The 72,089-nt window shown below is 37.8% G+C and overlaps 1 long non-coding RNA gene across 1 annotated transcript; it reads left to right on the top strand.

Moving 5' to 3' along the window:
• Positions 1-24,424: 24,424 nt before the first annotated feature.
• Positions 24,425-67,010, top strand: LOC130593661 (uncharacterized). Its single transcript, XR_008970850.1, has 3 exons — positions 24,425-24,596; positions 65,655-65,939; positions 66,877-67,010. It is a non-coding gene; the product is annotated as an uncharacterized LOC130593661 (long non-coding RNA).
• Positions 67,011-72,089: the final 5,079 nt, after the last annotated feature.

Genomic DNA, 72,089 nt, shown 5'->3' with positions numbered 1-72,089 from the left:
CTGGGATTGCTCTGACCCAGGTGTAGGACCTTGCACTTGGCATGGTTAAACTTCATGAGGCTGGCATCAGCCCACCTCACAAGCGCGTCGAGGTCCCTCTGGATGGCATTCCTTCCCTCCAGCTCACTTCAGGATTGCATGGCTCACATGGAAGACATTCTGAAATATTTTTTCATCTTTTCCACATCCATAGGCTGTGGCTGCAGTGGGTGAGGTGTCCCTTTAATAAAAGGCAGGGTTTGAAGCATGGCATTATAAGACTTGAAACTGGGTCCTGTCACCAGGTTTCCTCCCACTTCATTTAAGTCCCTCAGTCGCTTCTAGGATCAGACAGAAACCAACAACCTGAAAGTTCAGGCACCTTCTATTCTGCACTCTGTTACCACCACATCCACAAAAAAAAGTCTTTCTCCCTGTTTCTTCTTAACACAAAAAACTTGTTCTATCTATCACCAAATCTAGTAGCTGCATACTTCCTCTCCAAACTTTTGGCATCCACCCACTGCTCACTCACTGACCTTGGAAAGAAATGCCAATTCAAGGAGGTTGAATGTGTGTAACCTGTAATTTGTGGCTACATGTACAATGAAAGGAACAAATGTGCATATTTTCATATGTATCCACAAATAGCTTGTGTTGGAATGGTTGCATGCCTTGGAAAATCACCTCCTAAATTAGTTTTGGGCAGACTTCTTCTCTGAGGGCTTTTCTTTCCCCATCATCTCTATCAAAAAGACTGTCTGTCATGGAGGATCCAACAGATCTGGACCAGCTTGAGCCAATGGGGAGGGCTGGTTGAGTACCTAACATTTGAATTATGTGAATTTCTTAAAGAACAACTTAGTGGGGGGAGATAAAAAAAAAAAAAAAATCTCAAGCAGCCTTTGCATTTGTCCAGTCTGTATAGCACAGTCTTTTTGTTGTTTTGTTGTTGTTTTAATTCTGTGACTTAATGGGAGGTGTCTCATTAACAGTGTATCTTTTGGGTTCACTGAGCACTGTGTTGAATTCCTTACACAGTGCTGATCCATCAGTCTTCCAATTAATTCTACTGGATATACTACAGCTCTTTGGTAGAGGTGCTGTTTACCACCAGGACTAAGTGATACAGAGTCTGGTCAATGGCAATACTTTGCTTTCCAAATGACAATGTGGATTTTTGCAGATCAGAGGTATTTATTGACTTCATTCTGAGAGTGAAGAGTCCTGTGAATCTCCACATTTTTTGTAAATGAGGTATAACCTGGTAAATTTGAATCTGATTTGTGTCTATATAATGAGTTTAACTCAAGAGAAAACAAAATACTTTTGAACCTGGTGCTCCATTACTTTCAATACTAAGAATTTATGCCACTGGTTTCAGTATAAAAATAGTAGGAATCCATTTTACATTAAATTTAGAAGTTTTTGTACAACTATATGCAATATAACTTTTTATTATACTACAGTTCTGTGCAGTTTACTCTGTAATAGTGCTTTCAGGTAAGAGCTTAAAATTGGAGGTCATGTTTGCTCCTCATGAATATTAAATATCCCAGGATTATTTTCATAATCATACAGATTCATAGTATGCCCTTGAGCAGAGCTACATTTCCACCAGTACTGGGTAGTTCTGCACACCTCTGCAATCAAACGGGTGTCTATAAGTTGAGACAATGCTTTGAAAACAGTCAAATTAGAGGCATGATATAAATGTACAAGAATACATTTGAACAGAGGAAAATCCATCACAAAAACACTTGCACAGCATAAATCTCTTGGATGCTGTGAATCCTCTCTTCTTACTGTCTGTATGCAGAGGAGTTCTGTATGCTTGGACACATCACTGCTCATGAACAGGATATGGAACCATATAGAACAATTCCTATCTCCTCTCCCATTCCCAGGAAGGATTATCTGTGCCTTTGGGTTTAGATAACTGTGAAAAATTCAAGGGTTAAATATTGGGATTGTCCTGGGATATTCTCCCTTTCCTTGCTTTGCAAGAAGTTTGGATTCCATTCTGGGGTTGCTTTCCATAGAAGCTGGGATAACAGGGAGCCCTGTTCTTTCAGTCTATAAAATTTTTCTGCGGTACAGTTTTTTTACTGTAACAGATTTTGACCTGGGAGCTGGTTGAATTTCTAGCTTCATATTCAAGTATACAGCGGAAAGGAAAATGGTCTCCCCTTGTTATATCCTACAGGCATTCCCAAAAAAAGAGGGGTATGACCCCTGCTGCACTCTTGTTCTTTAAACATAGTCATTCTTGCTCTGGCCTGAGTCACAAGAGTTGACACTGGACTGGACTGGATCTAAAGCCATGGTCTGAGGAATTCTGAGGATATTTTTAAATGTAAGAAGTCGAAAGATTCTTCTGGTTCTGATTAAAGCTCTTTCTTTCTTTAGTGAACAAGATAGCAAGGCAAAGTGCAGAATTGTTTTCAGTGTAGTAGAAAGAAAAGAAATCCTTTTTCAGAATTATTTAATTGTAAATTCTATAGAAACCTATACTGTTTAGTGCTGGAGTAGACAGGCTCCAGTCTCCATCTAAGATCCGTTCACAGATCCTGTGTTTATGAGTATTTGTGAATGTGTCTTAGATGTTCTGGTTTCAGCTAGGATAAAGTTAATTTTCTTCCTAGTAGCTGGTACTGTGCTATGTTTCGGATTTAGGATGAGAATAAAGTTGATAATGCACTGATATTTCCATTGTTGCTGAGCAGTGCTGTTATCTCAGTCCCCGAGTTTTCTTACTTTTACCCTTTTGATTCTCTTCCCCATCCCCCTGGAGTAGGAGCCAGTGGCTGTGTGGGGCTTTTTGCCTGGGATTAAACCACAACAGATATATTTGTGACTGTATCTGACATGGCATCTTCTTCAGATCTCTGCATCTCAGGAAATTTTGCAAAACTGACCTAAAAACATCTTCTGTGATGTATGCATATATTTTTTCTCCTCCCCTCTCTGCCAGCTGAATCAAGTAGTTGTAACATATTAGCATGCATTTTATTTGTTGTACACAAACTGCCTAAGAACATATAGATACACAGAAAGTACTTGGTAGCTTTGCGACCTTGAGATATGAGCCATTCATCATTGACTAGCCTAAGAATACACATCCTCATATGTTTTATTCATAACCCTATATGTGTGTGTAAATATACACATATATGCAAGTAAATATTCATTTTGTACATGTTACACATTATAATGAACGTGACTTATAATTTGAAAAATGGAAGCTAGTGGGAAAAATTCTTACAAGTGACTACTGTTTTCTCCTTTGATACCTTTCTAAATTGATGCTTCCATCTCATTGTTTTTGTATTTGTTTTTAACTTATCTAAAAGATTTTAAAATGGGGTATTATTTAACAAAGAAGAAAACTTTACCACTTTCTCATGTAAAGCTAATGTGACAATAAAACTGTCAACAAGGAGGCAAGATCAGTCTCACAAAAATCTTGAAACCTCTAAGTGGAATTTGCATAAAATAGTTTTGGTATTATTATTCACTGTTCTTTCACTGACAGATATGTCAAGGCCTTAAAACCTAAAAGAATAATTATGCTATTGTATCTCTCAGAGGATTCAAGGGGTGTGTCTTTGGTGAAAAAGTGCTATTAGAGCTTTGAAAAGCAGTAAAAAGACAGCCCAAGGGGCTCTTTAGCTAGTCATTTTAAAAAGAATGCCTGGGCTTTAAGTGTCTTAAAGTACATTTATTCAACTCTTACTTTGTGCTTTAAAAAATGTGCTCATAATTAATGGCTGTAACATTTTTTTAACATTTGCATTAGCTATAAATAAAAACTCTTGATAAAACCTTTATTGATTAACTTAAACTGTGATCTTTCGTGAATGTTTCTGTATTTCTGTCAAGCATATTGCAAAGAATTATATATAAGCTTTTTGGTTAAGCTAATATTGAGGAAACCGTTGAACAATTATAGACCAAAACAGGAACTAATCAGTAAATCCATTACTTGAACAAGCTAGCTTAACATAACATGTCTGACATTAAAAATGAGGGATTGATAAGTAATGTATCATTACAGCTGGATGTGCCATAGAAGTCAGCAATCCAAATGTAATTTTATATTAAGCATGTTCATGACTTTAGCTTTAGACTTGATGGAGTTTGGGTAAAAATATATATTTTGAAGTTCTCACTAGAGAACAAGCTGGAACAGGCCTGTAAAGTATAAAATCACTAAGCAAAGAAAGAAGATGTAAAATAAGTATAAAAAATGGACTGGACTTGAGAATATGGAGTAAAGAGACATCAAAAAGAATTTCAATAGGAAAAATCAAGAGCTGAATTAGCAAACTCTAATTGTTGTCGACACTTGCCAGCTAATAAATGCACTTTAGAGTAAGACCAAAAATGGCACGAAATTAATTTATTTCATACACTTCACTGTAGAATGGAGTAATTATGAACTTGGCAGCCAGGTGCTAGATTGGCCAGAGACCAGCTTAATATACAGTATTTGATTATAAAATGATTCATTGTAAATATGGCAGGTCTATCTCTTTCTTATCAGGATTGTCATATATCAATATAAAGCAAATGCGGAAAAAGTGCTGACCTTCACCAGCTATTTTTATTATAAAAGCATACATTACTATTACATATAGAGTACGCTGAGGTGATATGTAGTTCCCACAGTAGTAGACTCTTTACAGCTACTGGAGGTATGTGGAAACTCTTAGAGGAGTCTGCTTAAAAGAGAAAACCAGGAAAAATTATTACACTTAAAATTTCATAACAGAACACAGCAACTTCCATTAACATTCTTATAAATAGCACAAGTCAGTAACTTCATGTTAATAATCTTTAAATATTCTATACACTAACTATAGAAAATACCATAAAAGCCAAAGTAATCCTAATTATTTGTAAAAATTAAGCTGTAAATTTTTTACTGGTGACCACTCTAACAAATTGTGAGTGGTTAGAAAGTCTGATGAGGTATATATAAGGTTATGTCCATATAATTTCAATACTGTCATGCCAATATTTAGGTAAAGCTGGCAGCAGTTGATTTCTGATTCTGGATATTAATTGATATTTTATGTGATATTCACTTAATGCTTAAGTAAGTACTTATTCTAATTAAACTGAATATGAATCTTGCAGAATGTAGCATGCAGTTATGCAGGACTCTGGTTTTGGATGATGCAGTTCATTTTGCATTTACACTGCTGGAAGTTTTGTCACCTTACAGACATGTAGAATCAGGGTTTTTTTTTTTGTGATTTTGGTCACAGGTTTGCTATATGCGTGAAAACGCATAGTTGTGCATAGAAAAATAAACAGACCTATGCTTCTGTATTAGAACTTAATTTATTGCAACATCCTGATGCTGGCGCTTGGACCAACATGCATCACACTATTAGGTGATTTGCAATTCTGTAAAAATATATTGTGCAATTGTGGATGGATAGCATTTTATAAACATAAGACTGAACCATACCTCTTATCTGTCCTTGAATTTTAGGATTATCATTGACTTTGCATGAAAAATTCTCCCTATCCTTCCTCCATGTATAGCAGTGTTGTCTTTTAAAGATTAGGATTTATAAAGCAGACCATAATTGTCAGATTTTAAAATACAGTTAGGCTTTCTTTCCAGATGCATTCTTCGTTAAAAGCTGCTTAAATTCCTATATGTCTAATGATGTCTTTTTAATGACTTTCCCTGATTTAAACCCTTTCTCCATAATTTGATTTTTCTTCTCCTTTTCTTTTTGTCCCCAGCTAATGTAAGAGCATTCTGACAGAACCATACTTAATTAAGGAAATGGGCCAAATTCTGCCTTCAGTTAAAACCCATTCTCTGCTTCAAAGTTGATGGACAATGTGGAGATGGAGACTGAGGTGGTATTATCCTAGCTAACAGATTTTGTAAAACAGCAGGCAATGAGCTCTGTTAGAATGGGGCAGTGGTCAAGCACAGACTTTGTTCCTGCAAATCTTGAGTGGACAGGCAGCAGGGGAAGCACTTGCAGCTTTTGCTCTGAATGCTTTAGGCAAAAGTAGTTTCACTCCATTCCTACCCCAGTGTTCTTACCAGCCTTTGCTGCACTTTTTTATGTAGGCATTTCATCAGAAGAATGTACTGACAAGGAATTTAAAAGAAAAATAGAGCAGTGGCCTTGTTATTTGGCTAAAAAGGGGTAGCAAGGAAGAGACCATTATTAGTTTGACAGAGAAACAGGGAGTCAGCTGTCAGAGCTGGAATTGCTGCCAGAGTGGTGGGGAGGAGGTGTAGTAAGGGCCAACTTGAATAAATAAGCAGAGAAAAGCTCTGAAATGGGGGAAGGACCTTAAATATCATAATCAGGGGATTGATGGATTCAAGGTGTGGGAAAGATACATCAGACTGAAAGGCAAGGCAGAAGATCCTTAGCTGTACAGGATTGTACAGAGAAGAATGTGATATGAGCATGTAGGAGGTTAGAAAGGAAGATCTGCAACGAACGAGGTAGTAAGGGTAAAAGCAGAAGATAAGGACCTTAACAAATTTTTATAGATATGGTCATAAAGAAATATCTGATCATTGAAGACAAAATTCAAGGAGAAAGGGTAGAATTTGTATACAGACTTCTTATAGTAGGAAAAATTGAGAAGAAACCAAAGAACCTATCAAAGCTGTGGGCCTACCCAAGAGAATAGACTGTGGGTTTGTTATACACAGTGAATGATGTCAGTGCGAGAGGCACTCACAATAGCGTTTCTGAAATGTGACAGTGGTAATGGCTTTTCAGATGTGTGACTCAGAGAAGTTGGCCCTTTTTGTGTTTTTTTTTTTAAAGAGGATGGACTTACTTACGCAACAGAAATACCATCCTTGTTCCCACAGAATCCTTTAAGAATTACCCTTTCAGGCATAGTATCTGTTTTCTCTAAAGAAAAAGCTTCCTTTCCCTAAGACTTTCCAGAAGTCAACATATCTCTTTTGTATAGGTATATGTAAGTTCAGAATTATACCCTGCATGTGTCACTAGGTTTGTTCACTTACCTATTAATAAGTAAGTTTGCTTTTTGGTATACCCTTTTGTGCTAGAAATAGAATGTAGAAATAGTATGTCTTGCAGATGCTTCTCTTAGGCCCTTAATGTCCAGTTCTCTTGAACACAGAAGGAAAACTCCAAGAAATGTTAATTAATCTGTTCAGATTATTTCACTATGAAACACTTGTTTGTGTCTTGTAGCATCTTGATCTCAGTGAGGTATTTACGTTGATATAAAAAGTGTATTAAATATTTAAGGTTCTGTGTCAGTTTGCTAGTTTTGGCGCTTTGGGGACAGGGACTATTATTTACTGTATATCACAAACAACACCAAGTACAAGAGGGCCTCGACCTACTAGTCCTCCAGGAGCTGCTGCAATAAATAATAGTAGTTGAGGAACAGTCTGTCATTCTAACATGCTGTTGTACTGTTGTAGTTTAAAGGATTGTCTTGACAGTACTTACTGCTTCTGGTTTTTGGTGGTTGATATTGTCCTTATTACAGTAAATTCAGTGAAAGATGTTGTGTCAAGACCTGACCCTGCTGAAAACCCCAAACTTCTAATGAATGCAGGTGTGCTCCAGGTGGTTGGCATCCTTCACAATCAACCCCAATTCAAATATGGTAATACGCACACACACTTACTGTATACTGGGCACAACACTTAATCATCTGTGTGCAACAATAGTAATACCTGAACTCTGTGATATCATCGCCCTAAGGAGGGACAATGGTTAAACAATAATACTAAACTGAAGCTGAGAATGTTGTGGCATACTAAATGTTGTTCTGTGCTTTTCTATACAACCTCTGTTGTCCTTCAGTGACTGGATAGGCCTCTTATTTAACCAAAATGAAAGACCAGAACAGTGCTGCCCTGTTTATGGGGTCAGCTGTGGGTCTAAAAGCAGGTTGTGCTGCATTATCAGTGTCATTAAAACTTGGAATTGGTCCTGTCTCCTCAAAAAGATCACAGGGAATGTGAGGAGTTAACAATGGGATGAGAACAGACCCCCTGATTTAGCTTCTATATAGTAATAGTAGCATATCTTAATTTGGTGGTGTCTTAATACTTTCTGGGTGTCATTATTTGGATAATTCAGGTGGTGTCACCTATCACTAATCTATGCCTCCTTCACCAGTCAGGATTCTGACATCTGTGGGTGGGTAATAAGAGACCCAGTACCTGAAAAGTTTCATTGTGCTCCCTGATGTTTCAGGTTTAAAGAAAGGCTTGCATGCCTGAAAGCTTGTCTGTTCTTTTCTATGTCAATTGGTTTAGCAAATTCTATTAGCTTTCTGTACTAACCCTGCCTCTAATCTATTGCTCATTGAACTGTGCTTTTTCCTTAATTACCCTTAAATACAATCCCTTCCTCTTCATTTTTGCCTCATCTTTCTATTTTTCCTTTTGCCACCCCTTTTCATATATTTATTTCCCATATCTGCCATCCTGTTTTGTTTTAAAACCCAGAACACAAACCACAAGTTTAAAAATTATGCCTTCCAACTATGCTGGTTATACTGTCCTGGCTTGAGTCTCCTTTCATACCTATAAGACTTTGTCTTTTTCATTCCATTAATCTTTGCTTTCGAAGGCTTCAGCATTCTCCTAATAGCAGCCTGTTCAGATGGACAGCAGCGTTGCAGGACAGACTCTGAAAAAATGCTAGTTAGAATAAGATTTGTCTTGACAAAAATGACAGTCAAGAAGTTTGATCTGACAGTATTTTCATCTACTGATTTGGGGAGGAAAAGTATTTTGAAAATTTTCAGAGGAGACCAGAAAATCATTCAGGAAGGTGAGTATTGAAGTTAAGTTGATTTTTTCCCCCCCCAGTCATTGACAGAACACGCCATAACTAACAAAGGAATTCACAGAAATCATCCAGTCCAGAGTAACTTGTACATTATAATGTTCTGAAGCACTGTGCAAATACTTAACTAAAAATATTTTTCAACTGGAATGAAGATTAGGAGTATGCAACAGTTTTTATAATTCTGTAATTATCAAAAGAAAAACTAAGGAGTTAAGTTTACATTTTGAGATATTTGAAATTGCAGAAATGCACATTCCAGGAATCTAAACACATGCAACTCTTTCTTTTGGAAAGTAATGCTGCTTACCTTACCGCCTTTATATTCCTTTCATTCCTACTATGTAAGACCTTATTTTTTAGTATTGAGGGCTTTTTCTAAGGATCCTTTTTTCTAAGAACATAAGTAGGAATTCTGCTGCTGCTGTATTATTTAAATTGTAATGGTTCCTGTAAAGCAAATGTATTCTGTAATTTTGTGACTTTTCTGGAGCCTAATGCCTTTCTTTTTTCTCTTCTGAGCTTCTAGGACCAGCAAAATGGAAGATATATTTTACTATTTTCTCTGAGGGTTGGAAGTTCTCTGTTTCTTGCTTTTAATTTTTGTAAGCCTCTCAGTTGTTACATGGTTTTGGAGAGAGTGTAAGTAGATTGCAGCTCATCACAGCCATTATGTCAATGCATTCATTATTGCTTTTGAGGAATTTACTTCCCTTTTCTTATGTGATTGTGCATCCTGCATGTCTCCTGGAGGGTTGGTGTTTAGAAGAACTTGTTGGCAATGCATCAGCTTACATGGCCAGTAGAAATCTTGGTTTACCTCCTGTGGTTGCAGTGACATTTCTTTAAGCATCAGGATGATGGAGAATCAAGAGCAGGAGCTTACCAAGAAAGCCTTGAGAACAGCCTCTGCAGGTGGGCTTTAGCCACATTGTTTTAGTCAGGTCTTCATTCCCCGAAGGAGAAATTGGCTGAAGATGCAGTAGAGGGTAGAACAAGTTGTTTTGTTAGTATTTTTGGTGCAGTCAATAAAGAATGACAGCTTTCTGAGAAGACTGTAGGTAGAATGAACGTTTATTATCTTTTTCTTGTGAGGAACGAGAACAGGAAAAAAAAAGAGAACAAGTGTTTGAGTTTACCTATAAAGATATAAAAAATGGCAAAAAGGGGGAGTTTTGGTTGTAACACGTTTTCCTCTTCTTGCCTCAGTGTGTTTGTCTCGCATTATGTTTTCAAGAATGGATAAAGAGAGGTTAAAGAGGTAACTTTTATCCATCTCTTTCATTAAAGTTTACATTCTTAGTTAGTAATTCAGACATAGTTTTACATACAAGTCAATTGCAAGTATTAAACATTTTCAATACATCCTTGGGAAAATTCCTGATTATTCTCTTTCCTATCTCAAAATTGCACTTACCTCCCCAAGACATCACAGAGAAGTTAATGTAGAAATGACCTGCTGGATGATTTCTAAGGAGCTGTCAAATCAGGCACATAACTGAAGGCAAATTTTTACTTCTACTGTGGCCTATCACTTCCCCATCATATTGAAAATATCTGTCAATGGGTGTACTGAAAAAGAGTATTCTTCAACTTGCTGGAGTAAACAATACTGCAGAAAAAACAGTATTATAAAATTCCATGTGACCTTTTGAGAAAAATGCTAATTTCATGGGGAGTTTTAGGAAAAAGTGCCAATTTCATGCAAATTCAGAGGAAAAAAATAGATTGGAAGGTTTTACTTGGGAAGCATAAAACCTGTAATGACTGTAAAAGGTATACAAGCCTAATAATAATGAAAGCAACACTCTTTTATTAGTATATATTAATTGCCTCATATCATGCTGGCAAATTGCAGAAACATGATGTTTTACTTCATGTATGATGAAATGCAGCTTTACATTAATTTCCAAACTGGTCTAAAAGTGGATTCTTAAATCAATGTCTTTTGGAATTCTCTGGGGGTTCAAATAGTTCTACCTCCTTATAGTAGCCTCAAAGTATTGAGGTCATTCTGAGTTGAGATGTCTAGCCCATGTGAATAAATAAGTGTGGTTGATTAGTTGAACAGGCTATACGAGGATGATCTTTCTGTTATTGCTCCTTCTCTTTTTACTCACTGAGGTTTATGGAGCCATGCGCAGAGCATGCTGTATGAAGCAGCACATTCAGCCAGTGATAGGAATATTTTACTGTTGAATTTGTAATGAATGTAAAATTAAGGTGAGAAAAAATCAGAATAGTTTTTGTGATTATTTAGATTTTCAGTGATTTACTCGTCTTCTCTGCTATCATGTAATTGATGAGAGATGAAAAAATGTAACATGCACCCTTCAAAAGGGCAGAAACTTTGTAATTTGGATGTGTCTATTTACAAAATTTTATTCAACCTCTGGAAGTCTTGTCTGCTTCCAATGAAGAATTCTAGTAGCCAGGCTGAAGCTATCAAAAGAATATAGAAAGCTTAATATAATTTTTGCAAGGCAGGCAGTGATAGCTACTCATATGCGTTATGAGCATTTTACCACCCTTGGCACTTTAACAGCTGAGATTAACTCTTTTCAGGTAGATTTAGGCAACTGTTTGAGGCTTCTGGTTCTGATTTGGAAAAGATGCAAAGCTGCTCTGTGGTGTCAGCACCAAACTATAGACATTTCTAAAGCTAATCTTATTCATGATGTTTGTCACCTTGAGATACAATTGCATGTGAATGAATGATATTGCCTTTTTTTAGCTATGCTGAGCTAAAACCAGAAACATGTTTTTATAGATTTGTATATAATTGAAATGGTAGAATTACTGAATGAAGGATGTTTACCATATCTGATTTCTCTCTTTCTTTGAAATTTAGTGTTTAGGCTCCTTCATCTACATTTTTTGATTATTAATCTCTCTAACTGTGCTTGAATTGGATTATAAATAGCCTAAAATAGTCACAAGCTAAAACAATATTCATGGTACTCCAACAGTTTCTTTGCAGAGTCACAGAAAAGAAAAAAAAAAAAAGGAAATATATGTCAAAGTCAAAATGTGTGACCTCAGCTATTCCAAAAGTGGTTTGAAAAGCACTTCCAGAAGAATGAGGAGGTGGACTATAACCTGGGTGTAGTGTAAAAAGAAATTGTATAGTGTTCCTCATATAGAATCCTTAATACAGAGATGACTCTTTATGGAGTTGTAACTTTAAAAGGCAGTTTTATTGACTTACAGGATACTTTTATGTCCAGCAAAAGATTAAACATTATCTCAGAGAAGTCCACTATAGTTTAGCAAGAGATCAAAGAGTTCCATTAAGAGTGCAGTAGGAGGTAAAATATATTTATAGCAAAGGTTTATGTAGCTCTGATGAGGCCCCCCTAGGGAACTGGAAGAGACTCAGTAGGTGAGAAGGAGATAAAGGAGGGGGGAGATGGGTGGGCAATTATTGCCAGTCTAGAAGGAGGAGGCAGAACAAATTATTCTAATGGTAGTTTTTGGGAATACATCTTGAATGCAAAAGCTGATAGCAATAATTGAATGTGATAAAATCCTAGACAGTGAACTTTCTTTTAGCACAAACATGTCAAGACTAAAATATCAAGTCACATAAAGACCCTCCACCCCCTTCCTGACATCATGGTTCAAAATTAGTCATGGTTGGCAAACTTACCCTGAACTCACTGAAACAAAATTAAAAAAAAAAAAAAAAGCCACAGTGGGAAAATGGTGAAAACTGTCTCTGATTTTTCCACTAATTGTGGCTGGGAGGACTTCTAGAGGCGTATCCTTATTGTAACCACTGAATGAAAAAGAAGAGATAATATTATTACACTTCTAAAATCCTGGAAATAATGGAAAGTCTAGGTAAAGAGTCTAGCTGAGGTCACAGATTTACAGTACAAACTACCATGCTACATCTATAGAAATAATTAAAAAGCTACAATTTTTTGCTTTCATGGTTGTTTGTAAAATCTCAAACCACCTCAGAACGGAGCACAGAATGTGCCATTCTCCTTGCGTGAAGATGAAAGGAAAACAAGAGAGCTGAGGAGCCAAAGACTCACCTTGAGTCACAATGAACTTCTGTGAGTGCTTAAGAAAGTGTTCCTGTGTTTTTACTTTATTCTTGAGAGCCAGACTGCCCCTTCTGCACCAAGCCTACCGAGTACCTTTCTTTAGGATCCCAGCACAAGTGGTTTCTAGTCCTAGGGCTGAGGCCGTCTGTGGTTTTTCACATAGAAGACAGTGATTATAGAGCATGATTCTGACCTGTACCAGGATTATAGATCATGATTCTGATCAGATGTGACAAAACTGTTATTAAAAAAAAAAAAAATAACAAGGAGGGCCAGAAGAAGTTTTAGCACCAAATAACTCCTTTAAAATCTGTAAGTAAGAGGTGAGGTCAACAGATAGGGAGCAAGGGCAACCAAGGGACTGCAAGGATTTTGTAGTCATCTGGGTTATCCCATATATACTGTTTGATGCAGTGAAATAGATAGCTACTGGTTAGTGAAGATTTGACATACCAAACTGATAGTAATATTACACGTTATTGGAAGCCAACACACATCATCGGTACAGTTCACTAATGATAATTTCTGATTAAAAGTATTGAAAATGGTGAACACCATCAACCATGTTTAGCTCACAATAGAAGAAAAAAACCACATTTCCATCTAAATCTGCTATAGAAAATTTTTCGATGCTTGCAATATTAAAATGCATGATATTAACTGGACATCAGGGTTCAGGGACTGCACTTGGTTTCTGAGGCTTTAAAAAGTGCATTTATAGGAAATAATGCCACTACTGTCTCCTTCTCCCACCTCTCAAAAAAAGAAATCCCAGTATCTTTCTTTATACTTTTATGAAGATCTAGACAGTATAACTTCATATACACTGAGTTTTGTTTATTAGATCCATTGGCAAATGAATCATCTACCATGCCACATCTTTTCTTTCTTAAGTGGGTAGAGCCTTAGGCCTTAGGCCTTAGGCATCAAATTGTACAGTACACAATTTTTGAAGTTGAAACAATTTTATTTCTAGTTCACAAATTATTTGAGTCAAGTGCAGTCATGAGGTGGAAAAGTGGTGATAGATGACTATGATAAATGCACTTTAAAGAAAAGTGCCCCAAGAAAGCTCCACAGATGTATTCAGCTGCATAATATCAGATTTCCATGAAAAGGGTAGCCATTGACATGCTAGAAGAACTCCCACTAATGGAATCATAATTAGTGCAAGCTAACTTGCACCCTCTGCAAAGTCAGCTTTCCCTTGTCACAGGTAAGAAAATACTAAAGCTTGATGCTTTACTACTTTTATTTCCAAATAGTCTTTAAATTAAACCCTTTCTCAGACAATAACTGGAGATTGGAATTACCTACTAAAGCTGTGTTTGGAATTGTGCTTGCTATATAGGTATCTTGCGTGATGCTGCAATTAAATTTTGATGTGAGGTAGTATGGAATTGTTCAAGGACTCTGGACTGCTACTTGTGCAGCTAGTGCCATGGACTACAGGTTTGACTGTGCTTCTGTCTGAATTTGCTGCACCAAAGTATCTTAGGTACTTCACAATGAAGTCAGTGTAATCTGGATGTACCCACAGAACAATGAAAACACAGTGAAAATAATGTGTGATGTTGATAATTTATCCTGGAAAATGAATATTTTTTCTTCAGTCATAGGATTTTGGTGTTAGAATTCGGCCTATGACAATAAAAAGAAAAAAAATCAGTTTAAAGTGAGGATATTGTCTTCCACACTACACCTGCTCTCCTCTGTAACTGACTTGTGGATGGCTGCATTCCCCAGTCAAGGCAAAGACTTCAGAACTGCTAGCGCTGCTAAAATAAGGATTCACTTCTAGAATATTAAAGCACTCAGTTGGTGTGTTCTAATTTTTTTTATTTTTTTTTTTTTTAATGGATATGTACTTAGGTCTTAGCTGTGCTGCTGCTGGCTGTAGTCTCACTGAAGACTGTATGGGCTACAGTCCCAGTTCTGGTGTCCAAAGATTAGTTGCAGTGGATTCGGCAGAGGACCATATATAGCTGCCAGTTGAGAAACAGGTGCTATTTGTCAATACAATATGAAGAATACAAATGAAATCTGGAAAATTGGGTTCCTTAAGTTTGGTGTACTGCCACTGAAAGCAATGGAGCTTCTCTGATTTATAGAAGATGAACATCTCAACTGTAATATTTTATTATTGCATTTTAGTGAATAATTGAATATGAGGAAACTGTGAACATTGTATAGATTTTATTGTAAGGGGAAAACAGGATTTTGGAAAACTTTTAATGAGAAGTCTGTCTTAGTGTAGAAATTCCATTATTGTCAGTGGGTGAATGTGTAAAGCATGATTGAATCAATCCCATAGTCTTTATTTTAAAGTATTCAGTATTAGTTATCAAAGCATTTTCTGTAGTTCACTACCCTGCTCAAATAGCATGATTCACAGCAATATTACTTGGTAAGAAAGGGTTAAGAAGTGAAAAATAAAGAGCTCCAAGTGTCATTGTTTTAGTACCAGTAATGTTATGTCTCTGCTACAGTGCGTAAAGAAGAAATGCTGACAAGAAAAAAAAATCACACTTTAAAAAACTTTTCTGAGTCAAAGGAGGTACTTTTAAATTTGTGCCAGTTACAGTAATTAGTAAACTTGTTCTTAATAGTGTTGTTAAAATGTAATTTTTTCACACTTTCTCTGACTTTGACACTGCTGCTTTTTAAACTTCATTTTGCACTTTGTTCCATTGTTCTTTAATCTGCTGCACTTTGCATTTAGTATCACTGAAATTTCGCACTTACTATGTCAATAACATCTGGCAAAATTGCCACCTATTAAGAGTAAGTGTTCTTTTTTCTCCTGTGAGAAATGCGATGGTGTATTATATTGGTTTCCCTTGAGAGGCTAAGGAGACAATTTTAAAGCAGATAAATGCATTAAAGAAATAACCTGAACTACAAGAGAAGGTTAACGAAAGTCAAAAACTTTTTACTCTTTTTTTTCACACATCCCCCTTTTTTTTTCTTTTGATAAAAGGCATCCTGTACATGTGGGAAGTGAAAAAATAGTTCAGTTATTCAATCTTCTGCACATTTGGATGTATGTTAACTTTCAGAATGCTGTTGCAGGACACGTTATGTTCTTAAAGGCTTTTATCTACATCAATATTTTTCTGCCCATGTTGGATATACGTCAGTTTCATGTTGTATTGCAGCAAGTGTTCTGATAAGTTGAACACTGTTGGGTTAGTGTGAAAACAAGGGAGTGGTTTTCCAGAGATGTTGTAGACAGGAGCAGGCTTGGCTTTGAGTTCTCTACCTCCATGGTCAAGCACTATTTCAGTTCACTTGTGCACAGAGTGAGCACCAGGATCCTTCTTACTGCAGAAATATTCTACTGAAGGAAGATGGGATGAGTTAGAATGAAGTAATCACCTTAGGTTCCTGTGTACTTACTAGTCCAGCTAGAAAACTTCCTTTTGTTTTCATCATAGCTTGAAGATTGACTCACTTTGGGCATACTATCTTGAGTAAGACCTTCCTGAGTTAGGACATAGCACTTATGCCTGTTTCTAGCCTGCTTTTAAACTGTTTAACATATTCCTTAAATATATAAATACCTTGAGTATGCCTGTGATTCTTATGTATACATTGCTAGTAAATGAAACTGAATTTATGGAGTGAAGTACACCCTGAGTAATAGACTTTTGCCATGGATAAAATCTGGGTGAAACTGAGCTGCCACCTATGCCATACACATGCTGAAATGATGCTGAAATTCAAATAATTGCGCACAAGCCAAGGAAGGAAAAAGCTTCACAGAAGGAAATTCTGTAGCACTGTTTACACAATGGGGTCTATTTTCATAATACTGCCTCTCATGGCATCACAGGAATATGAGCTAGGAAGGGCTAAGGGAAATACGGTGCATTCCAGAGACTTTAAAGACATAGGGAATCTTTCCATTAGCTTTAGGAGAGCTTTGGCCTGAGCCTGCATTATAAATGCAAACTATATGGCCTGATTGAAGAAACAGGAGGGATAGGAATATAATGAACTGAGACACAGAGATGTGGGATTTTGGTACCTTGGCAGATGGTAGAAAGGCATTCCATGTCTGTAAATCCTCATGTCAGGACTCAGTGTTGCAAACACAGTGATATCTAGCTTTGCATGAGGGATGTGAATTTTGTATCCAGCTACATGCACAGCTCCAGTTAGCATAATGAGAACTGTGCATATATTGGATCATAGAGGGAGTAGACTTGAGCAGAAGATCTGTCTCTGTGGAATAGCAACTTAACTATTAGACTAAAGAAAAGGATTGTTCTAAAATTGGTACACTTGATCTTTATTCAGCATATTGTTAAAGACTAAATAGATACATTCTTCATCTCTGTACAGATATGTATATGAGACTTAAAAACATAAATGGCTTGAATTTGTATGTTTGAATTCTGAAGAAATTTTACTTGAATAAAGCAACATGGGGATGAGCACAATGCCTTAGTGCTTAGATATATAAAATTATTATATAATACATTTATTCTGAAATAATTTGAACTAATAATATTACAGAGTTGTTATCTAGATATAGTACAGTGTATCTTGCTATAGTTTTCAGTTTGCACATAGTATTTATAATGGCATTTATTAGCTTGTTTTAGTATAAATCTGCCCAGGTGGTGTGTTACTGCTTAAAACTTTGTGTGTGTTGAAGGACACAGAAAAGCAAAATAGAGCATGCTTGAACGTTTTCACTGTTTTCTTTCTTGTAGGTATAGAATTAAGGTACAGATGCAGATATTTGCATCTGTATTATAATATGAAGTTTACATACTACTGGTAACAAATAATGAAGTTGTGAAGAACAACAATTGTATTTCTCCCTCTAGATTTTGCCTTTCCTTAAATTTCTCTTCTTAATTCTTTATTGGCTGCAATTTAAAAATCTTTTCCCTGACATGAATGCATTTTCTTCTGACAAAATGACTCTTCTGATACTTTTTGTTTTAAAATAATTTTATATCAACAAAAGATTGCACAAATAAGACTGTAATGAGCACAAACATGAATCAAATGCTCCTGTGTTGTCCAGCTGACACTGCAGTCTCATTGTTAGCCCTCCTTCTAAAACTAAGTCACCTCCAATTTCTTAATTCGGAAAAGACATCTAGTTTCCTTATTCTGAAAATCCACCAAGAATTTAATGAACCAGTGGTGATTCATTAACTTCCAGTTGGAAACTCAAGCAAGTTCTTAAGGTGACTGCATGACTAAACTGCCCCAAATCAGTTATTTTTCTGTTTAAAGACATGTTGTAGTAGATTACACGCAGCTAGCTCACGTGAGCCTTTTTCACACTTTGTAATGCTTTTCTTGGTAGGTAGTTCCCATGATTTCCTGGGGAGGATTCAGAGAATAAGTCAAGGTTTGGCAACTTTTCAAAGTTGAGGTGCCAGATGGTATTTTTCTTTCCCAAATTAGAAGTTAAGCGTGCTGTTAGAAACTCAGTAAGAGCTGGGAGATACTGCCTTTCACAGAAGCAAGATGCTGCCAATCACCGCATTGGAGGTATCATCTCTCTGCACAAAGCTGTAGTTTCTCAGCCCCTGTTGAGCTTGGAAGGTGGGGGAGCCTCTGCCTCTCACATGTGCCCCTCTAAAGATGTGCTTTGTCTCCCAGCTCCCGAGCCTGTGTAATCCCTGCTGTATGCCATTAAGAGACTGCCTGTGGACCATCCTGGCCATCCAGACTTAAGGCTGGGGATTCCTACAAAAAGAATTTTGTTAATAGAGCAGAGATGCCATAATATAACCCTAGTCAGGAGATCTGGTTTGGATTGTCTCAGTGGTGTCTCCATCTGATAGTTGTTTCTCTGTGTACTCTGTTTTCATTGTCCCCATATTGGGGCTATTTTTGAGGTTACTTGCTTTTTTGCTCCAAATTCAGATTAAACAGGTTACTAAAAGGTGTTACTTCAGCCTATAGGGAGTATCTTTAGGCAGTTATATTCACAGAAGGTGCTTCAAGGGAAACAAAATTATTGCAAATAGGCAAGTGATTAAGCTGCTAGGACCCATTTTCTGGCACCTGAAAGCTAGCAAAAATGATAGTCTACTTCCCTGTTCAGATGCAGTCTGTCAGGTGAAAGCTGCTGCATCTTGCATTTCTGAGATTCTTTCATGTCACCAGAGGTCATGATCCCTTGTCTGGGAATCACTGAACTCGTTCATGAGGGTGATCTTGCAACCTGGCGAGCACTGAATCTCCACAGAGATGCCTTGTGGCGTAAGGTCCTTTAAGTCTCCTACTTTGTGAACTAGCAGGAGCAAGAAAAGTTAGAAAAATGGCACCTTTTATAACCTGTGAAGTTAGAGATTTTCTTGCACTGCTAATCCGTGCCTTCGCTTAGTGAAAGGGAATCACAAACATCGTAAAAAGAGAGGGGGACTTTCTGAAGCAAGTAAACACAGATCCATAAAAGTGATCTGGCCTATGATTCAAACCAAATGTAGGCTCTGTGCCCTTCAGTTGTCTGAATAAGGCAGGTGTAGCCAAGCTGTGGCTCCTGAGAGGAGTCTCATTAAATGCTTACATGGCCCCAGTGGCAGAGTTCTCTCATGCAACTAGTAGGAGCCCTCCTGGGTTGTCTGAATTCATGGTAGTCAGGAAAAGCTTTGGAGGACAACACCAATGAACTGCTTTGTCATCCACATACCTGTCCAGTAGCAGAGCACCTTATTGGTTTCTCGTGCGTGAACATAGCTTTTCCATGACTGTAGACATCAGCAGATTCACCTCTGACTAGATGCTGGGGCATGTTGGAGGAGTGTCATTAGAGGTCCAGAATCTCTTGACTCTACCAACTGACAGCTCATCTCCTACTATATCAGAAAAAAAGGGTGCAGAAACCTATGATGATGCTTTCTCCATCAACCTACCAACATAATACCACTTTTAAACAAGAAAAAGAGCAAACCAGCTTGACATTTAGCAAGATTGCTGTGATACAGCAAATATGCCGTAAGTCTGGAGGCAGGTGCATTACCACTAAGAAGGATTTTGCTATGAATGTTCTCATTACAGTGTGCCATGGTTAACTAACAGCATACAATTTGTGCCTTGAAGTTCAGTTTTGCTGTTGTTAAATTGTCATGTTTTTATGTTAATCTTTTAGATTAAATGATAAATATAGAAGTCTGTATTCAATTAACAAAGTTGTCATTAAGAGATGGTGATTGAAATCAAATGGTGAGAAATATAAGTTTTCTATCCTATTAAATGTGAAATTACTGTGTAAGAGTGAACACACAGTAAATGACAGAATGAAACCAGCAAAGACCAAAAGAAATCCTGAAAGCTGCTCCAGATCCCTGTTTAGCAGGTAAATGTTCAGAATTTAAGCTTTTTTTTTACCAATTTTGCATGTTAGAGGTAAAGTGTATCCTAAGTTCTGCATGTGAACATTCACATGCAAAACGTTAGGTATTTACTGTATTGGTGGCTTCAAAAGGACATACCTTAAAGTTTGCTGCTGACTATAAATCTCTCACTGTAGTTTCAATCTGAGGTAAAATAATGGACTCTTTTAATGTATTTTCTGTCTTCCTTCTGACCCAAAGAGGGATGCATTTTGGTACTGGACTTCTGTTATAATCTGTATTCTGATCAGATTGACTGTAATAATTATCCTGGTTACTACTAAGTGATTTGAATAGACTAGTAACAGTAACCTGGAATAACGTAGCATGTGCACAAAAGTGCCAGCCAGCACAGAAGAAAACCTGCCTACAGAGCCAGAAGAGCAAACTGCAACCCACCACTCCACTTATTAGACAGCTAGGAAACGTTGTCTTTTCCTTATAGCAGGTAGGTAGATATGAAGTGTGGTAATTACCTGTCCCTTATCAACAATTAATACTTTTCACTTGCATTCTCTTCTCTTCTCTCTAGTTACAACACCTTGTTCATGACCCCATTCACTGTGTGTCTTGTTCTGTGCATTTCCACAGCTGTCACGTGTTTTTCTTATACTCTTCTTGGGCAGAGCAGTACACAGAAAATTTGTAACTATTTTTTATAATCTGCAGTTCTCTACATTTATATTGCTAAATGTTTTGAAACGAAACAACATCATGTTCTTTATCATGGGGTTGATGGGATAGCTTTCTTTGCTTTACTCTGCCATCATGTCAGCGGAAAGTAAAAAACAGCAAGGGCTCAGAGTGTGGGTCTATATTTTTTTGCAGGTGTTTAGGTTATATTAATATTTTTTCTTTTAATAGTTCTCTGACATATCAGTTGTTTTGTGCATTGCAGCTTCTTTGCACTGTGCAGGCATGTGCAATGTTACTGCAAATGCCCAGCAGGGCATGTAACTGAGCAGCTTGCTTGCTTCATCTTCAGAATTTTGTTCGCTGAGTATCTTTACCTTTATTCTGACTGTGACTGAAGGATCAGGGCTGACAGAGCTCAGATTTTCTCTATCTTTCTGTCTCAGACAGAAGCTGTTGAAGAACCTATATGACCAGTGCAACTTAGCATAGCTTGGCAACAGCTCAGTGCTGCAGTCAGACAGCCTGTTCTGGCTGCAGATGGTACCCTGATTTCTCCCTGTTTAAGCATCCCCTCAGCTCACACCCAGGCTCCACTGAAAGTTACTGCCTCCTCAGGTCTACCAGCATGAATCACAGAACTGCTTTAGTCCAAAGCAGTCAAACTGATTCACATTAAGGAAACAGTTTTTATTGAATCATCTTAGGGAGTAACAAGGTGAGCAGGCAGTGGCAGCTGTGAGGGAGCAGATAAGAGGAGAGTAGGTGAGGGGGTTTCATCAGCAGTGGGAAGAGGGTGCCTGAGTACCATGTAAGTGGTGTCAGAACCCCTGCCAGTCTTCTGAGATGGGAAAGGGGAGAGATTTTCTCTGCCCTCTTGTCCTTTGTCCTAAACCAAGACTAACTCTTATATAGAAGTGCATCAAACTCAGTGCTAGAGCTTATTTATTTGTTATTTTAAGGAGTAAAAAAGCTCTTACCCTGGTCAGTGAATGATTTCTCTAATGTGCTAGTCACAGATAAAATATAGAGGGTAGGAGAAAACAATTTGGTTTGAGTTCTGATATTATATACTGGGTTCATTGATTAGATCCTCTTTTTAAATTTCCTTCGGCAGATTAATGTCTAAGGCCTATACACGATACACATAGCTCACAAACACTCCATTTTGGATAGCAGTCAAAATGAAAGCTGTACATAGTTCTGGTCAGAACTTCAGCAGTAACAGCTTCAAGAAAACAAATTATTATAGGAAGTGATTGATGTACTGACTAAACAGGTTTCAGTCTTCCCCTGCAGTAGGTGGTGCTCACTGCTTAAATAAAATGAAGTAGTGACAGTGATGGGACTAAAACCAATTTGAAATGAAAAACCCCATATCTATGGGAGAACAGAGCCTTATTTCACAGGGTGCATTCTATCTCACTAATTTTTCCTTTTGCAGTTTCACTTAAAAATACTCTTTCTAAAACTCTTCTGTATTTTGTGTTGTTGCAGGGACACCTGGTATATTTTATTGCAGAGGTGGTTGCTTTTCACTGGTATATGAAATACTGCATGTATTTCAGTACACTTTAGGAAGGTCTCAGAATACCGGAAACATTAAATTGTGTATAAGCACTGCTATTTTTGGTGAGAAAACTGACTGGTAATTTATATAAACTCTAACTTCGCCTGTTCAGCTACTGCTTCTAGAACCTCAGAACAAAGTGAAATCAATAAGAATTTGGCCCAAATGCTTTTGAAAACTGCTATAACTGTCTGTATGTGGTTTAGGCACCAAAATACCTTCAAGATGTGCTCTTCAGTCCTATGTTGCTTGTGTGGCTCTGTGGAGCTTTAATTTGTTCACAGATCCAACCACCTACACATGCCTCTTCTCAGCCACAGTCCTCTGGCATGTGTCCTGTTTTCAGGCTTACCACCATCGCTGCTGCAGGTCTCTGCAGTTGCTGGTCTGTACCTTGCCCTCTCTGGCTTTCACTGTTTCAGCATCAGCTTTGTGGTTTGTGGAGCAAGCGTGAGGATTTTACCAGGAGAGGAAAGGCATAAGGGGAATGTGCAGACTCAAGTGTGATGATGAGAAGCTTCTTTCTGGACTGGGTCTTGAACAAAAGTGGTCATAGAAACTCAGTGGAGCCCCACATGTTCTTTTGTACTAAAATTTTGGAATTCGCACTGAAATTCTGGATCCAAGCCATTCTTGAATTTTTAGGAATGTTTGGATCAAGATCTGAAGTTTGTGTCTTATTTCTATAATGGTCTGAACTGAATGCCAAATTTGTGAGGCCTGTCTTGCCTAAGTGCAAGCCAGATGCTTGGCTAGTACTACCTTAAAAACTAAAAATTATTTTCTCAATAGTGAAAATCTCTGTTTTGAGACTTTTTTTCAGAACAGCTGGCTTGGTAACCACAGCAGAATAAAAATGAGAATTGCATCAAAGAATGTGTGTTAGAAATTTTGTAGTTTGGTTTACTATTTATAGATTTGCAGGTCATTATTAATGTTCCATAATAATACTTCACCTGGTTATAATACATATTCATTCCTTCATGTTTCTAAAGTGCTTTGAGAACTTAGTAAAGAGCTGCTAGAAAAGTCCTAAGTGTTATTAAATGAGTTTAAAATTCCAGCTGTTTTCCTCATAATAGATTTTGCCTGAAGTAAGAATGAATATTAAAGAAAAAATCAGACTTTTTCTAAAGTGGATCTTTGCTGCCAACCTGATAAAAGTACATTTCTTGGGATACTGTCCATCTTTTTTTCTTGATGATACTTTAGTTTGGTTTCATAGAATCATAGAATCGTTACAGTTTAGCTTTTAGCTCATTACTTTAATAGCAAAACTTCACTGAGGCTGACATTTGTTTCATGAGGTAAATCTCCACTCCAGTAAACATGAAGTAAACCTCTCCTTTCGTGTCAGAAGAATATTCTTCTGTAATGTTTTAGGTTTCTTTTTGTTTTTGTTTTTTTTCCATAAATATTGGTATAGTCTTTAATAATATCTTCTGTATAGAAATCATACCTCTCAAGTAATATGCTGCTCTAAGAGCCTTAGAGATAGGTAGATAGACAAATAAAATCCTTGGCTGATTACTTTAAACCTGGCATTTTCTAGTTCAATGTTCTGCATGGCTTGATTTTGTTTTGTTTGAAATCATAGTAATACTAGAAAACCTGTTGGAACACAGGCTGTTAGCGTGCTAATGTAAATTGTGAAAAGAAAACTAATTTGTGATGTTTTCTTAGGATACAGCCAAGATTTTTTTTTTAATTTAATTTGGAAAAAAAAAAAGAAAAAAAAGATTACAATGGTGTAAAGGCCCATGAGTTAAAGTGCAACCTTTTATGTAGCAAGGAAAAAAAGCCACCTGAAAATATGTGTAAAATGTGTTTTAGTCTGCAACAATGAACTCTTTCAAAACAATGCTGTCACTGTTTCAGTACTTTAAAGTGACACAGTGATTTTCAAGTAGTAATAAACATCCAGGGGGAGCTAGGGAGTAGCAATTTTGCTTTTTTTTAATGGTATATAAGGAAATACGAATACAGAGAAAAGTAGTATAAATGACATTCTTATTTTGGGATTGGGGCTTTTCTATTAGGAACTTTTGATGAGAAACTGGTCAGCCATTCTGAGAGTGGTGGAAAGCCTGTTCAAGGTCACTGCCAAGGACAAGAGAGTCAATTAGTATGCAGATCAGAGCCAAGGAGTTCAAAGGTATTGTTCCAATTCAATCACATTAGCCAGGCCAGTAATGAACAAACGGCATGACCTTAATCAGGGAGCCTGAACCACTCATTGAAGGGAAGTATGTGTGTCTGTGTATGTACTGGGGGGAACAGGAGGAGGGGTTAGGGTGGCAAAAAGGATGTGGTTTCTTTTGTTGTTGTTGTGTTTTGGTTTAGGATTTTTTTTTTTTTTAAAGGGACAGTTTGCTTAATTAGCCACCAGTAATGGAAACTTAGTTCTGGATGCCTGTATTCTGAAGTACAAAATTGCTTTTATTTCGGGGTGATAACTGAAACAGGCTCAAATGGACAGGTGGCTTGAGTATTTTAACAGAATGCATTCAGTTATATGCTAAAGGGTATGCAAGAAGAGGGAGATAACCTGATGTAAAACACCAAACCAAATTTTGCAATTACAGTTTCTCTCACACTGTGCTAATTTTCTTAAGTCTACATGCAAGGAAAATTCTGGGTGGTTTGTGTTTTTTTTTCCTTAGACATAACATAAAGTAAGCCACACTCAAATTAATAATGGAAAGAATATTAATTTAGAACAAAAGATATTTCCTTAGCACTTTCAAATATTGCACTGTGTATATTTTAGAAATCCACATTGCTAAGCTGTTTCGTACGCTCAGCAAAATATACACTGCACTGCATTTCAGTGTACTCGATTTAGTACAGTCAAAAAGCAACATTCTGTGTTGTATTCATGCTAACAAATGCCTGCTCTGTTATAAACTTACAAAATATCTCTCTCTGCTATTTTTGATATATACATATATGCATTCAAATACTTTTACAGAAATGTGTACATACTGATGACAAAATAATAAAATGATTTATATATTGTAACGTCTTCCTATTTCTGTAAAGTGTTTTTTGAATGCATACTTAGGACTCCGTTGAAATTTGTACATAAATCAGAACTATGCTCTGGTTTTTATAAACTATTTGGTAATAGTTTTTTATAAACTGAATTTGGTAGCCAAATATATTAAAATAACACTTCAAAAGGTAACATTTTTCAGTATTTGAATAATGGAAATTGTAAACACATTATTTCTGCATGCAGAAAGATAAAAAAAACACTCTGCAAGAATTCAATATTACGTACTGAAAATATGAATGATGCTGAAAATATATTCACATGGTTTACCTACAAGTTATTTTTTTGTGGTTTTATATATACAATAACTTATAAGTTTCCTGTACCTCTCTGTGTAACATTTGCTCAGCAATTACTTCAGCTGGAGCAGATTATCAAAGAAAGCTGCAGGCTTCATTGGGGAAAGTGTTTGCAGAGATCACTTCATTTCTCTATAAATGAATCATGATAGGCAACTAAGATTTTAGGAATCAAGGGGAGGGTGGGGGTTTTTTCACTCTCTTCGTTTCTGGTTTTTTACTGGGGAGGTAGTTCATCATATCTCACTAAAACGGAAGATGCATAACAGAAAAAAAACTATTCTAGGCTATGAAGCACCCTAGGGGTTCATGAATGTTGGGGGAGGAACACTGATTATACAATGCAATAACATATTGAGACACTATTTCAGTTTTACACTTGGTATCAAGTAAATACAGGATATCTCACCCATGAAGGGTGATTATCTTTCATAAAGGGAGGAAATGAGTTATTAAGGTCTTTCTCAGGAGCAAAACAAGGATAAGAATCTTTATTAATGTAAGAAACAATCTGGTTTGCTTTTGTTTTTTGGTGGGCTTTTTTTTTTTTCTTTTTCTCCTTACAGTAATGTACTTACTTTTTAACAAAGATCTTTTTGTCTTTAAATTGTCTATAGCTCAGAATTGAACACACATCAGTTTTAGCTGACACTACTGCACTGCCTGAGAATGTTGTTATAATACATGTGCTCATTTTTATCTAGATCACAATTAATAACATTTTAAGCAGGCAAAGTCTACCTAGCCCCATAAAACCACTTGTAAAGTATTTGGTATTTTATTTGAGGATATTAAAACATTGTTTAAAAATAAATATATACCAGCAGAGCAGAATTTTCACATGATTATTCAGATAGTCAATAGGTCCTCTTTGATCATATTATCATGATGCTTCTCCTGGATTTCAGCCTAAGACAGGCGTATTTTTTCCTCTCTCTCTCAGTCTGTCTCTGCACTCTACCCCCCCCCCCCCCCCCCCCCCCAAGGTCATAGATTTTTTTTTTGAATGAGGACTAGAAGTTCCAGGTACAAGATTAAGTAAGTTCTAACAGTGTTATAAAAGTAAGTGCTTTTTTCTATAATAAAAGGTGTTTAAAAGGTTCGCTACAGCTTTAAACAGAATTACAATTTACTTCTTTCAAGTGTCCAGGCCATAAATTCTTCTCAATTCCCTCTCTCTCTCCCCTTGTCGGAATTAATGAGATCAGATTTGATCAGGGCAGTGATGTGTTCAGAGCCAAATCACACAACAGCGCGCGTGTGGTAATGGAATTTGCATCTAATGCATACATAAATCAAACATCTTTCTGGACATTTTCATATGCATAATGTCATTTCATCCAGTTCTCTCTGTGCAGAGGGGGAGATTTTTCTCTCTGAGAGAATGACTTTCTTTAATGCTTTCATTTTATTTTCGCTGACTACAATCCCCGAGAATGCGCTCGGTTGGAGAATCTTTCGGGGCGCGGTTGACAGTTCCGTTTCCAAGAGAGGTCCTTCACATTTATCATGCCTCTTCCTCGAGGGCTTTGTTATGCAAATGTGGCTGAAATTGATAATTCCAAAGTGCTTCATTTCGGTTCCTTGGCGGTTGGAGATGGTAGATAAAAAGAAACTGACAAGACACACTGATTGCCCTCAATGCTTGTAACTCTCTTGCTAACAAGGCTCGATATTGTTAAAAATTCCTATTGTTATCAGGGTGGCAGTTCCATTATGCAGGCCTTGCAAATTTTTCATTTGAATATTAACCCTTTAATCACCCTGCTCCCCTCCCCCCCGCTGCCCCCCCCCCCCCCCCCCCTGCCCCAAAGCAGTTGCTGGCGAATGGGTCAGAACACAAACCAGTAAATTATTGCCCTATTATTAGTGCAACGTGTGCTGTAGGGGGTTTTGTTGTTGTTGTTGCTTGGGTTTATTTTATTCTATTTTTTTAAACTACTTCTATTAATAATTTTTCAATGAGATTACTTTAAAAAAATGCTTTAACAAAACAGGTCTAGCAGAGAGAGAGAACTGGGTTACTTCAAGTTAGGGTTGGGGGTATATTTACATGGAAATATCTGTTTGCGAAAGTCGAATTCAATAGCTCCTGGAGAGCAGAGAAGTTTCCTTATTTTTAACTTGTATGTACTTGCACTTTTTGTTCTAACTTAGGTAGGCCTCAGGGAGGGGGTAGCATGTCTTTATATACCGTAGTTCCACAAGATTTTTAGCTGTCTGTCCTATCATCTGCAATATCCCTGTCTCAGGCTAGCCAGACTTCCAGCCTATAGACAGGTGACTAAAATAAAGGAGTAGAGAAAAAGTGAACTTGAAAGCTACAAGGATTTCTGGAGCTGTGTTTTTTTAACCTTGAAGGACTCATGACTATACTTCCACACTTAGGCACTCCTTATATTGACACATTTCACTTACATATTTATAAAATTCTGTTAATAAGTGGAAGAGGAAGGAGTGATTCAGGGACCTGATGCTGTCACTGCTGTGGTTCACAAGAGCTTTGCCAAGTATCTTCAACAATCACCACGTCAGGCCCTGGAAATAACATACAACCAGGCAATGGCATGTTCAACCTAAGGATTAGATCACGTTGCAAAAGAGCGTGACTGGTTGCTAACTGACTTACTCATTGATTAATGAAACTGTGATGTCTGGAATTTCAGATATCCGTCTAACATTCCCCCATTGTGCGTGTCCGTAAAAGGTGAATTCTTTCCCACTAAGCACATGCCTTCAGGCTCATATTACAATTACAGGTTAATTTTAGTTTGTCATTTTTCTGGGGACACCTGACCTAGTTCTAGTTAAAGTAAATCTTGGTGTGACAAAAGTAAGTACTGATGATGCTGGGAGGAAGTGGAGAAGGGAGGAACCGGTGCTATAAAATGAAGCATAGCTCACTGCTAGCACCAGGCAGCTGCAAGAATATAATATTTCTCTACAATTACAAAGAAGATGCATCTCAACCAGCTCATGTCAAAGGAACGTCAAAGTTTCCACTTTCTTAGTTCTGAAGTCTTGCAGAGCTCTGTCTGCCAAATTATAGTAAATAAAAAAGCTACTTGCACAATAGTAACCTCTTTTATATTGGAATATTTCTGTTCTTCCCTCTGAAAAAAAAAACCAACAACAAACAAAGAAAAAAAAAGAAACAAAAAAACCCAACCCTCTCATGTTATTGTAGGAACTCTTGGGAAGCTCTTAGTTTTTTCTTTCATTTATAGGTGTGATGGCAAATTAAACCCATGGCAGGAAACAATGATAATGCCCACTGTAGAGCAGTGTGAGTTACAACCGTTAAGTTTCCCATGCCTGTGCATTTTCTTTCAATTATCTGAAAACACCCTGTTAATTTTTAATGTGTTCATACCCTCATTCTGTTACCAAAACTGATACCTTTCCCCCCTTCTTACTTCAGAAATAGATTTCACTAAACCTGGCTGCTGTAAACTCATTATGCAATTCTATCATTTATTCTGTCCATTAGAGTAACCATTGTTACTGCTTTTCCCCTCACTTGAGTCTGTCAAGTACTGTTATTTATGCTCAGTAGTATTAATATCTCTGGTTGTATTATGGTTGTGCGCTGAAAATTGCTAATACAATCTGAACTTAGCAATAGTAACTGCATCAGCTATCAATAATAAAAAAGTCTCATGCAACTTGTAAGTATCGGAGCCAATAATTACCTAAATATAATTAATGTCTTCCGCATGCTATAAAGAATCATCAGTAGAGCTGATGGCTTTAAAAAGATCCTCCTTTTCAGAATCAGGGAGCATGCCTATATTATGAGAATTAAAAGATTTGACAGCATGATTTCGGATGTTTCCTATTTCAAGGTACCCTTAGCAATGAAACTGCTGTAACCTGGCTATATAATGTTATCTGCTCTCTTTAGGTAGAAGTTGATTTTTCTTTCACTGCTTGCTTTCTGTGGATTTTCAAAAGGATTTTCTCTTTTTCTGTAACAAGAAAACCTCTTAGGCAATTTGTGACCACAGAATTAGAGCAATACAGCTAAACTAATATATATGCAATGGCTTCATTATGCGTAAGAGCAGGCACTCTTTACTTTGCAGCCCAAAACACACAAAGCACCCATTAGAATGAAGAGGCCTGTGATGTCTCTTCATGTGCAGAGTGTAAAGGTACATGAATGTCCTTGCTTGTTGGCATTTAATTTACCAGTTGCCTCTGTAGTGGAGCCTTGGCAGATTCAGCTTGAATCTGAAAGACAGGCTGTCATACTGAGAGTCTGCTGCCTACTGCTGAAATTGAGAGGCTTGGCAGATATGCAAACAGTAACTGGGTTTGAGTTGTTTTGATTACAAGTTAAACAGAAAGTCATTGGCAGGGCCAATATAAATCTGCTGAGGTTTTTTGGCAAAATCTGTGGAGGTATTTCTATATATTCTGCAGAATTCTGGAGCACCTTGATTTCACATCAAAGAGTTTCCACCTCTGAACCCATTCTGCAGATAAATGTGTCAGAAACGTGAGTGAACACGTTTAACTTGCTGAGAGCTTCCAGATTCAAAAATGTAAAGCCCATTAACAACATGCTATACCACACCACCTTTGTACAGTTGTTAAATTCTGCAACCTGATTTTTCATTCAAGTTAGGTGGATTTTTGGAGAAGTAAAACAAGTTATAAACAGCTGAAAAAGGAGGGCAAAATAGATTTTAATAAAAGTTCCAGGTGAATAAATAAAAAAACCGCAAACAACAGAAACCTTACTGGACCAGGTCCTGAATTCAGCTGTGTTCGTAGAAATGCAGAGATATTTCACCAACACATTGTTTTATGACATTAATCAAGATTTTCTGAAGTTGTTCTCTTCCTGGCACAAAGTGCTTTAACAGTGGTTCAGGCTGGTACAATTCAATCTGTAACTGGCTTTTTTTCTACTATTCTATTTGACCAAACATCCAGACCTGATAAAATCCAAATGCTCATACCAAATTTATTTCCTTAGAGTTCATTTGTCTCCTTGCCTAATCTGCAATGCTGAGTTGATAAAAGTAACCCAAACTGGCACTGTATAAGCAAAAAAAAGGAGTCTGTACACTTTAATTACATGCGCTTTTACAATGCAACCTCTGCTTGATTCCAACTTAGTGTTTGAACACTAACACATCCTTTACTAAAATTGCCTTGCAATTTTAAGGCAAAATCACATTAATTTTGGAGGGAGGGAAAAGAATACATATAATTGTCGCTCCTATTGTTTCTGTCTGACTGGCTGTAGACAGTTTTCTGCAAGGCTGGCTAGCAACAATACATTGATTTACAGAAGCAGGAATATCTCCACAATTTCAAGGGTTAAGACACCTTTATTTGAAAACTGAGAATCTGCAAAATGTGGCAAAGTTCTTGGAAAGATCCCAAATGTATTGAATCTTTATAAATTTTTTTTTTTTCTTCTCCACTTGTATCTGCTACTTTGCCTATTACAGCTTTTTTTTTTTGGGGGGTGGGAGGGGGGGGTTGGGGGGAACAGTGAATTAGAAACCACAACAAAAAAAACCACTCCTGAATTTGCACAAATTATTATATAGTTCATGCTAAATTTTAAAATAACATAATTTGGAAAAATTGATTAGAATATAGACAGTGTTATCTAAATGCTCTTTATTTCCAGATCTGGCAAACTGAAGCAGCACAATATTTTCCTGAGACAAGTAAAGGTTTGTTTTCTTTGGAAATTACTCCACTGATTTTCTCTTTCTCATATTGAATGTCCCTTTCCCTTGACCAAATGGAATAAAAGAGCTTATATGAATGGGCCATATTGCACTCTGGATAACAGAAAACAGTAACATTTTAGGAATCTCATTTTCAGATCCAGGTTGAAAAAATACACTGGCTTTTTGCCTCCTTTTGCTGCTTTTTCCTGTTCTATGTACTTTCTTAAGTGAATTTAAGAACCTTTAAACTGCATGCTCTCCCAGTACTGCAACCTGATGCAAATTTTTAGAGAATGCTTCGAATGTCAAATCTCTCTGAAAGTGATATACTTTATTACTGTTCTTTCTTGTAATACAAACATTTCAGTGCAGCTCGGATCTTATTTTTCAAAATACACAGGATTTTGATATATGGACAGCAGGAGAATATGTATTTTAGATATAATGCCATAAGTGCTTAAAAGTTATTTCTGAATTGGTTTAACATGGAAAATCTCCAGGTAGATTAATTTTAAAGGCTGCTTTTATGTGTAACATTTCAAGATGAGAAAGCCATGCTTCTGAAATTTAGTTTCGTCAGATTTCATTGGCACCTCCAACTCCGTTTTTTATTACCTTAAAGTTGAAATTTAATCTCCTTTTTTTTCCTGATTTTTTACTTAATTCTTGACTGAAGTGACTGGGATTGTATTTTCGTGCTCAGGTTCTGTTGCTTCTATGCTCTCTCATTATTTACATGTCCAAGGAAAAAAGTAATATTACAATAGAGGTACTTAAATAACTGTGCTTAGAAATTACAAGACCTGCAATGATGTCTATTTTTCTGGAGCCAGCAGCTATAGACAGAGGTTAAGCCCATGTCCCCAGAAAGCCTCTTTCCAAATGGCTGAGTTAATTGATAATGGTAAGAGCAAGCTGCCTGAAACCAATTGCTCTATTGTGGTGAAGGCAGAGCTTGAAACTGCAGTTCTTGCTCAGGCAAAACTTCTGACAGAACCATGACTTTTTAAAGAAACTCCTATTTCTAACATTGCCAACAGGGGCTGTATTGCAGTAAAAGGAGAATGTGGGCTGCAAAGAAGAAGCATGTCTAGTGATGTTTCTGTATGACTCTTAATTTGAATTCAGCACACACTTCATAGATGTATATAGCCAATGTCTATGAACAATAGTGCACGTTTGCGTATTATGTACATTTTTGTTTTTCTGAAACATACTCCAGAATGCATCGCAACTCCATATGAAAAGTGGCTTTTGCGTGCGTGCGTGTGTGTGTGTGTGTGTTAAGAATGCTTTATAAATCTGAATGCCCCAGCCATTTGGTTTGTAGTTATTTTTTTCCTTTGACTGTACAGCAGAAATAGTCTGTATTCTGGCCTCATGGCCTGCAAAATTGCTAAAAAGGAGGAATGTGTTTTTAGATTTCAGAAGCGCAGGTGAGGGGAAAGAAAAAGCAAGCATTTTAAATCAGAAAATGTGTATGTGCTGTGTGTGTCTTTGTGCATGTGTGCATGTGCTTGGAAATTCACAAACTGATAGTTTGAGGTTATGGTCTCAGTCTTTACGACCGAGTTACGTACCTAAAAAATTGGTCTCACTAATATAAATGCTGAGAAATTCTCAACTATTGTGGTGCCTGCTATAATAAAATTCTCTGGGAGAGAATGGCAGAGATACAAAACACTAAAGAATGATGATTTCCTCACTACCAATGCGATTGCATAAATTAGGTGTGCATAAGTTTCCAATGATTTATAGCACTTGAAACTTACAAAAAATGATTACATTTGATGTTTCCTTAGAAAATACAAAAAAGCTGATGCTTATTCACAGAATGGATAGAAGAATCAGGAGCTAAACTCAGTTTATAGCAGCTATCTTGTAGAGATCTTTGTATACCTTTAGAAAATATTTTCTGCTAATTTTCCTTGAAGTCCTGTTTCATTAGCCAAACTTGCATATGCTGCTTGTTAATTTGAAACAAAAAAAACCTTTTAGTTTTCTTCCTCTTGCTCTCCTCACTGTTAGCCTATTAGTGGAAGTGACGTTTTATTGATTGGACATTTGATAACAATATTCTTCTGTATTTGCACAAATATTTAGCTGTTTACATGGTAACTGATATAAAGGTCCCTAAGAATGGTACAACTGAAATAGGAGTATGCAGAAATGTATTGGCTATGACAAGAAGTAATTGCTTTTTCTCAAAGGATCAAATGTGTTATAGTTGTTTGAAAAACAATCTAAACAACATTTTGTTCACCATTGATTTTAAAAGCATTAAAATTAGTTTTTATGCAGCTATACTCATTAAGCTTTTATGTATACTGTGTAGGGTGAATAGTTAAGAAGCAATAAAACATTCTGCAGTAAAATATAGTTTGCCAATTGTCAGAAGAAATAAAATACATATATTTGGAATGTTTGTTTCCTGTAGAATATTGTGATATTTGCCATGTTAATTACAATCCAAATAAAGCTATTTTATTTGTGTATCTTAAACAGTCTTGTAGCTGTAGATGACTAATACAACTGTTATTGCAAGTGTTGTGTTTGGAGGTTGTGTGTTCATGCTGATGAGAAACAATCATCAGCCACATATATCCCAACAATTCTTGCATTTTAAAAATAAGCCTGACTTAGAAAGCAGTGTTCCAAAGTCCTATTGCAATTTTTAACCTCAATAAGCAAAATGAAAGTGCCATTCTGTGCAATTTTGTTCTGTACTCCCTTTAGTTTCTCATGTTAATATCTGCATTTGAAAACAAACTAGTTCTTCTAATTTCATTGAAATAGTTAACAGTTTATTAAAAAATAAAAGTATCTGGATTATTAGCAGCAGACTAGTTCCCAAAGAAGGGAAACTTATTTAGTTATCACTCATAAGATCATAACCTTTTATTTTTTGTCTCAAAAATGAAGAGAGGTGTATGTGTACAATACATGCCATCAGAGAGAATAATGCATATAAAAATGTATTCCTGTTATTGTATTCAGGTGTGTTTGTGAATAAAAAATGGAATTTTGAAAAGTCAATTAAAATGCATTTAAATTCTTTAACACCAGAATTCTTTAATGTGAAAATTTTCGCTAGACAGTTTGTCAGTGTTGCTGTAAGCACTGTGATGTGATCATAACTAGTTTCCTCCACCTATGACTGATGGGTGGCTCAGAAAAGCATTACAGCTTCCTGTTCCAAAAGAGGAGATTACTCTCGAAAACATGGAAGTACTCATAAAGTAAATAAGCTTTAATTAAATATCACTGTCTCACATTAATCTTTATAGTTCTGTTCCCTATAGAAATAAAAGTGGATATTCAATTTGTTTTGATTATGCATGAATTCTAACAGAAGCGTTTATTGTATATTCCTGTGTTCTTCAAGATAGAGGCATATTTATGTTAGCATAAGCCATTAAGAATTTTCCTTATTAATGTGAAATAAGAATGACTCATTTATATTGTATATAAATAAATTGATATTTAGAAAAATTCAGTACGATTTTTAAGGAAAAACAATCCATATCTGGCTGGTGTAACTTTCAGTCTGAAATCCCAATTATTTTCAGAGTTAACTATAAAGGAAAATACAGAATGTTTCTACTATTAAATAAGTATTTTTTTGGCACCTGCTGATTTCAGGGATCTTTTGCCCCACAAGTCAAGATATACTCATATCCTAAACCAGGTTTGCAGAGTGGATCTGTATGTTCATGCACAAGAGGAATCAGGGGCACACACTTAAATGCTGCTTTCACAGTATCTTAGAAACAAGCTCCAAACAAGAGGATATCTTCAGCCTCATTAAATTTCACTAGGCTTTACCAGCTTCATATAGGAGAATTTTGTGATGACCAAGTCAGGAAAGTCCCACCAAAATCTACCTCAGTGCTAGGGCACAGTGCCAGGGTGCATCCCACTTCATCAGACTCTTGCAGTACTCATCACCAGGTCCTCTGCTTTTGGCAAAGGGAAATTAATTCACTTTTGGCAAAAATACACTCTCTAGTGCTGAGCTAATCATTATTGCTGAAAACCAGGGAGGAAAATGGTTGGTCTTTCCAGCTCCTCAGTATTGAAGAATAGTTTATGTTTCGGCCTCTAGCAGTCTATTGAGTAAAGCAGTTTTAATGACGAATGAGGAGTTAAACCATAATCTCTATAATGATGAAGTTCAGCCTGACATGTTTTGAGGATGTTTGTCCCCAGTGCAGTAAACTCTCACGTTTTTTTAGCTGTGCCGTAAGACACAGTTTGCCAGTACACTATGGCCTTGCATTTGCAGGAGATGTCAGAGAGCGTTTAAATAATGTGTAATGGCGTGTTGCTCTTTCATCACCTTGGGAAGTGGCTCTCCCCTGTGACAGTCATTATATGCTCAGTGCTGAACCTCAGAAAACACTTTTAATCCTGTCTGTCTGTTTTGCCCACACAGCTAGGCCAATGCATGCATTCGGCACAGAAGCATTATCCCAACGTGTAACATCACATTTAGTGCTGAAGCCTGAACAAGCTGCAGCAGTACAATCCCTGGGAAACATCCATAGGAGAGGCAGAGCTATGAGCAGCTCCATCAGGGTAGAGAATAGTCCCAGGAGTAGACGGCAGAGGCCCTAGCAATTCCTCCCATAGCCCAATCTTCTACTCTGCAAAAAATGTAGAGGGAGAGGAATAAACAAGAGAAACTAAACAACAGATAAAAGGAAGGACACAGCAGTATATTTTTGGCATTCCTCTCATTCTTTCACATATAATTTTCATTATAGTTATAGGAAAAGAATAGGGGATGAAAGTCAGATGCTTTTTGATGGCTGTTCATGCCATCACACAATGTATGATCAGGATCCCAGACTTCTTGACCAATCAGCAAAAAGGTGCAGATTTTAATGCTGCTGATCTGAATTATTCTTCAGAAGATCTATTGACTATGTAGGAATCCTCGACACCACCAGAAGGTGAGCAACAGTATAAGTAGTGTCATACTGGGCAGGCCTTCAGTGACTACATTCTCCTCAGAGTCCCTCCCTTTCTTTCACTTGATGGAAGTAGAAAGCTGGCATTGGAGACGTTGGCTGTGCAGTGACTGGGTTGAATGTTGCAGCTGTGAGGTACAAGTGTGCTCTCCACAGGTGTGGGAAGAACTTAAAGAATTCGTTTCAGAAGCTGGGGAGCCCAAATCTAAAATTCGTGTACATATCCTGTGCTATAGAGCTTCCCTAGATGAATTCTTGCTTCAAATCAAACAGCTGTGGTTGGATAAGTTGAATAAGATATGTATCATCTTATTCAAATGTCCAACTTTCACTAGTTGTAGTGGCACAGAATCCATCTTAAACCTCACTGAACTTTTTTCAGTGCTGTTAAAACTGTGCATCTGATTTATAGATTTATTCTTTAGCTATTGATTTTTGCAGTATTTTTTTTTCAATGATAGATAAAGATTCCCTAAGTATTAAGTTCCTATTATTTCTAAAGACATGTCTAAACCATAGTCAAGTTATGTCTTTCATTTCTCTAAACTAAATAGCTATTTATGTCTTTCACTCTAAGTCCTGTTCTCCAACCCCTTAGTTGCTCTAAAACCTTTCCTGCTCCGAAGTCTTTTGAACAAATCTAGAACTGGTCCCACTGCTACTAGAAAAGCATGCAACTTTTCTACTCTGTGTTCCCTTGTTTATTCGTCTAAGGACCAATCTAGTCCTTTTAGCTACAATGTCACACATTAAACTTATGAGCAAAAGATGAAAGGGATTAATGGATCTAGGAGTCAATTTTTAAAAGTTTACACCAGAGTGAATGCTATTATAAAAGCCTTTAATAAGAATGAATCTGTGCAAATATCACTGACAGCACCTTTTCAGCATTTGTTTTACAGTAGAGATGGTTGCACATTAAATGTCTTTTGACAAGGGACTTAAGGATTCTACTGGGAGCAATATAGCATCTACCTTCTGTTACTCTATTCCTTGAGAAATCAGATTGTTTCCTACTTGAGTAAGTCTATCAAAACCTGCCCTTTCTCTGAAAATGTGTTATTTTGTTAACACTAATTTTCAATCTTTCTAAACTTGCCAGTGAAATATATTTCAATGGGCTTGTTCAATTTGGTATGAACACAGCCAAGAGAATAGCTAGTGGTGGCTGGAAAAAAAAAAAAAAAAGAAAGAGTACAAACAGAAGCTGAAAGTTACCCTAAAAATGTTTCTATATGAAACTGAAAAAGTTGATTATTTGCCATAATATTGTCTCTAAATTATAACAAACTGGCTCTGTTACAGATGCTATTTTCCAATATAAGTGAAACTCTCTGAGGATTAGTGATAACTCAGTGAAAGTATATGGAGGAGGGGGTGAAGGAGGCACAGTCAAGAGGATGTGGTGAGAGGAAAAGATGAAAGGCCATAATAACATAGCAGGAAACAGCAGAGCATGTGGCAAACATACTGAGGACTGCAGCATTTTATGTGTCAAATTACCTCCAAAGAGGTTCTTTGGAATTTAAAGCATAGTAAGGAAGTAGATTGCAAAAGCTCACAGGACCTAATTAGGTGGGACAAATTAGTCTGCAAGACCTTCATAATCTGTCTAAAGATGTGGGTGTAGTAGTAAGTTAACGAGCAGGTTATTATGAGTGAGTGTCTGAAATGCCAGTTGTGCCACAGGTAAAAGAGCTTACGCACAATAAAGACAAAACTGCTAGAGATGTTAGTGCATACCTGAAACAGCATAATGACATAAGGGAGATAAGAAGAAAGAGTTCAATGGTGGTTCATTTGGGCAAAATGGGCTCAAATATATTTGAAGACTGGTGGCAAGCATTATAGACTTATAGTTTAAGAAAGAATAATCAGCAAATTCTATATCATCATAATAAAATACATTTTCCATGGCTTAGATGGCTTATCTGTTACGTCTAAATACCTCAAGATATTTACAAGACCACAGCAGGATTAAGATCCAAGAGCAGTTTAAACAGACGCCATACCTGCAATGGTACCCTTCAGTTGGGAACCAACTGGCAGGACAAGTGGATGATGAGCAAAAGCAATAGATTGTCTTTTGTGAGAAATTTCAGGTGGATGGGAATAAAGCTGTCTGTGAGACAGACTTAGCAGGAGCCTTCACAACACTGTCTTTTTGCTGTCAAGAAATGTGGAAGAGTAGTAAAAAGAGCTGTGGGATAATGGTTGTGTCACAGAGCCAGAGTCAAGGGTCTGCAGCCATTGTGCAGAACCTGAGAGGGACAATGCTGCCTGAATCACAAATTTATACTTACTGTCTTAGGAAATAATTGGGAAAGTGGTGAAGTGGTTTGTATGTACCCTTTGCTGCCTCTATTGATAGTGGTAGATTACCAGCAATGTTTTTTCCAGCTAGTTTAAGTAGTAGGACCCTGTGTAATTCAACCACTCTGAGAAGGCATGCTGGGGATCAAGTTAAATTAGTTTTTCAATGTTTATTTAGCCCAAGCTAGCTTAACACAAATATTGCTCTGGTTTTGCCACTTATGAAGCATGACAGGGTATTGAAGGGAATACCAGAAATCTCTCTTATGGTACTATATGTTCATACATTGGTGAAAGAAGCACAAAGATGATGGCATGGTTGTAAAAATATTAAAATTAAGTACTTTACAGATAATATACTAGGAAATCTGATTCTTACCTCAAACTGAAAAAGTATTAATAGCAAACTTTACATCATTAGGCCTTAGACCAGTGATCAAGCCAGTCTTCTGCATGGAGGGAGCATTTAGTTTGAAGTTATCTTTAATTGCAAAGACAGTGAAAGTTAGTTGAAAATTTCTGTTTTCACTGTATCTGTCTTTTCTTTGTTTTCCACTACCTATTTTTACTGTTTCCTTTAGTTCATGCATCTCACGACGTGACTGAAATGTGGTCCTTCAGTAACTCCAAGAAATTTTTATCTGCTGGGTCAAGATGATTAGCCAGCTTGATCTAAGAAATAAATAGTTTGTAATTTAGCCTGAAACATTGTTACATCTCCAGAAAAGCTCAAGACAGCGTAGTCTTTGAAAAAAAATTTCAGAAAATACAGGGACTAATCCTCAACATAAGTCCCTGTCTGGCTTAGAAGTGTGGTAGTGAATACAGTCCTTTTTATAAATAAGATGATTTCCTCTTGAACAAGAAATTACAGGTTTGTGTGAAACAGTCCTGTCCAAAGAAGAAGATATATCTTGAGGGGTAGACTGTAGATTTTTGCCTATAATTTTAATTTGTTTTAAAAATGTTTAAAATTCGGTTGGACATAATTGCCTTGGAGACTATTTGTATGGTGTTTAACAATGTTCCACTGGTTCAGAAACATGAGAACAAAATGTTCTTTGTTCAAACAAACAAAGTGTTAATGCTCATTCCAGCTATTGATCCTGTTCTTTTATCGCACTTCGGTGCATTGCCACAGAACTGCCTGTCAGCTGAGCAGGCATCATTTTAAGCTTTTTTATCTGGTTTTAAAATTAATGTTTATAGGAAGCGTGCTTGCACTCAAAATGTAAATAGGAATTTTACTGGAGCTCTTAAAACTCTTACAGCGTCAGTGTACAGTAACCTGCAGTGCATACTATATAGAAGGCCTTTCTGCTATGAGGCCTTCTACTGAAGACAGATTTAAGATAGACAGCGAGTATTTTTGCATTGTCATATTATGTCCAAAATGTGTCAAAAATATTTGGACATTTTTATCATGTGGGCACACACAAATATATATATCAAGTTGCTTGTCTTTTCTTTAATTTCTTAAAGTGGCATTTGATTGGCTGAAAATCCAGAAAGATATTATTTGATTTTTTCAATGTTAAAAGAAAAAGTTTAAATTGTATGGGATACAAAAAGATGCATTTAGTGAATCTATGAAGCTCTACACAGCAGGATTTTCAATTTCTAATAGCAGTATGAATGTACAAACCCGAATGTACAAACCCAAATGTACTTCAGACAATTGCACAGGAAAGTTAGTAAATAAAAATGGAAGCTGTTTTTTTTGAGTGAATATTGAAAATGATGCTCTCTTGTGTAGAGAGCACTAGTGCATGTGAAACCCTATGTGCTTTTTACATAATATGCCTCTCTAGTTAACATATAACATAAAGTGTCACAGATCTTTTAGAGCTTGATTCACTATGAAAGAAACACAACCATCTGTAGTGTGAAAGTTTATGACTCAATTGTCCACACCTTACAAAGTGATTCAGCAAAGACATATCTGGGCCGTGGAAACTTTTCCTTCCCTTATTCCATTAGTTCTTGCTTTGAAAGAATAAAAAAATCTTTGAGATACAGTATGCATTTTAACTCTTGCATAGTAAGTAAGACAGCGTGCATATTTAAGCATGTGCTTTTAATTATTATTATTATTTCTGCTTCACACAGGCATTTCCTGCTTCTGAATAGTATTTTGAAATCTCAAATGTGGATTAATAAAATGTGAAAAATGACAAGTCATTTTCAAAGTGATGGGCGTATGGATAGATTAGATTAGACATAAATCTGGACAGACAGAAAAATGTTGTTAAGACAAAATGGGACTTCTGCAATTACTTCTAGTCCAGTTGTGACCTATTTTGTAGAGGTTATGCAGTGCTATTTTTTAGCTTTCTTTTCCTTACAAATGCAAAAGCACTATGCAAAGCCTCCAGTAGTATCTCATCCTCATCTCCTCATATAAACTGTGAGCTAGTGACAAAATCATTGGTATTACGGGTAACATTCCCTTTCTTTCTTTCTCTTCTTTTTCTCTCTCTCATTGTATACATAAAATGCATAACTTCCCTTTGATGACAGGCCAGCCTAACTCAGCTTACTTCATATTTGTTGCGGGCAAATGGCATTCATATGGATAGGTCCAACAGACCAGCTGTTATACAGTAACTGCAAGGACTTCTTCATTTGCCCATTTTAGTGTTCTTGATAAGCTAGGCTGAGTCAGGAGCTTCTCTTTAGGACTCCCTGCATTTTTTCCTTCTTCCTAATTTCTTTTTTGATTGGGGTGGATCCACACCTGGCATTGTGAGCATCTGAGCTTCAGTAACTTTAAGTCCCACTTCAAGTCTCACTGAGTTCTAACACTTCCTGACAGACTGGGGCAACCCTGTTATATACCCTCTGGAGAACTGGTAAATCATTTTGCCCTTCATGATAGCTGCCAAGTAAAAGGAGCTGAATGCACATCTAGCCTCACTTTGGAAATCACCTTGCTTCAGAAACATGCTATTTCTCTCATTTGATATTAAATCTTTGCCAGAATCCAACAGTTTCAGACGAGCCAATTTTCTGAGATAGAAGAGCAAGAAAAAGTCAAAGGTATTCCTCTTTTTTTTTCCTGGTTGTTTTTAATCTTGGCATTCTGTTCATGGAGAGGTCTTTGTTGCCAACATGTCTGCTGCTTCTCCATCTCTCACCCTTCAGGTTTCTTAAAATAGCTAAGAACACAGAGTATCTAAGCCTGATTAAACCACTTACTGGGAAAAAGGGCCCGTATGAAGTTTAAAAATATATATTTATACTGTAAGCCCTGCAGCCTGGCTTCCTCCCCACGTTTGGGAATCTGTGCTGTCTCTGGGTACCTCAACTAACACATGCATGCCAGATCCAAAGAGGAAGACATAAAGGGCACTGCTGGTTCAGTGCTGAGCCCATGAACACAGGGCAGTACCTTTGAGAGGTGGGTTTTGCCACCATTAGAGTCTGTTCATCATGACAGGCCTCTGGAGGATAGGGTTCAGTCTTTTATTATCTGAAATTAAAACTTCTTTCATAATACATGCTGCCACTTCAAACAGAGTTCATTCATTCTTTTCATTCTCTCACTGCAGACAGTCTGGAGTATGTTTTGAGGTAAGCACATCTTCAATTGTTAGTCCAAAGGAAGACATGTAGGGCATGGTAAAAGACCATGTTAATTTATGATCTAAGTTCAGTATTTGGAGTTAGTACTGAACTCATGGCAATAAAAAACAAAAGTTACAGAAGGGAGCACAGAAATTTGTCAGGTCCAAGCACAGAATGTAAATTCTCCTCTGAAGGAAGGGGACGGGTTTTGAGAAAGCAAAATTCAGATTGGAAGAAAGAATGCTAGCATATGAATGAAGTTAGAAGATAGGAGGAGAAATTCTTGATATAGATGATAAGCTTCAGAAAAGTATAGGAAGTTTGGAAAGTTGAAGCTAAAGAAACTGTATTCAGGACCCAAGATGTGTGTTTTTTCATTTCTCTGAACTACTTCTGTATTCTCCTTTTGAAATTTTAATAGAATCATAGAATCATAGAATAGTTAGGGTTGGAAAGGACCTTAAGATCATCTAGTTCCACCCCCCCTGCCATGGGCAGGGACACCTCACACTAAACCATATCAACCAAGGCTTCATCCAACCTGGTCTTGAACGCTGCCAGGGACGGAGCATTCACAACCTCCCTGGGCAACCCATTCCAGTGCCTCACCACCCTAACAGGAAAGAATTCCTTCCTTATATCCAATCTAAACTTCCCCTGTTTAAGTTTTAACCTGTTACACCCTGTCCTGTCGCTACAGTCCCTTATGAAGAGTCCCTCCCCAGCATCCCTATAGGCACCCTTCAGGTACTGGAAGGCTGCTATGAGGTCTCCATGCAGCCTTCTCTTCTCCAGGCTGAACAGCCCCAACTTTCTCAGCCTATCTTCATACAGGAGGTGCTCCAGTCCCCTGGATTTTACAAAGGATTTTATTTATGGTCGAGTTCAGTATTCAAGAAAAGAGAAGTTCTTTCCAGGTGGAGAAGTATGACCAACCTCCCTGATTTTCTGAACAGACAGTTATGAAGCCCCCAACAGCAGATGACACTGTGCCAGAAACCTTTCTAATAGTACTGCTTTGTTCTTGCCCATCCCTTACTACCTGGGAACACTTGGCAACCAAGGCTTTGGGCTTTGCAGGGTTTATGCAACACAGAACTGGAGAAACGTAAAGAGTGTCAGCTCCAGAGATATTTTTATCCTCTCTGCAGGATTCAAGGATATGCAAAGAGGAGTTAGCTGTTTTATGTTTCTGAGTTAGAAACCAGTCCTGCACTGGCTGAAGAGCTTGTTGAACTTGTGCAATGCAGAGGGTACAGGATAGGTGGGTTGTGCCATCTGCTTAGAAAGAAAAGGCAAGGGAGAATTTCAGCAGCTCTTTGTTGAGTCAGATACTCATCCCTGATTGTTTGTGCCGCGGTGGCAGATTACTGCCAAAGATATGCATCCCGTGTTGCTTAATAGACCTGACCTGGATGTTGTAAAGTTACACCTGCTGGCACAAGTCTTATGATGTACTGCTCATAAAATGCCAGTGATTCTACTAGAGCAATGTCCTGAAATCAGCATGTTGAGTTCATCCTTGTTTCTCTTTGTAGCTAATAGCAGTGTAGCAGGAGGCAGCAGGAATATATCACAGCTAATTCTACAAGGTGATTAGGTCCTGAGCATGAGGCTCCATATCATATTCAAGTTTTCCCTGAGTATGCTCAGTTTTGTTGGGCATGACATACTGCATGTGAGTCACTCATATTCTGCATGAGTCATATGTTGAAGTGTGAAAGCAATGCTGTATCTCTGCCGTTGTTACCCGTTGCTCAGCTGCTGCCATACCACATAGCACAAGCCATTTGAGCTCACCTTCCCAGTTTGAGCCAGCTCTCATCAGCTGCCTGATCCCTTTAAATGTGTTCCAAGATGTTGCCCAACATATAGTTAAAGTGAATGCCATATGTGCTTGAATTTGGGGTTTGAGTTATGAGTCTGTGGATTAGAACCTCCAAGCACTCTTCTGAAAGGAATGTAAAGTGTCCAGAAAGTCAGTAGGCATCTTTAATATTTATTTTAAAAAGTAAAATAATTTTAGTAGCTTTTTATAATACACTCATCTGTAGCACTAGGTAGCCAAAGTGTGTTTGTCTTCCTTATACACCCAACGTCGTAATACTATAACACTGTTGTGTGCTTGGTGGATTGCTTAAAAATCAGGTGAAACAAGAAAGGTTCACACCTTCAAAGTTTGAGAAACTCTGGTGCAGTCATACTCTGGATGTCACTAGACAAACATCATGAAACATCCATAGTGTACTGAGGTGTTTTTTTTTTTTCGCTGATGAAAAAATAGGCCTTCAGTTTAGCAAGTGTCAAGATGTTGCAGAATCGATTTTGGCTGCAGCCATCAAGCTGTTCCCTGCTGTGGCTGTGGTTATTGCATAGCACCCTTAGTTATTTGTGACATAGAAATTTTGTTCCAGTTATGTGGTAATTAATGCTTCTGGGCGAAATCTGTTTAACAAAGAATACAAAGCAGACTACAGTTATGTTATACCTGTCATTTCTAAGTGTCCAGTGATCCTCCAACATTGCGTGATTCATGGAGCTGAAAGAAATGATTTGCCTAAAAAATTATTAGTGCTCATTCTGCCTGCAAAACCCCTTAATTCCTGTTACACATGTCAGCATATTATGACTGGGAGCTGTCAAATTCTAATGACTAAAATTTTATTTTTCTGTCTTTTCATGCTGTACTTGAGAACTATATGTTGGGAATAATTCCCTAGCTAAATTTCTTCAAATGCTAAACTCAACCATTTGTGCTCTCTCTCTGTTTCTTTCTAAATTTGTATTTACATTAGTGTCTTTCTCTTTTCATTTGTTTCTCTAAGAGAAACAAAAAAAATTGATTTTCTTCCCAGAACCACTGTCCATTTGAAAAAGCATAATCTGAGTTGACAGCAGACAGATTCGATGCAAAAATAGTTTGGAAATATATTTGGAGAAGAAGGAGGAAGAGGCAAGGTTAGTATTAAACAAAATGCACAGAAACCTCTTACCATTTCATATGGTTAAATAACCTTGACACTGGAAAATATTTTTGCCATCCTCCTTGAAACAGGAATTTGTTGGCACAATGTTCAATAATAGAGATACAGGACTAATGTTAACATACTGCAAATACTGCACCAAATATTATCTATTGATCCACCTGTTATTATGCTTGTTACTGAAATGCTGTATGTAAAGCAAAGGAAACCAGTTCCCAATTTAAGTCATTAATAGATTGGTTTTGAAATTTATGTTGCACATGTCCAACAAATCAAGAATAAAAGCATGTGAAAGGCTGTGTAGTCCGTATTGAATTACTCATTCTTTCCACAGTAAAAGCCTTTAGCTAGAGATTGACCAAAGAATTTTAAATATCTCATTATATATGTCATTGTTCAAAGTGTCCCTAAATGGGATTAAACAATAGTCACTCAAGAGTTTCCTGCAATGTCTATTCCCTCCTGCTCACCCCTCTTCCTCTCCTCACCTTGACTTAAATTAAGGTTAATGATATGTTTTCAGTGTAAGGTAAAAGAAGGATTTTCCTTGAATGACTTTCCAACATTTTCAAATCTATTCATTATAAGTACTTCTATCATATGATTACTTATTTCATCTCATTGTCTTAGAGGATTTAACTCTAAAACACACATGTTTGATATGGACTTAATGAAGGTTTTATAAACTGAAACCAGCTGAAGCGGTATTCACCTACAAATTTCTGTTTGTGCTCAGAATTAAAAATAATGCCAGGACTATTTTTCAAAGAATAATAGATTGCTGTGAACTACTGTTTTTACGCTTGTGTATACTGGTTTGTCTTGGTTGCTAATTCTTCAGTGAGAGGTAGAAGACAGCCTCATGGGTTGCAGGGGAGAGGGAAGAGAGGGGACAGCAGAAGGAACAGTGAAGAGAGGCTATTTTTGGATAAATGTTTAGTTTTGAGTACCAGCTCAATAATACTATACACTTTTAAACAAAAGCCCTATTAAAAAAAAAAAAGAAAAAAAATCCCCTTTTCTAATCATATGTAAAAAGTAGCTGCACAACCATGGGCATAGTAACACTAAATATCATTATAAGGAGGAAAGAAGCAAATAGTTTTGGTTTCTCAACAAAAAAAAAAAAAGTCGGGATAATTAAGGTAGCGAACATATTGCGCTGCTATATTGGTTCAGTCACCTGATCTGTCTCTCCAGTCACTATTTGCACGATATACATGGTTTTGACGGGCTTGTGATAGACTGCTGTCTGAAATTCTTTAGTCTGGGTCTCCTGTTTGGCAGTGCAGCAGACTTTCCTATTTTGGGTTTTTGAAATGAAGCCATATTTTGGGAGGATACGAGATAGCTGTGACTCTGTACTTACTCATCAGTATGAAGAGAAGCCAGGTAAGCTTAAAACCAACAGTGGTCCTGTTTCTGCTGTCACTTGTGCAGATGTACAGCAGAAATTATCCCACTTAAAACTGTCACGTTACATCTGCATGCATGTCTGGACATACACCTGAGAATAAGGCCTAAATAGTTTCAGTTTCAGGATACCAAAGGAAGAAAAGAAACATTTAAACCTACAGGAGGTACCTGGGGAAACATGACCTTTTTTAGGCTTTGTTTCAGGAGGTGAAACTGCTAAAGTCCTACTTTTAGGACAGTCTGTGTTGTTGCATCAAGGAATGGCTTTATCACAGTAAGTGCTGAGTCTGTCTTTGGCCTGTGTAGGAGAGAAGTTTGTTAACCGCTTACTCATAACTCAAGCCTCTCTGTTCCTTGATCACAAATGGTAGCAAGGAAGACTGAGTTTTATTAAATTAAAAAGAAAAAAAAAATCTGATTTAGTATGAGGAGTAAGGATGTGAAGAATGGCTCAAATACACAATGCAGACACTTTATTCAAATCTATATTTTACTGTAGTTATTTGCTTTCTGACTTTGAGTCAAGTTGAGCATGGTTTTTCTCTTAGCGATCCTGGCTATATAGGTTGCGTGTAACTCTCCAGAGGTCAGACAGGACTGAAGGATGGAAATGCAAAAAGAGGGAGAACTCAGGGCAAAAAGGCTTTGACCCTATGGCCTTATTAGCTGTCTCTGTAGACATTTCCTCAAAATGTTTTTCCCTATGTGACTAAGGAATGAAAACTGACTATCTGGCTTTCTATACATGGTCTTGGAGAGGTGTACTGTTGATGGTATATAGCTTGTAAAAAGCGGGATCGGCCAGTTCCCTGTTGTTTTCATTTGCAGGGATATATCAGGTATTTCATCTGTAGTGCATTTTTTTTTCATCCAGAGCATAACAAGAGTGTTTTAAAAACTTACCTAGAATTTTTTCTTAGCAGATGAAGAATGAATCTACAGCTAAAAGGGCAAGTGCATTCTAGGTTGAACAAGACCAATTGTGAAGATGCCCTGGGAAGTGACTCTTCGCACAGCCTATCTTTAATCCATGTTTGCCACCAAAAAAAAGAACATCATCAAGGCCTGCTTCTTGCTCACATCAGAGAAGCCTGTAAGCAACCAAAGTAAGCTCCCACACCCCTTAAATAGAAAAACAGAAAGATTGTTGCAGGATTTTTCTGACAAACAGCGATAAAAGACTTCCAAAGGCTGTTCCTGTAAGGCTGGGTTATTCCTTTACTCCTATAGACTCTATGGGATTTCCCTTGCAATTTACAAAGATAGGTATTAGAACCCAAACCAGCTTGAACAGATTGTTATCAAAACAAAACCAATGGGAAAATAAAAAACAACAACCCAAAAAAACCCAAACCACACAGATTTTATACTGCATATTCCCCAAATCAGCTGAGACTAAAATTGCTGATTTTATTTTGTAGAAGACACAATTTGCTAGCTATGAATGTGTAGGGCAACTGCCTTGCATTTCAGAAAGTGCCTGCAAAAAATGGAAAGATTCACAGATTTTGCAATGAATATTTCCCAGAATTTGCATGAGAGTGTGTAATTTGCCTCTTGTTAATCGTTATTTTCCTTCTTAAAATATTTCAGTCAAGTAACAGCAATGATAGTATGACGTGGATTAGCTTTACATATTTGTTTACATTTACAATTTATATTGCAGTCAAGCATAGCAGCTCTCCTCAGACACTGATCTCTATTCACTGCCTCCAGTGCAAATTGCTGAGAGCTTTTGTCCTGATCTTGTTCTTGCAGCAGAGCTATTCTCACACTTGGGGTTCTCTGCTGGATGGGAACTCAGGTGATCTGGCAGCTCAGGTCTGGGACTCCTTACCTTAAAGACTTTATAGGAGCTGGTCCTCAAATGCCACAGCGGCAAAGATTTACATGTGTTCTGAACACCCTATCTGAATTCAAACTAATCTTTGCAGGATTAAGATCCTGAAATTTAAGTGACTAACTCATGCAGCATGAATGGCAAATAATCTATAGAACCAGTCCATGAACAGCCTAATGGCTGAAAGCTCTTGCCCCTAGCTTGTAAATGAAGTAACAAACACAGAAGACTGGCTTCAGTTCACAAAGAATGATTCACTAATTGTTAACAAAATGGGGGCAAAGAAGGACAGGATGGTAATAGGGGTGAGGAGAAACAATTTCTTAGTAAATAGTTTCATTTTCTCAAATATTTCTTTATTGTTGGGGTGTAATTATCTGCATGGCATTCAGAGTTATAGAGAGGCTGTGCTACAGAAGAAAATGTGTGCATGTAGGTTCCCAGGGCAGTAAGCAAATCTGTGAAGGAGTCATAGCCCTAATGCAAAATTGGAGCTTCTTTCCAAGTAGATAATAGTGGATAAATTCCTCAGGACCAAAGATGAGTTAAAGGAAGATGTCATGCAGGAGGATACTGTAGAAAACAACCCATCAGTTGCTGCCCCATGTGACAGACCCAGAGGCAGCTCCAGAGCCATTAACACAACTGCTTGGGGAGTTTGACAAGGAAAAAGATTCTGACACAGGAATAATATCTGCCAACACTTGGCATCTGTGTTCTGTGATGTCCAACCATCCTCCATGGGTACTTACTCCACTGCTGAAAAAAAGAGGAAAGGGAGAGCAGTAGCAGAGAATTATTTCTCATATGAACTGGTACATTTCACAGAAATTTAAAATTGGGACTTGAAAATGCAAACTTTTTTGGCTATGCATATTTGCAATTTTTATTTACAAAATAAGGACGTATCAAAATGTGTATTTGAATAATAATCTGGGAACGTATGATTTTATAGGTATAACATAGTGAGTGGCAATAATCATTGAAATGGTATTTTTGCAGGTCCCAGGCTTCAAGAAGCATACATAACCTGACCCTGTGCTATCACTAGTTGCTAATTTCCAGGGTGAAAGTTATTCTTATTTGAGCAAAGTGTTTGGTTTTCATATGCATTTTTCCTGGTTGCAGTCAGATCGATAACCTGGACATCAGACAAAACATAGTAGTAAGAACTAAATCTGAAAGTTCCTATGCAGACCTCATTGTTATTGGGAAACAGGGAGGATTAGAAGCAATTTCCATTTTGAGAAGCTGAGATGCTGCAAACAGCTGAAGCTTGGACACTGCTCAGTATTCTGTAATACTTCACTTACCAGCAATACCCCAAACCCACTGGAAATCTGATCACCTGGCAACTTGAAAATTGCAAACTTTGGTTTTTGGTATGTTGGCTATTTGAAATCTTGGTCCAGCACTTAATTCCAGTATCAAAATTTTTTCTGGATAGTTTTTCTACTGCTGCTGAATGGCACCCTATGAAATCCCCAAGGGACAGGACTGAGTGTTGTGGCCATGGTTTCTAATGGCTGAGTGAAAGACTAGTTTACCAGGTCCAACCCCTACAGAGTTTTGTTTGAGCATATAGTTTCATAAGCTTGTTGTGATGATATTTTTTGTGAAAAACAACAATAAATACCTGTAAATATCCTTTGATCCAATCTGCAGTTTTCTATCTGAACTCACAAGATGAATGCCCCTGCAGCAGCAACATTTTCCAGCTCTCGTCATCCCAGCAGGGTACGGCCTGAAAAAAGGGAATGTGCAGTATTCATCCTCTTCTAAGACAATGTCACCTTTCACCTTACATTTTGAAAATTATCCCCCCTCCACTCCTAAACCATTTGTCTTATTTCTTGCTCTTGTGGCACTGGAAGAGCTCCCCATTCATTGTGGCTACGGTTATCGTTATGGCTGAACCACCGGTACTAGAAGTAAGAGTTCGGCCCTTGAGAATAGAAGGCTAAAGCCTCTAGCATGTTGTTCCAGTCCACTGGCGTCTTAACTAGACAGGGTTCATTTTAGCATAAAATACTTGTTCCTAACCTTATGGAGCAAGAAGGCAGGTTCTGTTTTCTTTTTCCTTTTATTGAAAACATCAAGTAGCTCGACACAAAGTTCATGAGATTAAAGAATGTTTTTCTGTCGGCTTTTTGCCTCTGCATCTGTGTCATTTACCTGTACCCTGTGAAAGGTGCGGTTCATTCTGTAACAACAAGAAGTAGTGAGAGTATAACCCTATCTTGAGAATAAACTGAATAATTTATTATTTAAATGAGATTTTGTGAGGTAAAACAATGAATCCAGTACAGCCCCCTTCTGAGTTTTAAACATTGATTCTTCAAAGGCATAAATTTGCTTTGCAAAGGTTTCTTGATCTACTGTAGATGGTATTCCTACTTATGCTACATGGTGACAAAACCTAAAGAGGGAGTCAGATGTGTGCTCTACAGTACTTGAGAATTTAAGTTAAATCTGTAATTTTTCCCCCTGCATTTCCTCAGAGAAATTAGCTATTCTATTCACTGCATAAATTTTCAGGTTTTGCTAGCACGACACTCAGGGTGTTGAATTTTTTATGACAAAAATGCTGTAATAATTGTTGAACAGATGTAAGTGTTGGAGAGTGGGCTCTGGCAGACCTCATGAAACCTCTATTAGCAATTTAACCCTGTCATTACTTGAATGAAATGGAAGCAGAAAAGGACAGAGTTTTGAACTGCTTCATTCAGGCATTCACAAGGGGTGCTGGGTGGAAGTAAATGACCTGTAATTAGACATATTCCTAATGAAAGCAGAGATTAAAGAAAATATATTGAGACTAACTCCATATTATAACAGTATTGTGACTTTCAACTGTAATACATGGATCTAAGAATAATTTTGGATGGAGATATCCCAGTCCAGTGATCTGTGCTGTCTGAAATGTTCATAGGACCTAATCCTCCAGTTTTAGGCCGGCCTCAGTAATACACCTCCCTTTCACTGCCGCTGAATTAACAAATGATGACAAGACAAAATCTTTATGTCCAAGAAACTGGAAAAGCTTTAGAATTTCCACACCTGCCATATTAAATAAATGGCTTTCAAAGCCTGCAAGACACCATTTAGGAAAGGGGAAGGGGGAGAATTGAGAAAGGATTGAAGAGAAGGGAGAAAGAAAAGAAGCATTTATGACATTTATGGAAACACCCTTGATTCACTGCCTAAAACGAGAGAGATGACATTAGGGGTTTCCTGAGAACTTTGTTGCAGATTCGTCTGAATCAAAGAACTAAAAGAAAATGGCAGCCCATCAGCATCATAGTCACAGAGAAGGCCTTGTGACTGCTCAAGTAACTAAACGAACTGTCTTTGTTATCTTCACCATGGCTTGACTTTGTGAACGAAGATTTGGGAAGGGCTTTACCCACGCTTACTACAAGCACACCGATGACTAAAAAGGCCAATGTGAGATAGGCAAATCCGGCTGCAAAAAGCACAGCAAAAGGTCTCCTTGGGTGGTATAGGCGGGGTGCAATTCTTTCTATGTTGTCTTATCTCCTCAAGACTAGTTCTGCGTGAGTTCTCAAAGGAGTCAACGGTATTACGTATGGTGTGTCTCCAAGGCTCCCAATTGGAGGCCAAGGTGGACCACTGATGGTAGTCAATATGGCCAAGGATAAGGTATTGTTTCAGGGAGTCCTTATATCTCTTCTTTGGGGCACTTCTCTTGCGGCAGCTGGTGGCAATTTCACCGTAAAACACGATCTTAGGGAAGCAGTGATCCTTCATCCTAGAGACGTGCCCTGCCCAGCGCAGCCACAATTTCAGCAATATGACCTCGATACTGGTGACCCCTACCTGTTTGAGAACAGTAACATTTGACACATAGTCAGTCCAATGGATGTTTAGAATTGTACGGAGGCAGCGCTGATGAAAGTGTTCGAGGAGTCGCAGGTAATGACCGTAGATGACCCATGATTCAGACCCATATAAAAGAGTAGACTGTAGCTTTGTACCTGAAGCAAAGATTTTCTGTATTTATGTGCAGAAATACAGACACACACTCATATAGGTATCCACATAAACATACCCATTCCTAAATTATGCACGCATTTAAAGCTAGTATTGGTAAACAAGTCATATCTTGAAATAAAAGCTTATATTTGACAGAAGAAAGCAACTAGTAAACTATTACCAATGAAGTCCTAAGACCAATTCATCTATGTGGGGAGAGCCAGACGTACATACAACTGCACCACACATGGGCAATGTAAAACAATGGGGTTCTTTTGAGCTATTTTGTTATATCCATGTATTCTGAATTTTTCAAGTTAGTGGATAGGTTTGGTATTTGTAGGTGGACTGCTTCATAGATGTACTTTCACAGGCCTTCTCTGTGTGCAGCTTATTTGCAACCTGGCATTTTTTTCTGCTTCTTTTTTTGTTGTTCTTTCCTATGCTGTGTTCTCAGAGCCTTATAAATTAAACAATCTTAAATAGGAAGCAATGTTCAGTAGAAGTGCAGCAGGAAGTAAGATAATAGTCTAGAGAAAATGTCACTAGTGGATTTGATTATGTTTTTAACTTACTGGCTGCCCATTGCCTATATCAATATAGCAACTCAAAGAGGGGTTTTGAATGATTTATTGGCAAGATACTGCTCTCATCCCTAAAACACAGCATTTCTAGTTACACTTTTATTTCAGATTTAATGAAAAAATTGCTGTACTTTGCAGGGTTCAGAGTTGAAATGGGGACCGCTGGTAGGGTATCACTCTGTAAAGCTGATGTGATGTTATAATTTATGACAGAACATATGCAAAACTTGTGCCACAGTTGAATTCCCCTTCCCTAAAACAAAACCCAAACCAAAAAATGCAGATTCTAACATTGCAAGATATCTCATGGTTTTTGCAAATTTGGAGGGTCAGGTATTCTTAGAAAGGGCTCATTTGATTTATCAATTTGTCAGTCAGTATTGAAATCTGGTCTTTTTTCCCAAGCTTTGAAGAAGCTCTTTATGTCACCCAGACTCCCAGAGAGACCCTTTGAACATATTACAGCTATTTATATTATTTGTTTAAACAGGAAGAATATTTAGGAAAGCATGAGATGTCTAAAGCTGTCTAACTTTAAAGAAGTTAGATACCTGAAGAATGGAGTTGCAAGACTGAATTCAGTGATTCTAAATGTGCATTTTCCTTCCTCTGATTTCCTGTCCTAGACATAGTTTAGCAACCTGGTAGAAGTTGAGCATTGAGCTAAAAATAAACTATGTCTCTTACTTGTACATTCTAGCCATGCAAAAAAAGGTGTCTTCAGTAACTATCCAGTAAAACTGGCAGCAGGGAGCATTGTCCTTTATAAGCCTACATATAAATGTTTTGTTGCCTAGTGCTGCACTAGAAGACTTAGGAGGATTTAAGTTTACAGATACATTTTAATTATTTTTGCTGTCAATAGTCAAAAGTATAAAGGATGTATATTGATAGAAAACACATTAAAAAAATTCAAATTAATCTCATATTTATTATCTGTAATAAGGTCGTCCTAAGATCACAGTTGGAAATTGAAAAAAAACTAGAATGAAGCTGGTGAGCAAATGTGCTTGCTGCTGTGGCAAGGGCTATATAAAGATACTAGAGGACAGATGCTGTTGTATGAGCTTATGATGTGAGCAGATGAAGAATGACTTGGTTTTGCTCAAAATAAGAGTGCCACGCAGGTGCAAAGCCCAAACTCTATTCTGTGTTTCCTAAAGAGGTTTCCTAGCCATTTCTGTTCCTTCAAATAAAGCACTGCACTTGGACACCTGGATGCCAAAGTACCTTCCTTGTGCTGGGTTGGTACTCTGGAAATGAACCTTTAGTTAGCAGCAGCGTGAAGTAATGCGCAGCATACTCTGTAAGGAAGGGTGTAGGAACATGCTACAAGAATAAGAAAGTTTTAAACACCTGGAGACCTTTCACGGGTAGCACTGACACCTGAATGCTCAAGCCAGTGAGACAACTGCAGCTATGTGTTGACCATCAAGCACTCTCAGTAGCAAAATCCAATATTTTATGTGCTCAGAAGCTGGAAGGCAAAGTGAAGCAGTTCTTTTCCTTTTCTAAAAAACCTGTAGGCCCCTTGTTTGAGGACTGAGGGAAGGGAAATATAGCATAATATGCTCCTGAGACAAGGTCATTACAAAGCTGTAGATTAGAAACTGTAAAAATAAGAGTCCTAAGGAAATGGCACTTAAGTTAATGAAAACTAGAAGACTCTTGTCATAAGTCAGAGAGTTAATCTACAGAAAAAGTTCAAACTTCATTTTAATCATGTCATCTGCTTACAAGGGTTGACTGAGTGGTTAATGCAGAAAAAGAATATATTCCCATAATTTCAGCTGTAATTCAGTCCAGTCTAGCTGGAAAGTTATCTGCTTCTTAAAAAAGTTTTCCTACTGATTTTCAGTGTTTATCTTTGCAGATAAACAAAGCACAGAAACAGATAAACAGAAAGCACATCAAAGTGGAATTCTCACTTGTAAAAAACCAGGCAGAAAAGAAACCTAAAAGCTAAAAACAAAGCCCAGGCCTCAAAGAATATTGAACTTGCCAGTGTAGTCATATACACGATTGAAACATGGCATGGGGAAAGTTCCAAGATCAAGCCCTTTTTCCTGAGAACTGTGACTCAGTACTCAGGTGTGAGACCTATTGTCAAACCCAACATTTGCATTGTTGTTTGTACTGGTATGGTCAAAGACAAGGTCATGTAAATAAAATTCATTGATTTTGAGTTTTGAAGCTTACGTTTTATCTATTTCTTACTCTTACCTGTGGTGAATTCATCATCTCTCGTTATATGATGTCTTGGTTGATTATGATCTTGAACTTCTTGAACTTGCATTGCGATTGTTTCTCACCAGTCATGCACTGACATTTTCTTTGAAAAAAGTGCCTCAGTTGATACGGGCTCAAGGGCAAAAGACGAGCTAATTTTTCTTCAGTGTATGTGGATCATGCTTCGCCTAAGCTCAGTGTAAACCTGGGGTCAGTGGTGCTATGTGTAAAGCTCTCTTTATACTGTTGGAGCATGTCTGCATTAGAAGTTTATATTGCTGTGGTTACAACAGTATAACTTCACTGGTGCAGGAGTCAACATAATTAAAGGAGGGGGCACAACAGCCCTGTTGGCGTTATTCATAATGAAGACTAAAGATGGAGCTTTCAAAAGTACTGAAGTGACTTACAAGTGCGACTTTCATTGTATCGCAGGTCACGGATTCATTAATTATTCTTAAACCATGTACACAAGGATATTTTATCCCCAAGGATATTTTATCCCCACTAGCCGGACTACTATAGTCATATGGCTATATCTGTAGTACAGAAGTAGATCCGTGATTTCAGATAAGAAACTCTATAAGAAATTATTTACATGGGACATATCTAAATAGCATATGTATCTGTATTGCAGCAGTTCTCTTGACCTGAAACATCACAACCCTCCATGTGAACAAACACTAAGGGATTTTAATAATCCTTCACTTTAACATTGCTGTTCCTTTTCCTAAATAGTCAGGGTTTTAAATCTAATAATATTTTGTTGTTGTATTTTCAGAGGGAAGAGAGAATAATCTATAAACCACTCGTGTCTGAAAAAAGATCTAAAATCACACAGTTTACTGGTTTCCTCTACAGATTAAGATGCAGTTGGCCAGCTCTGTCCTCAACAGCAAATGTTACATGAATTACAGAGAATCCATATCATGTTTCAAGGAAAGGGAGATTTTAAACAAGAAAATAATTTTAATTCTACAAGTTCCTGTATTTCTGCTAGCAGTGCTAGAAAAACAAGATTATAGTTTGCGTTTAATACAAAAAGTAGATTTGCTGATATAACTGCTATTTGCACTGTTTATATTCAAATGTCCTTTAAAAAAAAGCATCATCAAAATTTACTGATAGTAGGAGTGTGCAAATCAGAACACTTATCTGCTTTTTATAGACTAAAATAAAATTATTCCTCGCATTTTTCTCAGTTACAGAATATTAGATAGCCGTGACTGTAAGTTACTTACTTTTTTTCAGAAAGTTATATTCCAAGCCCAAAATTGAATACCACATCAAGTCTTTTTAATGTTTTTAAAAATTCTCAGCAATGATTACTTGTCCTTCTGTATCAATCTAGTATCATTCCTAAAGCTACCCATGGCAGCAAAGAATAGCTCACATCACAATCAGATTCTTAATTAATTACCTTGTAGCCTGCTATCTTAAAAATACAGGTCGAAAAACGGTATTTTAACCTTTTAATTTTTTTAACCTAATGAAATAACCGACTTATTTTGTGACCTGTAATTCTGAATCTGATTGAGTTTTCAATATACTGTAATTCACAGATTTTCTCCCCTCTAGCACTAGGTTTGTATCTGTCACATGGTTTTCAGTGTTCCTAATGAGCTGTTAACAAGCTGTCAATTACCTATGCAAATGAGGCAAGCAGAAATGGAGGGGTTGCTATACCTAGAGTTAAAGTGTGCTACCTCGGATTGTTATGAAATAAATCATTTCAGTTTTAATAGCTGTCTGTGCCCATGTGGCTTGTGTTATGTAGGCACTTTTTCATTATATTATTTACCCAGCAATAAAATGCTGCAGGGGACTTTGGGGGTGATTAAAAAGTTGAGGGGGAGGGGAACTCAGGCAAGCAACTTCATTCTTTACTGATATGCACCTTCTGCTCTTCTTGGGTCAGGGCTACGAGGCTACAAGCTGTCAGGTGCCCTTAGCCCTTTTGAAATTGACGACATTTCAGGGGTTTAGGCCTGATCCTGCCAGAATATTTAACAAATGTCTTTGCTGAGGTGTGTAATGGAGCCTCATGAGTATACAAAGTTAAAGAGAGGAACAAGGAGCTGAAATCTTGAATTTTTGAGAGAAGGGTACTTTTTATGCATGCATTCTCAGCCTTCTAAGAGCTTTCTGCAGAAAAGCCTGGCTGGAGAAATCTTGCACTTTTATTTGTATTATCCTGTAAGGAATTCTTTCCCCCTTGCTGAAGTCATTGAAATTTCACATTTAAATTATTTTTCACTTTGCTTTAGCTTGAAGTTGATGCTTACTGTAAACCATTTTGTGATATTTTGTATGAAGAATGTTGTATAAAATAAAATTGCATTGTATTTATGACCGGCACTATAGTAACAGTCTATCAGTGTTTCCATTATAAGCCCCTATTGTTGAGGTCTTTAAAACTCACCCATAAAAATTCACTCAGGACTGCAGCAAGGTCTACAAAGGATAAATAAATGCCTTTGGCTATTTTTGAGTTAGAATAAGTGAAATCGAGAAAGGAAATTTGACTTTTAGAGGTTTTCTCTCATTTTGGTATGTGTGTGTGTGTATATATATATATATATATATATATATACACATTTTAAAAAATGAGTCAGAAACATTGTTTCCATTATCTAGGAAAGTGTTATAAAAAAGCACCTAGAAAAGTTAATGGATTGCATTGTTTAGCTCCAGCCCATACCTAATCGAGGATGCTTGTTAAATCTTCTCGCACCATCAGGCTTCAACTCCTGAGTTGTCATTGATTTCAAGAGGGGTAGGGACACTTGACAGCTGGTAGCCCTGACCCAAGAAGAGCAGAAGGTGTAAACCAGGAAAGAATGAAGTTGCTTGTGTGTGTTCCCCTCCCCCTCAACTTTTTAATCACCCCAAAGTTCCCTGCAGCATTTTATTGCTGGGTAAATTTGCACACTTGGCCAACTCAGCTGAAAGGTCATTGGCATATGTACTTTTCTTCTGTCCTTACTTCCATTATGTGTGAGGTTCAGGAACCTGAAATTGTGCACACTGAAGCCAGGAAGCCTGGTGTGAAGCAGAGAGAAGTGCTCTGGTAGGAAGCCAGAAGGAGAGGAATTTGAGAGCTATAATGATGTGAAAACCAGTAAATAGAAAGGAATTAAATAAAAATCAAGAACGTTTTTTTCAGATGGGAGAAACCCCAAAGAAACAGTCTGCGGGGAAATTAGTAGTCTAAATCTTTCTCTGATCAATCCTGATGGAAGCTTTCTGGTCAAAATGTCAGTGGTAACTTTATTTTCTGCTGGTATGTACAATAATCCTTTTGTTCCATCTGCAAACACTAGGGGGTAAATTTTTAGTGTGATGCTTAGGGATTTAGCTGTAGGACTCCCATTAACGATAATGGGAATCATGTAGCTTGAGCACTCTGCATCGTGCTGAATATTTACCCCTCAGTTCAGAGCACTCTCTCATTGAATTTTTAATTATATTTACAGATAAATTCCATAACCAAATATCATCAGCTCTCAAGCAGATTGTTTTATTAAAAGGTGCAGATTTCCAGCTTCATTTTGAGCTACAACCTACAGTGATTGGTTTAGCAGTTGAGTAATTTTTTTTAAGTGTCTATTTAATAATGCTTGATTTGTCAGCTTCAGAGTGTTTGGGAGACAATAAATATTAGAAAACATCCCACCCTGCATGCATGTGCCAGAGAAATGCAAAATGTGAATATTCTACCTTGTACTGAGCTTTTAAAAGGTGTGTCATGATACAGCTTCTCTACAACCTCTTTCTGGTAAATGCTACTTCTGTATAAATCTGTGGTTAAAATCAGTAGTAGTATACCAACATTCAGCACTAATATGACATAGGCTGTATAGTTTTATTCGCATTTGTGAAGATAAATGATAGGAGTCAAAAAAGTTAGGAGATTTGCCCAAGGACAAAGGGGTTAATGTAAGAGAGGATATTGGAATTCAAGAGTCCCTCACTTAAATGCTGTATAACCTATGCTTACACCAAAATCTAATACCAGTATAAGCAGATATAGAAGAGATGGTACACATACTGATCTGCTTTGCTCCTCCCTGAGGCACGTTTCCAGTTGCTTTTGCAGCTCTTAATTCTTGAACCACCTACAGCCAGCTCTGCTGTGACCCTGCTGAAGCAGCCTGTGAAGTAAGAATGTTTTTGCTGGTTTAGTTCATATTTGTCTAGCTGGGACAGTAGAGATGCTCTTTGTTTTAAGATATGGGTGAGATTAATCTCTCTTTCCACGAGTTTTGTAAAGGAGATTTAAAAGCTGCTCAGCTAGGGCTGAGGTAGAAGGGCTGTTGTATAGCTGTTTTGCTGGTGCAGTTATTCTAGGGGCTCCCATTCCAGTACTCAACTGCTGTCAGCAGAGTGTCAAGAATAAAAGCACAAATCATAACATCTTTTTAGTGCCACTCACAACTGATATATTCACATGTCACTTTGGCTTCTGCCAGAGGACTGGACTGATACAGAGCAATCCCAAGATCAAAAAAGCACAAAAGCATTCTGACTGAGCCTTGCTGTCCCCTCCAGTTTCTTCCCATATGATGACTAGTTGTCCTCAATTGAAACAACCGTTTCAAAGCATGTGCCTATAAAATATTGCCTGCATAAGAGGTTGCCTTTGAAGATTTCTTGGTGCTATGTAAATGAACCTGAGACATTTATAAACTTGAAGTTTCTGCATCAATGCACAAGAACTACCCTCATGTGAAAGTGCTTGCCTGGTTCCTTAGGAGGTACAATGTTTTCAGTGAAGGGGATAATGGCATTTGAGCAACTGACTTGAGAGCAGAGACTCTGCCATCATATGTTTATACATAATCCATTCAATTCCTATTACAACCACCAAAGTTCAGATAAAACACTTATTGCTTCCTCACCCTTTCCAGTAACCTACAAGTGTTTGGAGCAGTGATGCGGTGCCTCTGTGTGCTTCTAGAGTTTGGGCTTGCAGTCCCACATTTTCCACCACAGCAAGACTGGTGGAGTGTCCGTTTGTCTTTGGTAGAACACAACTGAACATCTATCTCCATTCATGGCAGCAGTCTTGAATCAGGATTGATTCCCTCTTAAATTCAGTGGAAATCCCCATTATAGTTAATAGCCTGAGATCAAACCAGAATACCGTTTGGAAAAAAATGAATAGTGATCAGTGTCTCTTCTCAGTGCTGGTGATTGACTGTACAAGACAATGGGAGAACCTTCACAATATTTTACTCAAGAAAACTTATTTTTTCTGTATGCTAATCTTATATCTGAATATATACCTTAATCCTAGTATTCATATATCTCTGCCCTCAGTAATCATCAGCCCATCTCTAATGTTTCTTTTGTTCAGGAAAGGTAAACTCTTCTCACTTTTCAGTAGAAGATTGCACAAAGGGAACTTTATGGTATATATTACACTCACAAAGCAGTTTTCTCCATCTTGCAATCACTTAAAAAAAAAAAAATAGAACTTTCTTCTTATCTCATCTTCCTTCCTGCATGAATGTCTGAGATAATCAATGAAGTTCCTGTGTAGAGAATAAATTGAGCTCGAATGGCTCCTCTTAAACTGTACAATCAAAGAAAGAGGAATTTTTTGCTGATGATTTTGATATTCAGTTTAACTTTCTTCACCAGGCTGTCAGCTCAGTGAAAGTGAGGTCAATCTGACCACACTCTTCCTAAAGGATCCTCTTCTGAACCATCTACTTGAGTATACAGCTCCTGACAAATCAATGACAGAATCGAGAGGCATGTACTTTGCCCAGAAACCTGGAGGCTGATTGTCCTTTGCCGTGCATCTTATGTAGCCATTTAGGTGAGTGCAGCATGGGCAGTGCCTGATAACAATAGTAACCGTTAGCATGTGCATCCCGGTGATGTAAATGCCTGCCTGAAGATGCAGGACAACAGAGATGCAGACCTCTGTCCTACAATGTAAAGAGATTCAGATTATGGCAAGTGTGGGGCATATGAGCACTCACACCCACACCCACACCCACACTCACACCCACACTCACACCCACACCCACACAAAGAAACTGTTGCTGTGAAAGGGTGGTAAATGACTGGCAATCTTAAATTAAGATTCTGGAGTTGTTGATTCAGAAATCTGAAGTTTTTTACAGGACGGATGTTGGGAGGCAAAACACTAAGCAAAATGTAGGAATTTACAGAGACCAAGAAACCTGCCTTTCCCTCTTTCAGTTGCATTTCTTGGCCAGAAGCACTTGCTGCAAGCTCTGGGATAGGGACTGTCACGCTCCTGTGAAGTTATAGCATGGTGGGGCTGTGGCACAAGAGCAACAGAAGTGTAACAAATGTGACTAAAAACTCCCCAAACATACTTTTGCTAAATTATCCAGATCTAGCCAAATTTCTCAGGAGTGAACAACAGTTGTATGAAACAATTCAGATCAGTCTCTAGGGTTACTGCCCTCAGACGTTTACCAGTATGGGACTTTCCTGCTCAAGATGAGAAGGTAGTTGTAGAGGAGGAACAAAACTGAAGGGCAGATCTGGAATGCTGGAAAAATGGTTAGCTTGAGAGAGTTCCTTAAAATTCACACCTAGTGTCACTGAACACGTGTGCCTTGCGCTTGGGCGAGAAAGGTTTTATAGGTGAATCAGATTCCTCTATTCACGAACAAACCCTTGTACCTCATCCTCCCCTTTTTCTCCCAAAGGTTCTCTTCTGCATCCTGATGTAAAATGAAGTGGTATGTATGAGAATTAGAGTATTACATCCTGGGTAATATCCTTTATGTTTCTCTCTATTAGCTCTCAATTCTTGGGAATGCATTACTGCACTATTTCTTTTGTGCCAATGCTATTCCATCAAGGCCAGTGCTGGCTTACTCAGTTGTATCAATGATTTCTTCTAAGGTGGCTGAGACAATATGTTGTAATATGTATTATACTATGTGATTTTTAAATCAGCCTTGCAAACGTATTCTAAAAATTTTACAGCTCTCCAGACAAATCCTATTGTCAATTATTTCTAATGATGATTGCCGATTAGCAGAAAACAAATAAAGAGGCTATTTTTACACACATAAAAAAGATAAGCTGAGTGAACACAATCCTTTAGGAATGAGAATTTTGCTTTGGCCCATACTGTAGAAAGCTTTTCAGTTGTCTTGTAAAAAACGAAACAAAATACATCAAATGATTTTGAAATTGTATATGTAACAATACAAAAGTGTCAAAAAGTTAAACATGAATTGAAACATATTTTCACTTTGAATTACAATTGATAATTATATTCAGAGAAGGGTTTTCTTCAGCTGAAAAAATGAATTAAAGTTTATTACTTCAATTTTAAGAGCATTAAAATAATGCTACTTTCTGTTTCATGAATGCAATTTTACACAGCTAAGATCACTTTTCTAATCTACGAGTGTTATAATATTTTAAAATAATGTTGATATTTAGGAACAAACTAAAGGTGGGTTTTGTTTTTTTTTTAAATGTCTTCTTACCATGCTCATACTTTTTCCATCCTTCATGGATGAAGGTCTTTGAAAATTCCTTTGTGTCCCATATTAGCAGTGAATGATACTAACGTACAGTTGTTTTTCTTGGCAATGTGTATTGTGTAGTCAAACTTTCTATGAATGATAAGTGATATTCATTAACCTATATAGTCCTAAGCCAAATCTGCGGGCAGCCTGATCCAGACTGTGTATGTGGCTGATCTGTCACTTACAAGCAGAGGACAAAGGCTATTATGTACTTAGCACAACTTGGAGAGAAGTGTAGCACTCTCAGCTCTGCTCTCACCATTTAGATGCCAGAGGGTTGCTCTGGTTTGTGCTGTATAACCCAGAGTATATACCATGGTAGCTGGGCATGGTATTATTGTGTTATTATATGTTCCTACAGACAAAAGTGTGGCCAGCACCCCATGGGGCAAGAGTGCTCTGTGCCCTCTGAGGTTGCCTTCTCTGGATTGCCTTACACCACCCCATGCATATAGGCAGTGCAAGGGGCAGGCATACAAGAGGTGGTATTTTTGACTGGCCACATTAAATGAGGCTGAATTTAGGGCGTGCAGGGCTCAGGCGTGATTTTCTGTTGCTGGCCATGCTCCACCCCTCAGGCCTGAGCAGGTAAAGTTTAGGAAGATCCCTGCAGTCAAAGGATCCTGACCTTACGCTAAGACCATTCAGCCAGTCCAGGTTTCTTTGTTCTGGGGACAGCTTTCTGCTCAAAGGCAGCGCGCATCCACCTTCTTACACTGAATTTTCACAATGTGTCACTGTATATTGTCCAAACTTATACTGCTTATTTATTTGAGGTCTGCAGCTTAAAAATAGAAGTGTATGAAAGAAAAAAGAGAAAAAAGGGTTGGAAGGTGAGAGGGCTGATACTGGTAGGGATAAGTGAAGAGAAGGAGAGAGGCAGGATGTTTATCAAAAGGACCAATCTGAAAGGCATGTAAATCCAGTTAAGATCTTGAAAACAGGTAGCTCTCATTAAAGGAAGTGGAAATAAAGTCAATTAGTGGCAGGAGGCATTAGTTGGGGGTGTCAGCTGGTGAATGGTCACTAATTTGATGTAGTCTAATCACATAGTTTGGCTATTTGATTACCAAATTGAGATCCAAACACTCTCCTTCCAGGGCAATCACTTCAGAAAAGAGGGTAGCTGGAATCATCATGAGATCTGATCCATTCCTTAATTGAAATTAGTTTTAAATAGCTGTAACACATGTCATGTAAAACCCAACAAATAGTTGCTGAGACATGGTGTGAAACATGGTGGTTCAGGAAAGTTGAGGATGCATGACCAAGAGCTGGGCATCAGGCTAAGTTTTGAATGTGCATGTGGAGGTTCATACACACATGCACCAAGAGTGGGCCTGTAGAGGCTTCCCTGTTTGCAGTGTTCTTAATCCGTAACTCATTTCCTATTGACAGTTGGTTCTGTTTGGATAAAATGGGTCAAGAATGACAAAAATCAGTTTGCTTTCTGGTGGCTAGCCAGTAGAGATAAACTAGTACACATCCACAGGTTGTATGTACCTTGTTCATAAGAGTTTCTAGTACTGTTTACTATTTGGCATTAACAGGAATGGATGGTTAGGGGAAAAACAGAGGAAACAGGAGACATATGAAGTGATTTTTTTTTTCCTGACAATCGATGGTTTAGCAATTTCCTGAATCAGAGGTTATATCCAGATGTAAGAAGCTATCCTTTATAAATTTGTCTAATCTTTCAAATCTGTTAGTATTTTTCTCTCTTATAATCATCTTGCAGCAGAAAATTTACCCAATTATGTGATCAGTGCAAAAACTGGCTTCTGTTGTAAATGTGGTGCTTGCTCATTTCATTGGGTGCCCCTTCCTTCTGATACTGTGGGAAGAGGAGTAATCAATGCGTGCATGCTTCTGCTGGGCAGTATATGACCTTACACATCTCTGACCAGTCCTCCTCAATTATCTGTCTTGCTCACTAAAAAAAGATATGAATTCCTCACATTCGTTTTCTCGGCTATGCTGCCCTTTGCACTAACTTTTCTATCATCTCTTTTTCATATTGGATGACTGTGCCCAGGCATATTGTTCAAGTTTTGTCTCCCTCTGCCTCATTTTCCTATCCAGTCATTTTTGATATATATGTTGCAGGAAGAGGAAGGGTGTCCAGTGGAAGACGGCTTCTCTGGCCATTTTACCATTGTATTCCTGAAAGTATTTTACCCGTTCTGGAGCTTACCTCAAGGCTGGATAGAGCAAGGGCTCTGCCCGTATCATAGGCTGTATTTCTAGTGTCTGCGATATGTTAAGTGGAGCAATACAGTGCAGTGTGTGACACCTTTAAAGAACCTGTTTGATGTTAAGCTGTGTCTGTAATCATACAGGTCATGATTCAGCACAAAGTTACATATCTTCATGCAGAGGAAGCCTCAGTGAGATGCTTTGAGTTAGGCATATGCTTAACTATTCGAAATTGGCTTAAACTACTGGTTGAAAGGTGCGCATGGGACCAGAGAGATGTGAAAGTTTTCATTTCTGCTTGCTAGCACATATCATAAGTGCAGACAATGCCAAACTTATGCTTTGTAGAAACAGCAAATCACTCCCAAAACACATCCATGTATAAAGAGGCTGCTCCAATTTGCAGTAGAACTGAAAAGCAATCTTAAGTGTTTTTTCTTTGCAGGTAGGGGTGTGTGTCAGCCAGGAACAAAAGAACCAGAGAAAGAAGTATCCTAGGCAATTTTTTGCAAAGGATTCAAGTTTCTTTTTAGCTTGGTCTGGGGATCATCAGGGTTGGACCTTAGCACCAACAACCTCCAACAGACTGCAATGGCTCTGCCTTTAATACACTTCCACCCCTGTGTGTTATACATCCATAATACTGAACACACGAGGCAGACAGCTGCCCTTAGGCATTTTCAGTAAAAACTTTCATATCACAACAGAACTGAAGGTACCATTATAACACCATGTCTCCTTTTCTTCATGCTAAGAATTGTTCTGAAAACCAGGCAATGTCATGGAAACGTTATAATAGACACATTCAGAATATATCGGTAAGTTAGTCATCCTTGATGATATATTTAAGCTGTTCCTGCTACTATATATATAACAGGTTAAATGTAATTAACATTGGTCAAAGGGTCCTTTTACTTTACATACTTTATGAATGTATTGAATTATCAGGAAGGAAAAAGGGAAACAATATTTCTTAATATCTGCTGGTATAAGCTCCTCTAAGTCATTTACATCACAACATGCATTTTTGCTCCCCAAGAAGCATGAATATTTTCTTTCTCCCTAAATCCCATAATTGTTTTATTGCTAGATTAAAAAATGTAAATATTCGTTCCCCTCCCCATAATAAATTAAGCGCAACCTGTCTGGCTCTGAAAATGAACATTTCAATGTCTTCAGACACACAATGACATCATATCAATATTTAAAATCATTTTATGCATGTATTCTAGGTTGTCCAACTTCATTAGGGGCATTCATCAGCCCTCCGGCTACAGCATATTCCCATCAGAGTTGTAGGCCTCAGGCCCTACCAAACAGAAATTTAAACTAACTTGCCTTTTTAATTCACATTATTCTCAAATATTCTCCTTTTTACCCCCCTGCCATGACTAAGACATTTAGACCAGGCTGATTTTGTGCACATCAAGATTTAACAGACAAAATCCCCATTTTTATGTAAGAAGTTGAATGCGTTAAAATAATAGTCTTTCCCCTTTAATTTCCTTGTCTTTTCCCATCTGTCCCTATCTCCTGGGTTCAATACTAACTGTTCTTTTAATTTTGTATGCTAAATTAATAATTTGAGCTACAGGTTGATAGGGATTTTTATGTTTAAAATGTTCTTTTTTTTTCATGGGTTTTTATGTTTAAAATTTAGAAACATTTCAAACAAATTAAGCTTCATTCTTTTTCTCTCTCCTCCTCTTTCCAAAATAATAAAATATAGCCTCTCTTGATCTATTTTTTATACAGCTAAGGATGCACAGCATGAATACATATCCCTGCTAGCAGCATCAAACACTGTTGCATTAGTATAAAATCTTTGTCCTCACAAGCAAAACAAGCAGTCTTCCCATTTTTCTTGTTTGTGGGATGACTGCTGATCTGCTCCCTGAGATGTTTAATGCCCTTCAAAATGCCCGGGCAAAACTCACTCATGCTGTATAGCACCGGAAAGAAAATTGTGATACCAAAAAAAATTTTTATGCTACTGGCCAGACAGTGTAGATTTGGCTGAAGCCTCTGATTTATCCTCCCACATTTGTGTGGAAAGCGTTTAAATGTCCATCATTTGTTACAAAAAAGAATGGAAGCATGTGGAAGGAGCCAAGCAAATATAATGTGCACCTGCAGATGAAACAAGCCTGGGAGAGATATTGGTGACTGAAAACATAAAAGTTGGTGTAATATGTATCAGTGCTACTCGCTCTTCTGTCCAATGTTATAACTGTGTACATGGCCAGAGACCTGACAAACTTGCACTGATGGGTTAAGACCCATTTGACTCCAAAAAGGAAAGAAGAGAAAAAGCCCAGTAACTGCGGGCTAGCTGTTCAATCATTTTTCCATAAGTAGCATTTTTTTTAAACAGCTGTATTACTCTAAATTTCATTCTGATCTCTGTTTCTCTCTTTCCTCTCCCTTCCTGCCTTATTTGAGTATTCCTGCAGCCACTTTTTTCCTTATGTCACTACAACCCTCTTCCTTTTTTTGTTTCTTTCCTCTGGTTTTCACAGTCCTTTAGATTGAAGACCTTTCATAGTTATGGCACACAGTGCAGTATGTCAGGGTAAGGAAAGTTCAACCTGCCCCAGTTTTGTGGTGCTCCTTTTGCAGTGGTACAACTAGTCATTGTCTATATTTTATCCTTCTAGAAAAAAGCAGGTCCTGTCCCTTCTGTTGTGGTCCTGGATACCATTCCCATCCAGCAAAGCTCTGTGGCTCAGTTTCTCAAAGATATAAAAATCCACAAAAAAGTTCAGCCTTCTAAGGCCAAAGTTTGCTATCTGAAAACATAGATAATTCAGTACAAGGTAAGTGGAAGCAAGTAGAGGGTTTCCGTATAACTGTACTTTATGACAGGTGAGAACTGGCTTGAAATACTCTCATTGCAACCAAAAAAGCTCCACAATGGTCTGGTATGGTTTTTTTTTGTTTGGTTTTTTTTTTTTTTTTTTTTTTTTTTTTTTTTGTGTGCTATTTGTTATTTGGTTTTTGTTGTTTTCTTTTTTGTGTTTTTTTTGTGTGTGTGTGTTTTTTTTGTTGCTGGTTTTTGGTGTTTTTTTTCGGGGGGAGGTAGTGGTGTTTGGTTTTGTTTGTTTAAACACTTTATTATATTATTGCTAGACTTACTCTGTTAAAAGTACTCAGAAAAATGTGTCATTCTCCGGGTGTGAGGTGCTCTGAATAATTTTGTCCCCTTTTCCAGTGGGGATTATCCCTACTGTGGTAGAGTCTTCTGTGCCACGCATACCCAGATATCTTCACTTACAGTTTTCATCTTGAGGACAATCCTAGGGAAGAGTCCTGCTAGAGTCTGTTTTCTCTCTACAGTTACCTGCCAGCCTTACTGTGGAGCAATTAGAGCTGTCAGAGGAGTTTGTGCCTTTTGAAACTACTGGCAAGTACCCTGTAATAAATGAATTGGCTTTCTCCATAGGATCATGTTGTGGTGTGGACCTTTCTCTGCAGACTCCATAGCAGACTGCCCTTGGAGCCAAAAGCTGTTTTCACAATATACTGCAATGACAAGCTAATCCTAACATTTCCATTGCCAGCCAGGCCCTATCTGCAGATGTAATAAAAGAAAGATATTTGAGGCTGGGAATGCCCACTGTTTAAGTAGATCACTGAGAAGGGTGATGGCAGTGGTGATGAAAGGACAGTCAAGATTAGACCTCTGGGCACTATGGCAATAAGTTATACAAATAAGAACAACAGGAGAAAAAAAAAAGGGAATGTGAAATGATCACAGTAAGGAACAGAATGTAAGAACAGGACTTTGAAAACGGAGCTGGGAAGGAAAAGAATCACCATCACAGGGGATTGAGTAAAGGCAATGAATAAAGAGAAAGAGATATAAGGAAAAGGCAAGCAGACAGGCAAAGAATAGAGAGGAGGAGACACAGAAATACAAAGTAGTGAAAAGATGTAGAATATTAGAAAAACTGGAGAGATACTTAAACTGAAAAAGTCCAAAGCTGAAGATAAGTGAGAATAAAGAAGATGAAAAAGAAAAGTAAAAAACTAAAAGGAATGCTTGATAAATAAATAAATGTAGAAAATATATTTAAAATGAAAAAGGAAGAAAAGAAAAAGAGAAAGCTATTCTAGGGAGATGGAGAGAGAATATGAGTGGAAAACTAAGGGCAGTTTTCTATCTTGTAAAGTACTGGTAATCTGCCCATAGAGTAAAACCTGTCATTCCTGTTAGTTATTTATTGCCCCTTTCTCATCAGGCAAGCTACACCGATACAGCTGTGTCCAGGCCTTGTAAGAGGATGGTGCCACTTTTGATACCAGTTTAGATAAAGAGGTCTATATTTATGCTTGCAGACAGACTTTTTTTTCTTTGTGGCTGTGATATCCTTGTAACTGAGACCTGTAGTGCAAATGAAAGGAGTTTGCTGGACAGATGAAACAACATTTTCCTCTGAATCTTGAGCTCCATGTCCACTCCCTGCCAGGACAGGTAGGTCCCACACATGTAATACCTGTGAGCTTTGTTGAGAAGTGTCTCCCTCCATGAGGTTGTGGGCATCATGGGGATTAGCATTTTGGATCAGGCTGGAGGTACACTGGGAGAGGAGGGCACATGAGGGAGGTTGCAGAGTGCAGACTGTGCTATGTGTGTGGCTGCAGCCAGAGCTTTTTGCTCTCTCATTTTCATCATTTGTTCATAAATTTTTAAAGGAGAAAGAATCATTGTTTAATGCACTTTTGTGAAGAAAACAGAGCAAGGGAGAAAAGAAAAGAAACATTGTGAGCTCCTTACTCCCTAGACTTGTGACCTGCACAACTCCAATCATTGAGTTATCTAGACAGCCTTCCTGTTTAGCCGACATTAAATTTGTATGCTCCCACATGGTTGATTTGCTACTTTTTTTTAATCCATGCAGCTGGGATTCTCTGAGGGAACATGATGGGTCAGGGGGAGGAGAGGAGGTGAGGACAGCCATCTCCAAAATGTGGTGGACGTGCCTTTCCAGTTCTATGCTAGTTGCACTGAGGCAGGTATAAGCTGACGGGAATAGGCAGCAGCAACCATGCGAACGAGGTCAGAGTTGCTTCCTCTGTGGCTTTTTTCATTCTTCTGAGCTCTCTGAAAATGTGGGTGTGCATGTTAAAACTGCCCTATGAGGCAGCTCTGACATGTGGGGCTGCCTGGCACAAACACAGCACATAATAACACAAAGTATTTGGCAGTGTTACAGGGCTAATCTTTACGTAACTGTTCCCGAACAACTTCTCTAGCACACTGAGCACAAACAAGCTTTTCATCAGCCTTCGGCTGCATGCAGATTGTCTTGTGTCACCTGCTTCTCTACTGAGCAAATACTGGCTGTGGTCATAGCAAGGAAAACCTTCTTTTTGCATTCATAACTGGTTCTATCTAAACTGCTTCCTTTTTTTCCAAGGTTACTCATGAACCATAGGCATGCTTGTCAAGAATGTCCCCTTTTATATAATTTTTTCCTTCTAAGCACAGATGTATGCTGGAAATTTTATTGTGGATTGTTTCCAGGAGTGCAGTGGGAAAACAGGATCTGATTTTTGTAATGGTTGCTCCCCTGTTGACTGAAGTCATAGGAGGAGGGTAAATCTTTTATAGTTAAGACACTGGTGTGGGACTTAGAGGACCTGAGACTGGAATAATAATGTTTCATTCCTTCTGCCCTTTGCCCATCTTGTCAGATTTCAATGTAAGCTCTTTACAATTATCTCCTATAGTTTTGTTGCTGGGTTCAATGTGGCCTGGTCACCATTAAGGCTTTTGTGCTGCAGACAGCAACAGCAGGACACATATGAACAGTAACAAAATCAGGGAAAGACTAGAGCTTCCTAAGCACTTTGATCAGCAGTGGGTCTCCTGCTCTTGCACAAAGGTGATCAGGCGCAAGCCTTTTTCTTGGCAGGCAGAAGATGAATATTTCTAGCTGTCTCCCCCAACCTCAAGTAGAATCATCCACCCAGGGCCACCTCCCCACCCACAATGCTCCGCAATTTGGGTGCTCTTTTCACTCAGCGTTGCGCAGCCACAACACATGAGCTTCTGCACAGAAAAGCCATGTGGCAAATATATAAATGTATGTACGTTTCTGAATGCTGGAAGAGAGCCCTAATTTTGTTGGCAGCAAATCTGACTCTCCTTCTTTCCTCGGAGCGGGGCTTGCAGCATTCCTTGGTCCCACAGACATAAGCCCTCCCTGGATTTCTCCCAGTGTGGCAGAGTGCTGCCAGTCTGTACCTTTGCTCCAGCAGCCACTCCAGGAGGGGAAACTTCCCTGCCTTGATTCTTGAAGAGGCTGAGTTCCCAGCTTCAGGCTTGTCTCATTTCCTTCAGCGCAGTGCAGGTCAAACTGGGACCCTCTCCTGGATCTTGGTTTAATCTTAGCTCACGAGGAAACTTTGCATACCAGGAGGGAGGCGAAGCAAAGAGAGATTGCCAGACCCGAATGTTCTGTAGTTGCAAAGATAGTTTCTAAATACTGAGCTTTAAAAATAATATGGTTTGTGTGGGGAGGGACGCGAAAGGGGAGATTTTTCTATTTGCCTGCTGGGATTTGGAGCCTATAGTTTCTTAGGGACAAATTTCCAAGTTTTTATCATAAACTATAAGGGCTAGAAAACACACTCTTATGTTAAATGAAAGCTGAAATTCTCCCTAGTTCTACACACTGAAGATCTGGAGCTTTAACCCTGACTAAATAGCAACCAAATCTGTAGCATCAGCCTGTGCAAGATGTCTCTTACCAGACAAAGGAAAATCCATACAAAAAAAGTTGTTAAGGAGTCCTGTGCAAATGCAGCTGTTAAGGGAGCAAGCACTCAGTTACAACCAGGAAGGAGGAGAAGCATTTTCTGTGATGTGAAGGAAGTTCACGTAGCCAAAGATGAGGAGATAGGGTCACCATCTATTCCCAAGACTCTTCTACTGCTCCAGCAGTGTATTGATTTGTGTATCT

This window comes from Pezoporus wallicus, unplaced genomic scaffold (assembly GCF_028554395.1).
Source record: "Pezoporus wallicus isolate ANWC-B61680 ecotype Strahan unplaced genomic scaffold, APGP_CSIRO_Pwel_v1 contig_8218, whole genome shotgun sequence".
In the NCBI taxonomy this organism is placed as follows: Eukaryota; Metazoa; Chordata; class Aves; order Psittaciformes; family Psittacidae; genus Pezoporus; species Pezoporus wallicus.
This window is presented reverse-complemented; position numbering and strand designations above follow the sequence as displayed.